The 72089-nt window shown below is 36.2% G+C and overlaps 3 protein-coding genes across 5 annotated transcripts; 2 read left to right on the plus strand and 1 right to left on the minus strand.

The window, feature by feature from the left end:
• The first annotated feature begins 8870 nt into the window (after positions 1–8870).
• On the plus strand, positions 8871–12245 carry LOC132632322 (small ribosomal subunit protein eS21-like). Its single transcript, XM_060348206.1, has 4 exons — positions 8871–8915; positions 11073–11167; positions 11283–11415; positions 12011–12245. The coding sequence occupies exons 2-4, from the start codon at positions 11118–11120 to the stop codon at positions 12074–12076; spliced, it is 249 nt and encodes an 82-aa protein (XP_060204189.1). The 5' UTR covers positions 8871–8915; positions 11073–11117; the 3' UTR covers positions 12077–12245.
• Positions 12246–13485: 1240 nt separating this feature from the next.
• Positions 13486–22025, plus strand: LOC132632323 (pseudouridine-5'-phosphate glycosidase). 2 transcript variants are annotated; one of them, XM_060348207.1, is made up of 13 exons: positions 13486–13873; positions 14133–14235; positions 15276–15386; positions 16438–16520; positions 17281–17340; positions 17439–17499; positions 18381–18487; positions 18584–18661; positions 20987–21032; positions 21120–21240; positions 21356–21441; positions 21610–21694; positions 21829–22025. In XM_060348207.1, the coding sequence occupies exons 1-13, from the start codon at positions 13802–13804 to the stop codon at positions 21833–21835; spliced, it is 1020 nt and encodes a 339-aa protein (XP_060204190.1). In that variant the 5' UTR covers positions 13486–13801; the 3' UTR covers positions 21836–22025. The 2 variants fall into 2 exon arrangements, with proteins under 2 accessions (XP_060204190.1, XP_060204191.1); XM_060348208.1 differs by lacking the exons at positions 13486–13873; positions 14133–14235 and adding an exon at positions 14403–14940.
• A 2244-nt stretch (positions 22026–24269) lies between these two features.
• LOC132634130 (lignin-forming anionic peroxidase-like) lies at positions 24270–25740 on the minus strand. Of its 2 annotated transcripts, none has more exons than XM_060350432.1 (3): positions 25551–25740; positions 24913–25410; positions 24270–24820 (listed from the first exon to the last, which is right to left on the minus strand). In XM_060350432.1, exons 2-3 carry the CDS (start codon positions 25094–25096, stop codon positions 24432–24434), a joined length of 573 nt encoding a protein of 190 aa, XP_060206415.1. In that variant the 5' UTR covers positions 25097–25410; positions 25551–25740; the 3' UTR covers positions 24270–24431. The 2 variants fall into 2 exon arrangements, with proteins under 2 accessions (XP_060206415.1, XP_060206417.1); XM_060350434.1 differs by having other exon boundaries at positions 24913–25077; positions 25219–25738.
• Positions 25741–72089: the final 46349 nt, after the last annotated feature.

Below are 72089 nucleotides of genomic sequence, written 5' to 3' on the forward strand. Positions count from 1 at the left end.
TCAGTTGAAATTTCCAGTGGCTAACAAGAGATCGACGGGGCGTCTTTCCCATCATCTTTTAGTCAAAATTTCCAGTGGCTATCAAGAGATTGACGATGAGATCGACGGCTCGTCGATCAATTCGATGGGAACTTCGGCGTTCCGTCGATCTGTTTGATGACTCTTGTAGCACATCGACGGACCACTGACAACTTTAACATTATCGCATGTCTTGTACTTTTGTCTGATTCTGTTATGTTTCTATGGTTGTCTTAACAATGAAGTGTGTTCTTTTTTCAGGTATGCCTCCAAAGAATCCAGTCAAGCGGGGTGGTAGTCCCAGAAAAGGCCGAGGTCGGGGGCAAACAACCTTACTATTAGGGATGAACCCTCTGACTCTGAACGTCAAGCGGTAGTCCCAACGACTAGATCGAGGGCACAGACCACCACGCCCCAAGCAGAATCACCCACTTTACTCTCCTCTCAGTCTACAGAGGGGACTTCATTCTCCACATCCGCTGATTCTAGCGATGCAGCAACAATACAACCAGCCGCTCCTGAGCGAAATTCAGATGAGAAGCAAGAGCGGCTGCGGCTGCAAAAGATGGAGATAGCGGCAATCCGCTTCCCCTATGAAGGGTGCCGAAAGTACTATGTAAAAGGGGCCACTATTGTCAGCGAGGGTAATCCGAGGAGAAATATTCAAGAAGAAGAACAAATTAGTATGAGCGGCTTAGAGAGCTACCCTCGGATTACCGATCTCATTCAGCACTAGCATCTTGAGGCATTCACACAACCTCCAGGGGATTATTGCCCGACCATGGTTCCGGAATTCTATGGTACTTACAGAGTAATGCTCGAGCAGTGCCACAAGAACAAGAGAGCTTGGAAAGCCGCCCCTCCATTAGACACGGTGTATGTTCGGGGTGTCCATGTTGACATCTCAGCCCGCACAATCAACAGGTTTTATTTTTGTGATGACTTCGTGGCACCGACCACAGTGGAATATGATAATAAGTTTGAAAGAAGAGCTGAGCAATCTGTACGGGAATGGTTTGCGACGGTGATGGCTAGAGGGCCGACGGACCAGGCCCCATGGGTGCGAAACTTGGCTGTCAAAATCCATAAGGCGAATATCAACTTGGAATCTAAATTTTGGTGAAATTTCGTCATATATCGGGTTCTGCCCACGGGAGTAGATAATATAGTCACGCCGGACAGAGCAGTAGTTGTGGCTATTATGCTATCCAGGTACCCAATGAATTTGGGTGATCTGATCAGTAAAGCCATTCGGGCACGCGTACCACAGGAGGCGACAACCTTGATATTCCCGTGCCTTATCACGCAGTTATGTAGGTTGGCCCAGGTAAGGCACATTGATACATTTGCAGCTACTCTCCCCGCAACAAAGGTGTGTGATATCACCCGGAGTAGGGATGAGACTCTCCGTACATCTCAGGCCACCAGTACTTCATTGCTAGATCTCATGGGTGAGCAGGTTGAACATGTCATTGAGTCAGTCCCTCAGGGCGCAGTTGATATAGGCACGGAAGGACTGTCCACAACAAAGGCCTCCACACCATCTGTAGCTGATGCTACCCCTTCTTCTGAGGCACCACCTCGGCCTGCTGTTCCATCTGCATCTCCTATTCCTCCGTCAGCCGCACCATCAGCTTCCCAAGATCTCTTTGTCCTCAACAGAGCCAACTTCAGAGAGTTTGCAATCAAGGCAGGGCGTGCTGATCAGCAGGTGACTCGGATATTACAGCAGTTTGGTAGGTTTGTCCGGAAAGAGATTGCACCGGAGTTGGAGCCTCTTCTAGGGTCAATGCACGACTTGACAGTTTAGAGATGCGGATACTCACCATTGAGAAGAAGAGTGAGTCTGGTACTTCTGGAGATTTGAAGACCGAGCTTGACCAACTCCGAGCAGAGATTGCGGCCCTTCGGACGAGAGAGCAGGTTATTGTGGATGACCCGACACTTTTCCGATTTGATCTGAGTAATTGACTTGGTGACTGAGGATGAGCCTAAGGAGAGTCGCAAAAGAAAGAGGCCTGTCACATTGGCTGATGATGAGGATGAGGAGGAGGATAATGAGGATGACGACCTCGAGCTTCCGGAGGGTATTCGGCGGTCGCCCCTGGACATGAGGTTCACCGGCGCATCTTCCAGCACTAGTGCTATCCCAGCACCAATCAGGCCGATCACGATAGCTCCTCAGGACCTGCAGCCACATAGCCAGTTAGCTCCACCGCTTCAGTTCACTGAGCCAGCAGTATAGAGGGCCCCCATTCGGACTGCTGCGGAGGAGACACCTCAGCAGCAACATCAGGATTAAAGCATTTCAGGTCGGCCCCACCACTATAGGGTGATGGTATGATTTTTTGATGCATTGGGGACAATGCACCCTCTTTTTGCTGGGGGTGGGGTAACCTGATGTACCTTGCAGTATACATTTGTTAAATTTTATTTAAAGTAATTGTGACTTTCATGGTTGTTGCATTTTGAACTTTTGGCATGAATTTTGAATGAAAAAGGATATTTGTGAAATTGAAAATGGATTGATTTGAAATTGACCCCTCCGAAAGTTTATTGAGTATCTCAGGTTGTAATGAATTGACATGTATAGTTCTTTTTGTGACATCATAGATATTAGAGTGTGGATGAATTGAGTGTTCAAATCCTTATGGCATTGTGAGTGTGAGAACTTCTTGTGTTCATTGTTAGCATATGTGGATCCAGAACTTGCCTGGTAGGTCGTGCTATATTGCTTAGGATAGTCGGTTGTGAAGTGATCATAAGCTTTCCTTCTAAATAGTCACGTCAGCCTTAAAAAGCCCAATACCTGTTCTATATGAATATCACTAGTTCCCACGATTGAGCCTTTGACTTTTTCTCTTGATTAGCTGTAACAAACTTTTTCCCCACTTCATGAATTCATTCCATCATCGCACCCGTTCCCTCCTTGACACTACTAGAGAAAAGAGGCAAATCGCCTAAAGCTGGGGGTGTGTGAGCTGCATAGTCAAGAACTGGATGTGATAGCGGATTAAATTTGAGAATAGTATAAAAAAATGTGTATGTATATATATATATATATATATATATATATACACATGCATATAGTTTTATAATAGTAATAATATTGTCTCATAAAAGGATTGTAAATTCTAGTAAGAGTAAAATCACATCTTAGTCATGAGTTGAAGAATGAATAGATTGGGCATGAGAAGGAAGGTCAACATCTGTAGTGTCGAGGAGGATGAGTCACTAATTCCCAAATGAGTATCCTACTAGTCCCCGAGCCTACATTACAACCCAACAACAAGTTCTATAGTGATCACAATTGAACCATCCGAAAGTGTTAGGCATTGAAATTAAAGGCAAGCATATGGTATCTGCACTTGTAAATCATGAACTTCTTTGTGAGCGCGAGTGTTTTCTATTCTCATCCATCCTTGTCCCGATTCTTATTGTAAAATTGTGCGTGTGACATTCTCTAATCTAAGTGAGGGCATAATGGTGAATACTCGCACGCATAAATGCTTCTAATAATATGATGTCATCGATTGAAGCGCCATGGTCAATTCTAATAAGTTTGTTTTGAAAGAACCCTGTTTGGGAATGAGGAAATAGGGAGTTGATTTGAAAAATGCACATGCCGGTAGCGATGCGCAAGCACCATTGTAGTCACTTTTACTTTATTTTTAGCATAGTTGTAATTTTATTTTGTGGTTTTTTTGTCTGACTTGCTTGAGGACAAGCAAAGATCCTAAGTTGGGGGTATGATGTGCCGCGGATTTGTGGCACATTCGACGCCTTTTTACTATGAATTTTGGTTGTTTTCAAGTAAGTCTGGTTCTCGTTAATATGTTTTGTTGTGTTTTAGGAAAACAATGGCCCAAAAGCAAAAAGCAAAGAACAAAAGAAAAATTGACCAGAAATGAAGAATCGACGTTCCGTTGATCAGCCGATGAACCGTCCTTTGAAGCGTCGATAAGCTCGATTTTCCAGTGATGACAAAGTTGAAGACGACAAAGGACGGAGGCATCGACGAAGCGTCGAACTGATCGACGATTCGTCGTTTGTGTCGTCAAACAGGATCTCTCAACAAGAGGAGAGAAAGACGGAATACTCGACGGAGCGTCGAACTGGTCGACAGCACCGTCGAATGGAACACATGGCTGAAGGTACAAAGGACGGAGAAATCGACGGATCGTCGAACGATCGACGGTCCGTCGATCTTGCTATCGGGGGCAATTTTGTCAGTTGCTGTTGTGCGTTTTTGGAGCCTATTTAAAGAACATTTTAGGTTTTTTTTGGCAGTCAAATTTTATTGTAACCACGAAAAAGGTTCCATTGGTGGGTGAGCATTGAATACTCTCCTTTTGGAGCTTAGTGAAGACAACAAGATTCCATTTTTCATCATCTTTATTACATTTTGTAAGCTTTATGTCTTATTTATTGCTTACTACTTTTGAGACCATAATGTGTGAGTAGTTTCTTTAATCAAAGTTGTGGACCCAAAATGATGGGTGCTATGTAATGGGTGTCTAACATTGTATATATATATATATAATGGGTTGTGATGTGTTTTATTATTTCTCATATTCATTGTTCATTAGTGGTTGCAAACACTCTTTCATGCACAAACCTTAGTTTATTTGGAAAGATGAACTAGGGTGTGATTCGAAATAATATAACAAGGACTCGAGGCGCTAACCCTCGTTTAATGAACTCGCTTAGGGATAAGATGAGTTCTACTTGACATATTTAATCAATCTTATTTACAACTTTTCTGCATTTGGGAAAATCATGAAAATAAATACTTTCTAACTATTGGAAAATATTGGAAAGTGCATTAGAGATTAAGTGCATACATAACTCCGACTCATTAGAAATATATCATATTGACACCCATAGCATAACATCTAATCATCGCGGGGACACAACTTTGGTTCTCCAAATCCAAACATTTCAAAATAGCAAATAGCAAATACAAACCAAATCTCTTTTCAAAACATTTGAAATAGGATTAAAGCCTTTAAAGACTAGTATCGCATACAATTAGTACCCTTTTCTCTCCATATTCCTTGTGGGATTCGACCCCAACCTTGTTTGGGTTACTATATTTGACAACGTCCGCTTTATGCCATTAATAGGTGTAATTTAAGCGTATCAGTTGCCATGCAACAATAGCTGTAGTGAAAGATAAATCTTTCATTGGCAAAAATAGACATATACATCTGAGACATAATGTGATAAAGCAGCTGCTGTGAGATGAAATCATTTTCATTAATTATGTGAAGTCAGAAGCTGAACTCGATTAATTCACGGACTACAAGAAACATCGAGGGGAATGGGATTTTTAAGTCAATTTGAGAAGATCAACAATGATGGTAACCCAACCTATGTGATTGGAGATCCCATGAATTAGGTTCATATGGGTAATAACAAGTCATTAGTTGATCAAGTGTGCACTATAAAAGAAAAGAAAAAAAAAGTCCCTTCCTATGGTGTGTGAATGTAGTGCAGTTCTGCAAGACAAAATGAGGTTGAGTTAAATTCTTAATACAATTCATATCCTTTATAGGTAGTGTATTGCTCTGCAACTTTATGGGTAGTGTATTTCTCTGCAACATACACTTGATGATTGGAACTATATGAGTGTGGAGTGGTGCCGCACCTATGAAATTATGACAGATTTCTAGAGCACTCATGAATACCAAGACACGCGCATGGCCTCTTAGCGCAAAACCGCGATAACGACAAAAATTGTGCGAGTATGATGTGATAGAATAAGACCATTGACTTACAAAAGAATTCTTGGTTCATAAAAGTCATAAACTTCACCAATTGTTCTGTAAGTTTAATCTTGTTCTATCTAGGTCTGGTTCATAGTCTACGAGACACTAAATTCAAAGCATGATACTCATATGTGAAAACCTAGCAAAACATTTCATTTCATTCTATTAGAAAACTTCTTATTCTATTCTATTTCTTAATATTATTTTTGAGATATGTGGGGGATTGTTGAGAAAATAGTCTTATATCTCAAAAATAAGTTAAACGTATTCATTTACTAGCCATGATTAAATAGTCATTAATCATCTTTAATCCCTTTGTAAATGATCTTTGAATAATAGCCATAATTTGTCATTATTCTAATCTTGATGCAAACGTTACATGCAATTTATATGCATTTGTGAAAGACTTTGATTAGCCTTTAATCCTTAGCCAATTTATGATCTTCTTTACCGTTGCCAACATTTTGAGCCATTTCATGAGATGGTCACTCACTATATAATCAAGTTTTTTCCTTTGGCTAAGTGTGGAAAAATACAGAGACAAACTCCTTCACTTTTCTTCTCTTGTGTGCTGGGTTTTCCTTTTATTGATCTTTGTTAGTTTCTGACTCCTAGTTTTATACTAGAAGAGTTTGTTGAATCCTGGGAGATACACCCACACGGGGTGAAATATCGTTAAGGATAGTGTCTTAATAGACACGCCTCAAGCTATGAAATTGTTCAAGCATTCAGTACAGTGATCGTGATCGAGTATTTTCCGTAAGATTTTCAACAACAACAAGGGAGCAAGGGGGAGCTCCGGGGGGGAAGGGGGGGGGGGTGAGGGGTTAAAAAGAAAGAAAAAAGTGATGGACCAATATAGACATTTGGGAATCAATTTAAGCTTTTGATCATTATAAACATTGTTTTAAGCCTGATAATTATGAACATTGTTTGGTATGCCTGGGGTGATTCTTTTCCGTTCGGTCCATGGAACCACAACAACCATAAGCCTGGTTGCGAATTTGAAATTTAGTCCGCCCCAATTTGCAGTGAATTTTTTTTAAGATTCCAGCATTTGCGTTGAGCAACTTCATATAAGTAAAATTTTACAATATGTTGTAACTTGTAGTTATCTTTTATTTGGAGCAGAAACTTTTAGTATTCCAAAATTCATATTGGGTAATTTATTATTAAAGGTTGGAAACATAACAAAAATATGTAAGTTGAATTTTTGCTCAAGAGTCAAGATAAGCCAATTGAGACTCACCGGATGATAATTTGTGATCTAAAATATACTTAATTTCTGAAAATTGTTTGTTTCGTTCGATTTTTTTTCTAGGAAAAAAGCCATATGTGGACTATGCAAAATAAAATGATAAAATCTATCGAGTGTGAATATTTAAAGCAAGAAATCTGCTTAGATAAAGAGCTTTTTCTTTTGCACTTTAAAGGATAAATTCTCGTCCTCATAATATGTGAAAATTTTCAGTTAAATCCAATAGGCAAGACCGCAAGAGAGCTCTCTATGTGAAAGAAGTGACGTCGTAAATACTAGGCAATACTTCATCAAGGAGACTAATATGGGAGCTAAATTTCGTTGTCATTAACTCGAATGGTTAATTTTGCTTGGCTATTTGGAATTATTCGCCTAATATTGGTAGGCCCTATATACCAATCAACGCGACATTACACATCAGATAAAGAGAATATGGATTGTGTGCGGAAGAAATAAGAAGTTAGTTCATCCTTAATCAAATGTCTCAGGATGAGTGTACGGAGTCGCGTGTAAACGAGTTGCTCTACCAACTGAGCTATAGCCCTTAGTGCTTGTGATACATATTTTATCATGTAGATAAATTCTTGTCAAGATAAATATTCGATGATCCAACATCAACAACATTTGATCTCTGAGTGGTCTTCCTTAGATTAGTATTGCTTATAAGTAATATGATATTTATAATCCATCGACAGGATGAGTTTCATTTGGTTCTCTTTGGGATGACAAATGACCTACTTAACTCAGTGGTTAGAGTACTGCTTTCATACGGCGGGAGTCATTGGTTCAAATCCAATAGTAGATAAAACTTATTAGATACCGGTATCTAATAAGATTTATGACCCACTTTTAGTGATATTTATTTTTTCATTTTATATCTTTTCTATCCGGCCTTGATTTCTTTTTACCTTTTTATTCCAAAAAATCAAAAGAAATATTCGTTTATACCATGGACATTGATAATTATTGAAAATTGATTCATTTTGGAATTTGAATTTTTACATCAGAATTGAATTCCGTTTGAATGTATTCACCCGACAGAATCTAAATAGGATTAGAAAGAGAACTTCTTTCTATTATTCGAACATACCAACTAGTTATGAAATCGGATTGATAGCCTCCACCCGTGTTCTAGCTCGTCGGAGAGCAGACATATTTATTAGGGAGCCGTTTTACCCTAATGTGATACTTCTCGGTGCGAATTCGAATTTAGTCAAACCCTAATGCGGATGCCGACACCAGTTGAGAAACAAAAAGAAGAAGAAGTTAGTTTATACTCCTAACAAGTTACTTTCGAAGGATAAAATGGGGGCAATAGCCACTTTTTGAACGCTAATACGTTTCAATCAGCATTTAAAAATTATTTAAAGTTTTACTTTTTAAGTACAGAAAGATTATTTGGAGGATCATATTGCTAAATTAAAATATAGGAACTTTTCAAATTTTAGTGCAATTTGAAGTACAAGAACTCAAGGGAATGTCTTCGCGAAATAATTTTGAAGTTTGAAATATGCAGTTTAAACTCCAAAAATAATTTATGAAATTTCAATTTTTATCAATTTAGGAATAAGGTATAACATTGTATATAGTTTGTATAAACCCTGCTGCAAAAGAAAAGTTGGCTATGCGGATGTAAATAAAAAATATGGTTACGTGGATGCAATATTTTATGTTGGATTGTATATTAGTGAAATTATTCATTTTTAACGGGTCTTTTCTAATTAACGTGGGCCGATGGGTCCAGGTTCGGTTTTGGTAATTACGCATAACAATCAGGGTTGTTTAAGTAAATTCATGCTGATTTAGGGTTTTAGCTATAAGCCTTTGAGCAGTGTCCTTCATTGCTTTCGTCTCTGTCTGATTTTCAGGTACAATTTCTCTCCCAATCCCCTTTTTTCTTTAATTTTATGACCAAATATTTAGTATAATTCTATTCCTTTTTGTATATTTGATCTTTTGGATAAATATTGTGTGCTTTATGTGTATGTAAAACAAACTTTGTGGGCGGAATTCGAGTATGTATTTCGTATATAGCCTAATTGATTTAGCACCATAGCCTGAAGGACTCATGTAAGGGTAGAAGGTTATTAGGGAGTCCCACTTGCCCTTTTGTACTAGTTGTCGTAGTTTTGCTCTTTAGTTTCTTGTCCTTTGATTTGTGCTACGATCCGTTGTTTCTTGTACTTTGAATATCTTATTTCAGACTGCTTTATCATGGCTTTCTCGCTTTTATTATTTTCATTTTCATATTGCTTTGAATTGCGTGTTCCTATCTGACCTTCTTGCGAGCTGAGGGTCTTTTGGAAACAACCTTCCTACCTCGGGAGGTAGGGTTAAGGTCTGCGTACACTTTACCCTCCCCAGGCCTCACATTGTGAGATTCCATTGGGTATGTTGTTGATTTAGCACCATAGCCTATTTTTTACTTTAATTTCATGGCCAATTTTGTAATCGTATTCCATGGTGTCTATTTGATCTTTTGGATAAATAAGGAGTGCTTCATTTTCATGTAAAACAAACTTTGTGGTGGAATTGAAATTTGTATTTCTTTGTATCGCCTAATTGATTTAGTACCATGAAGATGCTGTATGTCAATGCCAGCTTTATCTTTTTGAAGCATCATTTCGTATGGGTGACTATTTGTATCCTTTTTGTTGCTTCAACTTTTTGTGTTAAAGTAGTATGCTTTGCAGTGTAGTGAATGATCAGAGTACGATTTTAACTTTAATTTTCAGCATATCTGTCCGATAATTTCCTGTTGTCAATTATGATTTATTTATATTGTCACTGCTCTGACCCGCAAGGGTGACTCATTTGGTTGAGCATGGGGATTTCATAATGGAGGTCGGTTTGAAACCCCCTACCTACGAAAGTAGGGGATGTGCTTTCTGGGTCGAGCTTGTCGCACATGGTTTGCCTAGTGTGGTTTATCTCTCTTTTGTGGTTTGCGGACTATTGCACAGGAGCGGGGTTTACCCTGTGCGCACCCAAAGGGTAGCAGTTGCCGGTTCCCTTGCCATAAAAAAACATTTTCACTGCTCTGCTCGTTGTCCTAGTTGAGAATCTTTGTACGCACACCACAAACTCATTTTTTACTTTTATTTTATTTAGTATGATAAGGGTATGAAATGAGGTTAAATGATTTATTGTGGATTCATGTAGCTGACCCCAACTTGTATGGTACCGAGGCACATTTGTTGTCATTGGCGGATCTAGAATTTGAAGTTTATGGGTTCCTACATTCCTTCAAGTTAAACCGCAAGGGTGGCTCAGTTGGTTGAGCATGGGGCTTTCATAATGGAGGTCTCAGGTTCGAAACCCCCTGCCTACAATAGTAGGGGATTTGCCTTCTGGGTCAAGCTCGTCGCACCAGGCTTGCCTAGTGCAGGTTATCTCTCATGTGTGGTTTGCAAGCTATTGCACAGGAGCTGGGTTTACCCTGTGTGCACCCGAAGGGTAGCGGCTGTGGGTTCCCATGCCTTAAAAAAAAACATTACTTCAAGTTAATATACGATAATACTTGGTTTACAATCAACTATTTAAAAATATTTGATGGATATTTTAATGCACATACATTCTATGAAGCAAAACCTCGTGGGTTCCTGTGAACACAACTAGTTGGTGTTGTTGTTTGTGAAGATAAATGATAGAGTTCCTCCTTCCATCCCAATATATGATCATGTGAGCTTCCATGTTTCATATTCAAATGTATAAAATGAGGGTTTCTTTTGATATCAAGCCAACTTTGTATTACACTCCGACAACTATAATATGTCCGTTTATTGATCTCTCAAACTCCAACAGTTAAACTTTTGAAATCTCGTAATATTTCATTTTATGTATCATGTGGAGTTGTATGGTCAAAGTTTAATTACTTTTACTTTTATGGATGCCTTCGCAATTGTTGGAATACTTCTGTATTATGTAAGGAAGAGTGGCCTAATGTAGGCTCACTACATATGAAACAAAAGGATACTGTTTTGTTAGTGCCTTGGTCTTTAATTTGCTTTCCCTCTTAAAACCAGGAGCTTTCCACTTCTAGAGTATATTCGCGTAAAGCAATTGTCAAGATGCAGAACGATGAGGGACAAAACATGGACCTTTACATCCCCAGGAAGTGGTGTGTATTTCTTACTCCTACCCCTTTGGGTTAGATTCTGCTGCCCCCTGTTCATCTATGTAATGCAGATGTATATTAGGCTATCCTAGATAATTAACGTGCTATTTGGATGCAGCTCTGCCACTAACAGGCTGATCACTTCCAAGGATCACGCATCTGTGCAGCTCAACGTTGGGCATTTGGATGAGTTTGGCCGATACACCGGCCAGTTCACCACTTATGCTCTCTGTGGATTTATTCGTGCCCAGGTATATTCTTTGTTACTTCTGAGTCGTGCCAAACAGTTAGTGTTCTTTTTTTTTCCGAATTACTTGGGTTTTCTAAGAGTGAACTATTGATTGTGCCTCATGGACTTATAAAAAGCATGACATATCTTTGTAAGTGGAGCATAAATGGTTGCCGATTACTCGCCTCATTTGCCTGAGTTTGTGAGTACTTATCATGGCAATGCATCTTTGGTCTGAGTTCCTTGTTGCATTCCATTTTAGATATCTTGTTCTCAGTGGAAGGCTGTTTTTCTTGTCCCGTTCTTCTTTCTGCCAAATGAAACTGAAAACTGAGCACTGATAATGTGTTTTTGTATACTTTAGCAGCAGTATTTACTCTTTGCTTATGTTGGTGGGTGGCATTCAGCTAGTTTGTTATCCCCTGTCAAAAGCTCTTTAAAGAAAGATGCTTCTTCCACTTACATTTTTGGAGCTACGATTCGGGCATATTGTTTTCTGATTCTTCTTTGCTTGGAATTGTTGTCTTAGGATCTTGTTATGGGGTGGTTTATCTTGTTTGCTTTTGACAGTCGTCATTTTTGTGCTACTGCTATTGACATGAAAATTCTTTCTGCAGGGAGACGCCGATAGTGCTCTTGATAGGCTTTGGCAGAAGAAGAAAGCTGAAGTTGGACAACAATGAGAGTTTTCTATTTGCTTTTGTAGTTCCAGCAGTTCTTCGTCAGTGTTTGTGGCTTCGTTCTGTTTTATGTTTAAGGTCCATTATTAGACAAATGGAACTGCATACTTGATTTCCTACTGTTGAGAAAATTTTTGGAGTATGGCGAACAATATGAGCTCTTTGAATCATTTATCCTGCCTTGTCAGCATTTCTTTCAGTTGTTATTATACTTAGAAGTTGGCACTAACAACAATCCCACAAGTGGGAGGGTAGAGAGTGTACACGGTCCTTGCCCTTACCAGTCTAGAAAAATACTAACGGAAGTGAAAAAAGCCATGGCGCTATTATAGTTAGCACAAAAAACAAAAACTACAATAATAAGATTGACTTGCATAGGTACTTTAAAATGTCTAAACAATTGTAAAAACTTTAATTCTAATGTTAGTAGAAAGGAAAATTGTACGGGAATGACCTTTTCCTACTTGAAGTGTGGTAACACTACGTTCTAACTTTGATATGTACTGTAATTCCTTCACCGTAACCTTTCTGTTGATTGTTTGTTTGCCAAGCTCCAACATGATCACCGATAGTTGGAAAAAATCATTATTAATCAGCATTGGCAATAATAATCAACAATTACTCCCTCTATCTCATATTGGTTGTTCTGTTTCACTTTTCAAGAGTCAAGTTGACAAATCTTTGAAATAAAATTGGATTAAGTCAATTTAATAATTTAAAATTATAATTTATATATTCAAAAACTACATAAAAAGTACTACAAGTTGCAAATCTTCTCATACTAATATGGTGAAGAAATATATCTCAAAATATTGGTTAAAGATTATATAGTTTGATTTTTTTTTTTTAAAAAAGTGAACAAATAATATGGGACAGAGGGAGTATCTAATTCGACTATTTTGTTGTTATAATACAACAACTATGTCATTCCATATAGTTTTCCTAGGCATTGTAGTATAAATCTTCAAACTCTGAGAGAGTGAGTTTGACTTTTAGGATGCGTTAGGATCCAGAATTTGAACTTCATGATATAGTTCTGAAATTTGAACCGTGAATTTCAACCTTTCAGACATAGAGTTTGAACTTCACGACACACAATTATTATAAACGCGCTCTCCTCTACGTCGAAAATCTCACTTCTTTTACGTTATATTAGCGAACTACTCTTCCTGCATTATAATGACAAAAATATGCAATTTAATTCTCATTAATCAAATTAAACCGACCTTTTCCCGACTTTTAAAACCCATTTTCTCAAACTAGATATTGTAAGAGAAACCTCATAACCAAATAAAAAGTTACGGTAACTTTTTAATTCTTGAAATGAAAAGAAACCCCATCTTCTCTTTATATCACAATCAAAAATCCGCTTGGAGTATTTATGTATTTGAAAACGAGTAATATTATAGCACCCATGGGTGTGGTTTGGGCACCGATGAGATGCCAGGGTCCATTATCCCGTGTATTTAGTTGAGTTGCGAGAGAGTTGGCTGGCCCAGAGTTGATAAATTTGTAAAACTTGTATATAGTAGCCACTTTTCAGGCCGGTTTTTAAAAAGTAGCCTGTGTTGAAAATTAGACACTTTTTAATTCAGGAGCACAGTATCAACGCAAGTTCATTTGTCAGCTTACTCGTCGGAGTTGAAGTCGACTATTTGGAAATCACAAATCAAGCCTGAAACTTATCGTATTGTACTATTTGCAAAAACCGAAGTTATTTAATCATTTATGGCTTCTTCACCTAATTCTAGATTAGCAATCCTTAGTAGACACTTTACTTCAGCAGCTTCTGCCTCTAAGGTACCACTAAACTCTCTCTTACTCCCGACGCTCTTTCCTGTCAACAAAAAAGAAAAAAAAATGACACTTTTCTATATACAATATATAACTTTAAACTTTCCATTTTTATACCTTCTTAAATTTCGTGCCTGGTCAAACTCAGGACGAGGGAATACTAGTGATTACCCTTTTTCCAAAGCAGGATTTTAGATTGCGGAGTACCAATGAAATTGCAAATGCCTTTTTTTTTTTTTTTGACTTACATGTTCATCCTTTATAGGCTGGTCAAAATTTGGGGTGGATTAAGATATCTCCGGAGGTTTCCGAAGCATTAAAACATAGAAGCCCGATTGTCGCATTGGAATCAACTATAATATCTCATGGTATGGGAAGATTTTAACCTCCTTGCTCAATTATTATCGTTTGCTATGTGTTATTAGTAAAAAAAATGGAGGGAAATTATGTACTAGTAATTTGTACTAGTGGTAAGAGCGTAACTTGTGATGTTTGGGTTAGGGGTTTAAACTCTGGCGTGCGGGCAAAAGCCATATATTTAAGTGGAGAGGAGTAGAGGTGGGTCCATTATCTCTCGAGTTTCAAACTGTGCTATCGTAGAGAAGAGTAAAGGGGCAAACCCATTGTTCATTGAGTTTCATACTATGTGCACTAGCCATCGTGGAGAAGAGTAGAGGGGCGGCCCATTATCCATTGAGTTTCAAACTGTGTACCACTGGCCATCAGGAATTCTTGGCTTATCAAAAAAAGAAAAAGTTATATGCTAATTATTATTACAATCTAAAGCATAATGTTGTACATTACCAGGAAGTTGAAAAAAGAATGTAATGGAAATATGAATGAGAGGTGATGCTGTTACTTGATCTCCATGAGGGGCAGTTGTGGGATGAGATGTCAATGGGTTCGGAGTTCTAACTGGCTTGAGGAGCAAAGGTCCATGCATCCACTGCTCTGTTGAAGCAGTTCTCAGTTTTCTTAATATTTACCATCATTTAAAGGATCTTCACGTATATACATATATAAATTTGGAGCTGCAAGCTGTGGGTCTGGTGAACAGACTGTTTATGCACTAGGTGTGCCCCTGATCTCCATTCTTCCTCCCCGCACCCCGCTCTCCGAAATAAAATAGAGAAACAAAAGATGGAGAATTCTGCTTCACATTTATACAGCAAAAATAACGGGTTACTTGAATGATCAATGAGTTACCTCATCTATTGTGGGCGCTTATTGTACGTTGAACATACTGGCAGGCTGAGCAAAGACTTAACTTTGCGACAATGCATTTCAGTAGTTGGCCTTACTTAACCTTACATGTATCAAATTAGTTAGTCTTAAGGAGATGATATTACTTTCTTATGTATGTTCTATTGATAGTAGTTCCAACTATGGCTTCTTTTGCTGTTTCCAGGAATGCCGTATCCTCAAAATTTTGAGACAGCGAAAGAGTTGGAGGTCATTGTGAGGGAGAATGGAGCTGTACCTGCCACTATTGCTATTCTCGATGGCGTACCATGCATAGGTGTTTATCTGAGACTTCTTTTCTTCTTTTTTCCTTTATCCTAATCTTCTCTTTTCTCATTTCTTGGTTGGAGGTAGATTGCACGAAAGTGGGGTTGATTTCTAGAATTCTTAAGTTCATCACATCTCTCCTGAACTTGAAGTGTCCAAAGACCTCATGGCACTCCGGTGGTGCTCGAGTAAGAGTAATCTGCAATAAATATCAACCTCTTTGTTCTTGGCTTCTTAATATGGAATCTTAACTATCAACAGAGACCAAGTTGTCTAGTTTTATCTGTTTATCAATTTTCCACAGCCATGCTAACTTTCGACTTTTGGTAGCTCAATTAAATTGATGAGTGCTTTAACTCTAACATCTTTCTCTTACGGACGAAATGGACTATTTTACAAAGTACTAATGTTTCTTCAAAATATACACTGCTACTTTTATGTACATTGACTTCTATGCTCAATCATATTTCAGCACCGGCATAGGATGATGTATATTCCATGAGTGACTGACCGTTGTCTGAAAGTTTTGACCTTTCCAATTTACTTGTACAGTTTCTGTTGTTCAATGTGAAGATGGGCAATTGAAATATTTTTGAAATGGTATGTGAAGATGAGCAATTGAAATATTTTTGAAATGGTATGTGAAGATGAGCAATTTGGCATGGAAAGTAACCTTTTTCAGAGCATCTATGCTTCTCTGCTGTGAACCATTTCCATCTTGTTTAATTGATTCCAGAACGTCATGTTCTATAGCAGCTTTGAATCTTTGATAAATTATTTGTTAAACTTACACTTCGTGACAAAATTCAAGAATGATAGCACGGGATCTCCAGAATGTTGACATCATTACTAACTAAAATGGACTGATCGTCATCTGCTTGTCAAGTTTTATCTGATACTCTAGTCAAATCTGTGAACCTCTGAAATGATAAAACTTGAAATACTTGCACGTCCTTAATGTTTTTTCGGAATTGTCTTACTCCTGTGTTAACTTTCTTTTAACTAGGGAAATTATAGTAGCATGTAAAATGTTTTAACATGAATTGTATTCTTTATGGTAGGCTTGACTACAGAAGAACTAGAGATTCTAGCACGTCTTGGGAGCAAAGCTCGAAAAACTGCTAGTAGAGACATTGCACTTGTTGTAAGTTAATTGCAAACTATGTTACTTAATCTGGGCAATTATATCTTATTTGCCTTTATCATATTTGTTAAAATATTTGTTTTGACTGCTGAAACTTAAATTTCACTAGCTCGAGGAATATATAAATATATGTTTGTGTGGATATTTCGAGATGTGACATGAAAAAGCTTCATGGACCTAGAGAAAATAGCATGCCCATAGCTTGTTTTGTAATATATGCTGGCAGAATTATGTGCTTGATGATGACTATATAAGTTTACAAGTGTACTCCTTCACAGCTTGCACTATCTTATATTTATTTGTTTAACAAGCCCCTGTTACAGTTCCAAATATTTCTAGGAAGACAGTTTTTATTTTATAACAAAATGTGTTTTCTAATTGATTATTCATCCTTTTACCACAATTTTAAGTATTTTGAGGAAGTGTGACTTTTAAATCTAATAAAGGTTTACTTTAAAACATTTTTAGTTCTTTTGCATATCTGTTGAATGGTAACTATTCGCACATAAGTAACAGTTTTTGGTGTGCACTGTTATATTTGGTTCTACCTTTTGTCTCTGACTGGCATCTGCTGTTATTCATGTGTTTTCAGCCATAGAAGGCTAGATATATGCTTCATCTTTAAGTTTTCCCCTTCAAAAGGTCCGAAGCATATGTTGGGATATCTACCAGGATCGTAGCAAATATTCTTGGGAAGCCGCTACAAAGCTGTCAGATTAAGCTTTCTCTAAGTTATTGTTTCTTGTATTTTTTTTCCTAGATGGCAGGCAGGGAGAATGGGGCAACTACTGTCTCTGCAACAATGTATCTTGCTTCAATGGTGACGATTGCATTCAAATTGGATTTCTCTAGTAATTTGTTTGGTCTTTGTGATGTCATCCGGATCTTTTGCAACAAAAAATCTGCTGTATCTTGCAGGTCGGTATTCCAGTATTTGTCACTGGTGGTGTTGGAGGAGTTCATAGACATGGAGAGAATAGTGAGTAAATCACTGCTTATATATGTGCTTTGGTGCTTTGTTTTCGTGGTGATGCTAGAAATATGCATTTTGCTTTGTAGCATCTGATTATTTAATTAGAATGATAGCTTGCCAAATTGCTTTGAGATAGTTGGCAAACAAATATTTGATTTATAAATAAAAGTAAGAATGGAGAACAAGATGCATGTCAAGGACATTCTAGTGTACAGACTGGTAAGTGGACAGTAGTGTCATCAATATGAATAAAGCATGAATGGCGCCGCTAAGCTAGGGTGGTCATCTCCAACCTGTTACCAGGAGTAACGTAGAGTTTCTTCATATGATTATCTTACTGATTAGTTCCAAATATTGGCTCAGTAATGATTTTCAACTTCTGTAAATGGCAAAAGTGCTATATCCGCAGACCTGGTTAATATGAGGTGCTTAGAGTGTCTCCATTACTATGGACTGTTTTCTCCTTAAATGATCTTGGGCAGGGAAGTCCTTACATTATGAGCTAGCTTTTCAGGTAAAGTTAGAATCAATGTCCATTTTCTTAACATGATATCAGAGTCAGTACCATCCCTATTCTTGGTTTACCTGTTATCCGTGGTCCAAATGTCCAGAATGGACGTGCAGAGGAGGGGTGTAACAAGTGTAGGTCCACATAGGTTGAGGAATGAATGATTATCTCCTTACATGGTCATGTCAACTTTCACCGCATAAGCTACCTTTCGAGGTTGGTACCCGAGGTCCATTTTCTTAAGATTATTAATTTCTCACGTGTCTTTATTTCTCACATTGTATCAAAGTCAGGCACATTCCTATTCTTGGTGTATCCAATGTTGGCCCCCATATTATGTGGGAATAGAGTGTTCTTATGCATTTATTTTATTTTACAGCAATGGATATTTCTTCTGATCTTACTGAGCTTGGAAATACTCCTGTAGCTGTGATCTCCGCTGGTGTAAAATCGATACTAGATATTCCTCGAACGCTTGAATATTTGGTTTGTACCAACTTTCTTGTCTAACTTCAGATATCTTAAATATGATAACAGATGACTTGGAAATTCAACACTTCTTTTTCCTATCTTGACCTACAGGAAACTCAACGAGTTACTGTTGCAGCTTATAAAACCGATGAGTTCCCTGCTTTCTTCACACAAACCAGTGGCTGCAAGGTTCACATTTCTTCATTAATCATATTTTTAACTCTTGTTATATGTTTCCATCATATAGATCCCCTTTCCAACTGCTGATCCACTCAAAGATAGAAAAGATGTTTTTACATTAGTTCATCACTTGTTCCACAAGATGTAAAAGAGGACACGGATGCACTAAGTTCCAACTGTAGAGAGGAGCTTCAAAATGATTGTTCTATGATACTCTGTTGAAACCATTTGACTTGTTAAAATTGGAGCAACAGTTTTACATCCCTCTTCTGGCATCCGTTCTTTAGTATTTCAGGCTAAAATCTGGAAACCAAATCGCCTACACTTACAAAAGGTGTAAAGAATGGAGGATACACAGAAATGTTTAGGGAAAATGTCGTCACGTTCTCAAACCTAAAAGCCTATTTCTGGCTTTGATTGTGGAAATTAACATTTCAAAGAACGGATATGCCAGAATGTGTTGTGTTTCTGTCCGCTACTTGGCTAAGGATAAATGAGGAGACGTAGAAAGAGTAAAGTGAGAGAGCCATATAGCTTATAATAGTATCTGGAGTATGGTTTATCGCTCAATGTTTCAAGAGTTGCCTTGTCAGGCTCTTGATAAGTAGATCTTTATATACTCACTTTAAAATGGGAGCAATCGTGATACTAGCATTGTTTACAAGTTTCATTGAACAAACAAAGTGGACTATTAAAACAGTCATAGAAACCCTCCCAATATATGAACAGTAGACCAACTTATGCTCGTGATGGAATTATCTTAACTTATGGTTTCTTATGTAGTACTCCCTCTTTTCATTATATGTCACACATTTCTTTTTGGTATGTCCCAAAAAGAATGAAACATTTTTATATTGGAACTCTTTATTTTTAAACTTCTCATTTTACCCTAATGACATACTCTTAGAGCGATAGGAATGTCATGGCATTTTAAGACCACAAGTTCTAAGACTACCTTTGGTATGGTATGTATATTCAGTTTATGTGTCAAAAGTCTTCCCTTCTTTCTTAAACACCTTGCCCAGTGACACTGCCATATAAAATGAAATGGAGGGAGTAAATTGCTATACTGAACTGTGAAAGAGTGAAGTATAGAAAAAGGGATCAAACTTTGTTACATGTTGAAATGTGCTGTCCGTCAACCAGTGTTATCAAAGGCGAAAAGCGCAAAAAAGCCCTAAGGTCTGTCAGTGTTATCAAAGGCGCGCTTAAGCCCTGAAGCGAGGCTCAAAACATGTTGAGCGCTTCGCCTCGCTTTATGTGCGCTTCAGTGTCGTCATCAAGGCTCTAAGACATACTTTTCCTTGCCAATGAGCCTCTCTTGAGGAGGTAACACTAGATGATTGATATTTCACTTTATCTTAATATTTTTACAATTTCTTTGTCCATATATTTGTTATTCATACTTATTATTATTAATCTTGGACTAAACATATATATATATATATATATTTGTATTTTTGCACCATTGCGCTTTTTTTCATTAAAGCCCACGCTTTATATGCGCTTCGCGCTTAAAGCCCCAGCTGACCTTAGAGCTTTTTTCGCGCTTTTCGCTTTTGATAACACTGAGGTCTGTTGGGGCTTTTAGTGCAAATAGGGCTTTAATGAAGCAAGGTGCAAATGGAGAAAAACAAAATTCAGACATGTATGTGTCGTCCTAGACTAATAATTATAAGTATGAATAACAAATATATGGACTAAGAAAGAGAAAATTAATTACGATGAAATGAAATATCAATTATAGTGTTGCCTCTTAAGAATTACGCAAATTGGCAAGAAAAAAAAAATGCCTTAGAGCCTTGATACGATACTGAAGCGCCCGCTAGCCAAAGCGCTCAACGTGTTTTGCGCCTCGCTTCAGGGCATAAGCGCGCCTTTGACAACACTGCTGTCAACACCAAACACTATCATGGTCTATTCTTCTTTTTCAAAAATTTTCATTCCCTTGACTATTTGGAATGATGGGCGGTTCAGAAGAAAATGATTTCATACTAGTTAGTGTAGGTGAATGGATTACTTCTGTTCTTTTGGAATGTTTGGATAACTTGTGAGCAGTCTCATATAATTTCAGTTAACACGAGATATTATTTTTCTTAATTATATTTATAATGAACGTTACATCATGTTTTCTAATTGGTTATCCTTTGCCATAAAACTTAGGCACCTGCTCTGTAGGTGAATAGATTACTTCTGTTCTTTTGGAATGTTTGGATAACTTGTGAGCAGTCTCATATAATTTCAGTTAACATGAGATATTATTTTTCTTAATTATATTTATAATGAACGTTACATCATGTTTTCTAATTGGTTATCTTTTGCCGTAAAACTTAGGCACCTGCTCGAGTAGAATCACCAGAACATTGTGCTCGAGTTATTGGCAAGCAGCCCTTAACCTACTTGATCCTTCATTCATTTACTCGTTAAATACAACAGTTTCACTTGTATTCTCTACCTTTGACTTTAGATGCGAACATAAGACTTGGGCGGAAGAGTGGAATGTTGATAGCAGTCCCCATTCCAAGGGAGCATTCTGCTTCTGGAAGTTTGATTGAGTCAGCAATACAGCAAGCACTCCAAGAAGCACGGTAAGTATTCTGCTGAATCCTCTTATTTGTGGAAGCACATGGTTCTTTGCAACTTGATTGCTGATTTTCCAAATACTTCTAACATATTAATGTTGGGGTGGAATTGCAAACCCAGAGAGAAGAAGATTACCGGCAATGCTGAAACTCCATTCTTGCTTGCAAGAGTTAATCAACTCACCGGTGGAGCATCTCTAGCGTCAAGTATCCTTTGTTGCTATATGATGTTTAGTTGTGATCATTCATTGAAGAAGTCTGGATGGAGAAAAAGAAATTTCACAACAAATTATTGTGTCATTTCCACATTGCCACCTGAATTAATTCATTGCCTTCAGTTTGTTCCATCTTTCGAGTTCTTTAATGAAGTTTCAGACATTGCACTCGTGAAAAATAATGCCAGCGTCGGTGCTAAAATTGCTGTTTCGCTTGCCCAGCTTCAAAAGCATAGCGATAAAAGGTTGGTGCACTCTCTGTTCTCATTTATTGGTCTTCCTTTTCTTTGAATTTTATTTTTATAATGGGTTCGTTCGAACCTTGATTGGTTTCAAGTTCAGTGATGTGCTAAGAAAATCGGGTGTTATTACTTCTCAGGTTGTAATACTGTTATATTTCGCCGTCCTCCATATCAACTCAGCTAAGCATTTTAAGCTCTTTGAGTCTGAAGGAAGCAGTGGCCTCGGCAAGCAGTAAACATAGTACTGTATATGTAATAAAAACAGTGTTCAAAAGTACTTATGCAGCCACCAGAAAGTTGATGCAACATCTTTCCTTTATAATCTATTATTCTAGTCGTGTGAGTAAGATAATTTCAATTTACGTGGTCCTCAACGTGCGCTGAATAGAGTCGAATATATATATATATATATATATATATATATATATGGAGGATTCATATAGTTGACTGTAACTAGTTTGTGATTGAGGCGAAGGAAACACAAAGTAGCCATACTCAAAGGTTCCCACAACTAGATTTTATTCTTAGCAGTCCTTATAAGGTGGATTTTTTTCATTGCACTACTTTCTACATCACCATAGTTCTGTTAAGGCAAGCTTAGATAAATGCAAAAGTTTGTGGACTTTATAGATATGAGTTTTATAATTTATAGTGTCTTGGACAATTTTTGCACTAATTCGTCAGGTAAGCGCAAGTATAGATAAAGTAAAATCGACCACCAATATTTAGCCAGATGAAAAGAATTTACAAAGTGCCAAGAGATGGTAGGACGTTTACTAGGGGTGTAAATGGACCGGTTGGTTCGGATTTTTTAAAAATCAAACCAAATCAATTTCATCGGGTTTTTTAAATCTATAAATCAAACCAAACTTAAAAAAAGTCGGGTTTTTCAACCTCGGGTTTTCTCGTTTTTTTCGGGTCACTAGGGTTTTTCGATTTTTTTCCGGTAAAGTCTTCATACAAAACATATAACTTGTACTTCAAATATATTTTTAGTCCTACTAAGATATGACTATCTAATTAAGATACTTATTAAGAAAATAACACAAAACGTGATGAGAGATGACATTGTACTAAAATATTCAACGAAAAAAATTAATGAAATTGCATAAAATAAAATGATCATAATCTAAAAGTACTAAGTCATGCTAAAATAAGTATGGCTAATTAGTATTAATTACATGACTAGTTATTAAATAAAAAATCAAATTTAGTCATGTATTTTCACTTTCTAAATTAATATAAATCTAAAGAATAGATATAAAAATTATTGTCATTCCAGTGTTAGATATGAATTTCTTTTGTTAGCATTAGTATTGATTTGATTTTTGTTGAGTTTTATTTGAGTTACTAATATCATTGGGCTATAAAACTTATTTGACCATTCAAAATTCTACTTCCAAGCTTGAAATAATATGTTAAAAGACAAAAAACTATGAAAAAGCTGAAAGACATTTATAAATAAATATTTTTATGCATAAAATATGTTTGAAATCTTATAAATGTAATGTTGGGTTGGTTTGATTCGGTTTAATTTTTTTTAGTTAAAACCAAATCAAACCAATAGTGTTCGGGTTTTTTTTATTAAAACCAAACCAAGTCAAACCAAACCACTTGTCGAGTTTTTTTCTCGGTTTGATTCGGATTATCGATTTGGTGCGGTTTGTCGGTTTGCTTTGTACACCCCTAAGTCGTTTACAATATAGAGCATGTAATAAATACGATCTTATAATTTAACTTCGTTTTACTATTTTGTCTACTGGTTTTTGCTCTATTATTGTATGAACAAGATTTTCACTTCATCATCTTATATTTTTTCAATTGCATACAAATCTTTTTAATGAAATAACGAATAAAGTTAAATTACACGCTTATAACACTCCATAATATGCCGAGAAACTCTAAAAATCGACATGAAATACGGAAGATAAAAAGATAACAACCTAAACAATAGTTTATTGAGATTAAAATATTCGTTTAATCAAAGAATTGTTATGTCAGAACCCAAAAATCAAAAGGCAATGCTCATACAAAAGATATTTTTCCAGCTAGCCAGCATATTGTAGAATTAATTAGATTGCGAATAATAATAATAATAATAATAAAAAAAACTATCCATATCCCATCACCCAAAATTGTACTATCATATTAAACAAACTAAAAGGAAACAACCATGAGGAGAAAATGCAAGGAAAAACTTATGCATTACCAATGTCTAAAAGAAGCTTAGTTTAAGGATGTCTAAAAGAAACTTGTAGGCAAATTGAAGTTTGATTTAAATGTGAAATGCCCTCTGAGCTTAATAAATTTCTTTCATCTAATTGATGGACAATATTTTGAATCTTTTTCATGCAGGCAAAGATTAGTATTATTTTATTACATAATGAATATTATGTAATAAATGGACAATCATAATCTCAAATTTTGAGGGTCTGACTTTTATGATTGTCAAAGCTTAGACTACTCCATTATTTTAGAGAAATAAGTACACAGATCGATTAGTAGAGATGTATAAGAAAGGTAAAGGTTAAAAAAGAGGAAGTAAATGAAGCATTGCACCAAACATGACACAAACTTTTTATTTGCACAAGAAAAAGTACATCAGTCTTACATAACAAAGAAAAGAGTAAAAGAGATTACACTTCGATGCATCAAACATACAAATATGTAGTTGTATAATAATACAAAATCCAACATATTCTTTTAGAACAAATAAGGGAGATAATAATACATGGAAGAACTAATTCACACTGCCACAAACTTTTCTTATGATTCCATTTTGACCAGTCAGGGGACTGATATCTCCCATTTTGATCATAGCAGCAGCAAAGACGGATGAAAAAGCTCGAGGGCTATTACTGTATTCAGAAACAATGCTATCTGTTGAACCTCCACTAAAAAGAACTTGGTCTGATTGAAGAAGACCTTTCTTATCGATGAGGTTCTTGAAGTGGTTGTTATCTAACTGATTTGGTGTAACTAGATCAAGAGGTGCAAGATTTCCGTTCTCTCCTTCTTGAGGACATTGACGTTTTCTAGTGCTTGCAAAACTGACATCAATGTCTGTTCCATTTCCATAAATCCGATCACGGAATAGAAAACACTGTGCTTGGCCTATTGTGTGAGCCCCTGGAGATCAAAGAGCAGATTAATTTCCTATAAAATTTTATGTTACTGTTTGAATTTTGAATTATAAACATAAATGTTAATATTTGGATCACCTGACAAGGCGACCATGTCTCTTGTGTTATGTCCGTTGCTGTCGAAGCTAGAAGTAAGTCTATCCAGAGTGTCAAAAGGATTTGGAAGATCTGTTTCTGCAATTCTCTTACTTGCCGAGGTTAAATCTCTCCTTCCAAGTTTTACTGTCCATGACGGGCCTCCCACTGATATTGTTTTTTGCATAGGATTACTAATTCATTTTTATAGTATAATACTATATACGCCTTAATTTAACCGGTGACCGGTGTAATGGTTTGTTTATTGTGGTCTAGAAAAATATTGGGAAACAAATTATGTAAACTTACAGCAGCTGATGCATCTCGAGCTGCGACGACAAGTATGTCAGCACAAGAAACCACCTCGGGACGTAGCTTTTCCACTTCTCTCTTTGCATCTTCTATGATTCCATAAACTCTTGCTGAACCAAGATTTGGCAAGGCAGTCTTCTCACTCTCGATTGAAGGGGTCTCATCAAGTAAGATGGAAGCATCACAACCCTAAATCGAATAACACCATTTAAAGCATTAATTAATTGGAAAACAAATCAACTGATCAAGGAAATCAGAGGATCATGTTGATATACAGACAAATTCAAGTAGTATGCGTACATGATAAGCATGAAGGAAGAAAACATAACTACATACTCCACTGGACAAATAGTCGGAACAATGGGCAAACAAACTGGATCACCTATAATACATCAAATCAAAATTTTATAACTATAATTTTTTTTTATAAATATTTAGACACATATGGTTCTTCCTTCTTGCTTCTGATTCAACATATATAATGATGATATAGTCTCTTCATTTGCTTGAAACTGTAGAATATATGAACCTCACTTAAGTGCATTTAAGTACTATCAATTTCTTGATTTGGAGAGTATTATAGGTAATGAAAGGGCTCAATATTGCAGTTAGTATATGATTTTTATTTCTTGTGAATTAATTTTGTTACATTGTACATTAATGATAAAGAAAAGTAATTTGTTTAAGCATAACATAAATATTTATTTCAACTATATACTTAACTTTTACAAAAACTTCTTGCAAAAAAAAAAGCCGACAGTGACAATGAATAGACACAATATATAATTACTGGTGAGAGTAACTCCCAATACGAATAATGACACTGTAGTACGTGCTTGAGATACAAGAACTTCACGCTAATGACTTTTCATTCAATCATTTATTTAGTCTATTTATTAGGTCAATTTATTATTTGGTAGTATAAAAATATTATAGAAATAATGTTTAGATGAGGGGTAAAAATGGCATTCAATTTTATATGAACATTTTGGTAATTTAACTTTTCACTTGGGAGAGCGTGAAAATAGGATCTTCTCACTTTTATAATAATATGATTAATACCATTTCCAAGTTTTTCGATATAATATTTTTTTTACTTGTCTGGCGACATAGTAATGCATTAAAGTTTCTTTCCATATTATCAAGCTTTAATTTCGACATTCCAAGTTACAATTAATTTTAATTCTTCGGTAAGATTCATCTTACAACCACTAAATATTACTATATATCACAAAGTTACAATTAATTTTTAGAAAAGTTCATTATTTCCTTATATAATCAGGACATTAGGAATGTAGTAAATTTTATTTTCAAATTTTTAAGTGTTTAGTTAAATGATAGTAGAACTTTGAATTAAACCACTTAAATTTTTGTATCACCAATAATATTCTTCACAACAAGAATCAAGGTATTGTATTGTAATAAATGACTAATATTTTATTAACTTAAAAAACTTTTCCCAAGTTATATAATAAGACAACGATGACTTTTTGCATACAAAGCTATAAACTATAAGCATGTATCAATGACTAGTTATATAATAATAGCAAAATTTTAGGAGCCTTTAACTCTTGGTGGGCTAAAACAAATGCTTTAATGGTCTTAACCTTGAGCCACCCATGCGGCCTTTTCTGGTTCGTTTGATTTAGAATTCGCGACTTAAGTAGCACAAAAAATAAAAAGTTGAACCAAACTAGTACAAAAAAAAGAAAAAAGAACATAAGTAGTATTCACGCACGAAATTCGTGCGTGAAAGGACCAAACTGCATAGACGCAGTTTTGGCCTTTCACGCACGAATTTTGTGCGTGAAAGGACCAAACTGCAAAATTGCAGATCAGGCCTTTCACGCACGAAATTCGTGCGTGAATGGGCTCCAACATATATTGGCCCCATCTTCCCCACCAGCGATTGCTCCCTTCCCCACCCCCATTAAAGCCCGTTCCAGTGGTCCCACCCCCCTTAAAACGATAATTTCGTGTTATTTTTCAATCCAAAACTCAATATTCTTGGTATATTGAAGTGTAGGAACAAGTTTCTAAGGTTGGATTTCGGAATAGAGCGGCGTATAACATATTTCAAAAACTCCAAAAAAGCTTCAATCTAGGTATTTCACTATGAATTTTCTATTACATTGTTAAATATATTATTACCCTAAGCATGATCATTGTATAACTGTTGTGCATTACTGGGTTTTTTTTTTTTTTTTTTTTTTTTTTTTTTTGCGTTTTTGGGCAGTCCGTGCACTGTTGGGACTGCCCATTTTTTCATTTTTTTTATTTGTTTATCTATTGTTAATTAGTTAATTATTTATTGCTTGTTTATTTAGTATTTGTTAATTGTTGGATTAGCGACTTAAGTATTTGTTAATTGTTGGATTAGCGACTTAAGTATTTGTTAATTGTTGGATTAGCGACTTAAGTATTTATTAATTGTTAGACTAGCTATTTCAATTGTTAGACTGGATAATTATTTATTTTGTTTTTGTTAAGCCAATTGTTTATTTGTTAATAATTTCTTAATTGTTTCATTAGTTAATTAATTGTTTATTTGTTAATTGTTGGATTAGCGACTTAAGTATTTGTTAATTGTTGGATTAGCGACTTAAGTATTTATTAATTGTTAGACTAGCTATTTCTATTGTTAGACTGACTAATTATTTATTTTGTTTTTGTTAAGCCAATTGTTTATTTGTTAATAATTTCTTAATTGTTTCATTAGTTAATTAATTGTTTATTTGTTAAATATACGATAATAATTTATTAATTTTTTGATTAGTTACTTAATTGTTTATTTATTAAATATGTGATAATAACTTGTTAATTATTTTATTAGTTAGTTATTTGTTTATTTATTAATTATTTATACTAATTGTATGCTAACTAATTTTTAATTATTTGACTTATCTTTATATTTTAGGAATGAAAACCCTTAGTTTAGGATTCTTAACCCGTAGCTTAGGATTGAAAACCCTTAATATAATTTTCTATAAAAGATTACATAACTAATATTACTTGTTAATGATTTATTTAAAATACGTAAAACAGATGGGTCACCACAATCTTTAATAAAATATTCGATAAAAGATTACATAACTAATACTAATACTACTTGTTAATGATTTATTTAAAATGCGTAAAATAGATGGATCACCACCCTCTTGATCCGGGGCCCTTCGACCGACAGTTACTGTATCTTCAGCCCGAGCATAGGTCGCAACATATATGGACATCCGACCTGCAGCCTGAGTCTCAGGTCCGTACCCGGTTAGGGGACTCAGCATGGGCGATCTTAGCTGCTCGCCCACCACATCCTCGTGTCCTGGATATACTACGTCGGGGCGGTATCTACCGGTGCGTCGAAGTTGGTCGGGTACAGCACGATAGGTCGCTAGTGACGGCATTGATTGAGAGGTGGAGACCAGAGACGCACACATTTCATCTCCGCACCGGTGAGGCTACCATTACCCTTCAGGATGTGGAGGTCATTTATGGGCTACAGGTTGATGGACGCCCATTGTATATTGAGGAGCCTCCTGTGCTGCCGCCTTATCGGGGTGAGTTGATTAGGCTCACCGGTTTCACGGCTCTGGATGGTCATATTTCCGGCCAGAGTCGGCTTTTGTTGTCGGCCCTTTACGCTCACTTGCGCCTCACAGACATGCAGCATCCAATTGGAGAGGACACGCCTCAGGCTGATGTTGATCGACGTGCGCGTCTATACCTACTCATCATATTAGGGGCCATCCTATTCCCGAACACTTCGGGTTCGCATATGAGCTTGAGGTATCTTCGGTATATCGACAATCTCGCCGAGATAGGATGTTATAGTTGGGGCGCTGCTGTGCTGGCCTACATGTATCGAGGATTATGCCGATGTTCTATGGGCACGAGGGTAGAGGTCCCTGCATTTTGCTCGCTTCTTCAGGTAATATATTTAAGTGTGTGTAACTATACACAAAATATATTTATTTAAAACGACGACTGATTTTTTTTTTAATTGACTATATTAGATATGGGTGTGGACTAGGTTGAGACCTTTTCAGCCCATACCAGCTGACCCTCCCGCTGACTATCTTACTGTCCCGATGCCATACGCGCGGAGATGGTCGCGAGGCGTACGCCGACGTGTGGAGACGCACCACATCCTTCTCCCGTTTAGGGATCAGCTAGACCGCATGACGGCGCAAACGGTATGTTCATATTTTGGATTCACACGCTAGACCACATAACTACTATTTTAGTCTTTTGTTGTTAACTAGTTCAATTCTTTTTACAGGCTTTTATATGGACGCTGTATGATCATATTTTGGATGAGCTGCCGGCGTTTTGTAGGGCTGGTCAGCACATGTGGATGTCGCGGTGTCCATTGATACATATGGATATCGTTGAGTATCACGCGCCCGACCGCGTGTTACGGCAGTTTGGGTATGTACAGAATATACCCGTGGCTAAGGTTTAGGAGCATGACCACTATGCGAGGGACGAGCGTGCGGGCGTCGATGATGCATGGCGACTCCATATGCAGCAGCAGGTCCAGAGTTGTGATGTGAGGATATCCACAAACAATATCAAACGGTGTAGTGCGTTATGGCATGCACAATATCAACGATGATGAATCTTTGAGTGATTATTTGGGATCGTCGGAAGAATATCGTGATTTAGTATTCATAAATGTTCTTGAGATGTATGTTGAAAAGATACCTCGGGAAGAAATCCCTCAAGTCCAGCCTATTCATGGTAACACATATGGGGACTTTAATTCCTATGGAGTCATTTTGAGTGGTCAAGTGCCACTAGAAAATCTAACCCAGCAATTTAATCAAGCTTACAATGAAAATTGGTAAATATGAGTTTTTTTATATTATTATTACGTGTAGTAGCATATGTTTGTTGTATGAATTGGTAATAACCAATTTTCAAATCTTTATAGGAACTATTCTCAAAACTCACCAGTGGTACCAAATATGGATGTTGGTCAATCCTCTCAGTTCGGTGGAGTTGATCATTCTCCACACCATGACAGTGCTTATGAACAACAGTAAGTTCATCACCTTGATATTAATTTGTCTATATATATGTATGAAGTTGGTATTTAAAATATGTTATTTTTCATGTAGGAGGATGAATGCACTTAATAATGAAGATTTTCCTAATTATTATGAGTCATCATCAAGTGATGATGATGAAATAGCTAATAATGCAGAGGTAACCGATGATGAAGACGATGACGATGTTCAAGTTGGTATGACCAACAGTATTCCTCAAAGCCAAAACCAACAAGAACCAATACACCACCACATACCACCATCGATGGCTGAAAAACCAACTTCTGAAAGCCCAATTCAGTGGCATTCTAACAATATCCCTTATCTTGATAGCCTGCAGGGTCGTGATGATGCATTTGTCTTCACAAGAGAAGATTATGATAGTCGCTTAAAAACTTGGATTGAACCTAAGGATCTCAACAAAGATCGATGCTACCTTGCAAAGGGAATGTTGTTCGCATCCAAAAAAGCTTTGCAACGGGCTGTCAAAATTTATTGTTTTAAGGACATGAGGGAGTTTAAGGTTCATCTATCAACCTCAAAGATATGGAGGATAGTTTGTAAACGACGGTATCAAGGCTGTGAGTGGTTGCTTCGGGGAATTGTTAAGCCTGATGGTATGTGGGCTATCACAAAATTCCGCGAAAGACACACTTGTGATATGGAAGAAAATCGATCAGATCATTATAATTTAGATACAAACATGATTGCTCAAGTGTTACTCAAAGACATTGCCGAAACGCCAAGGTAACTTATCCTACCTAGTACATTATATGTCTTATATCAATTGAAAGATCATTACTAAATGTTGTTTGTTTAAACTTGTGCAGGTTCCCCATCAAAGATTGTATTCGAAACGTTCAAGCCGTATATAGAAAAACTATAAGCAACAGAAAGGGATTTCTCGGGCGTAGACGCGCTTTTGAGATGGTCTTTGGAAATTGGCATACTTCTTTTCGATCGCTGCCAAGGTATATGGCAGCTCTACAACATTTTAATCATGGTACTGTTGTAGAGTGGCGACTTATAGAGGGTAAAATCTTCAACTTCGTATTTTGGACATTCAAACCATTCATTGATGGTTTTGCTCACTGCCGACCAGTGATATCCATAGATGGTACACATGTATATGGTGCCTACGACATCAAGCTCCTAATTGCAATAGGAATGGATGCCAATGGGTCAATATTTCCTCTTGCTTTCGCAATTGCCGCTAACGAGAGCAACGACACATGGGGGATCTTTTTGACCCATTTGAAAACTCATGTTATTAAGGATCGTATCGGCATATGCGTGCTGTCTGATCGTCATAAAGGCATATTGCACAATATGGATAATTTACCGGGGTGGCAGCCTCCCTTTGTTTACCATCGCTATTGTTTAAGGCACTTGAAGGCAAATTTGTAATCAACGTTTCACAATGACACTTTAAACAAATTGATGTGGGGGGCTGCGATGGAGCATCAACAACGAAAATGGGCTGCAAAAATGGATCTGATCAGGTTAGTGAGTGAACCCGCATACGTTTGGTTGATGAAGCTCGATGTTGAAAAATGGACGCTTCATGCTGATGGAGGAAAAAGATGGGGCATGCTCACAACAAACAGCTCAGAGTCTTTCAACGGCTTGCTGAAATCTGCTCGAGGACTATCTGTCACCGCAATGGTGAGAATGACTTTCAAGCAGGTGGTGGAGCGATTTGTTGTTAGGACAAGGCATGCCAGAGCGATATTAGTCGACGGCGGGACATGGATGCCAAAGCCCTTCAAAACTATGGAGCATTATAGGAAAAAATGTGAGCGTCACCAAATGACCGAGTATGACCCAATTCAACATGTGTATGAAGTTAGGACGGGTTATTACAACAGTAAGGGTGGAAACGTGCATACCGTTTATGAGGCAACAAGAACATGCACTTGCGGTAAGTGGCAAACGTACCACATGCCGTGTTCTCATGCTGTCAAGTGCTTCGAGAGAATGAGAAAAATGGTAACAAATTATGTGGCGGGGGAATACAAGGTCCACAGTTACCTTAGAGCATATTCCGGCAAATTCCACCCACTTGGTAATGAAGCTTATTGGCCAAACGAGCCGTTTTCGATGGTTGCTAACAAGGATTACATTAGAAAATTGGGCATTAACTCACGGAGTCGTAGACCCAATCAAATGGATGTTAGTGAAAGAACTTACTCTCGCAAGTGCTCTATATGTAAGCAATATGGCCATGACAAGCGTTCATGTGGGCAACAACGCCGTGGTAGTAGAAGCACGTCTCGAAGTAATAGATCCTCTAGAACTTGAAGATTGTATTGTTATTGTAATTTATTATTGTATTGCTTTGAATTAGTATTGTAATTAAATGGAATGAATTATTTTTTAATTAGTATAGACCTCTCGTATTGGATGAATTATTATTAAATCAAATATTTAAATTTTTACATTCAAATATAATAAAACACTTAAATCAAAACCCTATAAATATTACAAGTTTCAAAACTTGCTTCGGGGCACTTTAGAACCCCTAAAACGACGATCCAAATGTTTAGGTGGACTTGATGTAATGAGCCGACATTATTGTACGCAAAAAAAGATATTAAGTTTTATATAAAATATTGATATTTTGGGATTTTAAAATATGACTAATCTTTGCCCAAAGTATGGAAAAAAACGTGATTGGAAAGGTAACGCAAAAAAAAAAAAAAAGCCGCACCATTAACGCACAAAATTCGTGCGTGAAAGGCCAAAACTGCATTTTTGCAGTTTAGTCCTTTCACGCACGAATTTCGTGCGTGAATACTACTTATATATTTTTTTTTTTTTTTGTACTAGTTTGGTTCAACTTTTTATTTTTTGTACTACTTAAGTCGCGGACTCTTTGATTTATAATGTTGTAGTATTGATGGCACTACCTAATGATACAGTGACGATACATGAACTCTATGGTAATCGATACCCATGGGTGGGTTTTGAAGGGAATCCTGGAGATCCCAACAATCCAAACGTTAAGTACATAATAAGTTCAACCAATAATAGAAGTGAAAGGCAATCAAGAATCGTGGGCCAGGGAAAATGGAATAAAAAAGGCAGTCCAATTACGATTCTTGGTTTATTATAATTGGGGGATGTATCGTTGGAGACCCAAATTCACATCGGTGGTCTATTTGTCTTATTTCATCTTAATTACTGGAACATTATTAATAAGATAAAATACTTTTTACTATAAAAAATTATAGGAGTAGTGTTTACGAATTGAATGGCAAAATGGTCACTCAACTTTTAATGGATAATTTAATAATTCAACTTTTAATGGACATTTGTCCAAGAGTGAGTATGATATAGAGAAGCCAGTTTTGAAGGGAGCTACTCAGATAACTACAAGAGCTAGAGCTGCTTCTCGGAAGAGTACAGATGTGGATGATTGATATTTGGCACAAATATCAATATTTAGCATCACTTTATGTCTCATTCTTAGGATTTCAATCGCATTTTCTATGATAGAATTGTTGTATTCCTGCTTATGTTGGTATGTTTTGTGTATTTAGGTACAATGAGGACAAATGATGAGAAACCGAGCAGTCTGACCGAGGTTGGGAATCAAGAACCAAGTGTGCATGTGAAGAGATGAAGAAAAGCACCGAAAAAACAGGAATTGACACCTAGGCGTTACGCTGGGCGACGCCCAAATACAAAATTGAGAAATCATTGAAGTGAAAAAGAGAACCTGGAAATTCCTCTTAGTGCGTTGCCCCAAGCCAATTTCGTGCAACGCTTTCCTGGTTCGATCGGGATTAGGTCTACTTATTTTAGTTTTAACCCTAGACTATAAATAGACGTTTTATGAGTTGTAAACGACGTGCTGGATTTTGTTAAGACTTGTAAGCCATCGTCCTACTTTCTCTCTCTAGAGTTATTTTATTTTCTTCTTTTCAACCCTAGATTATTCATGAATTCTTGTTCTTCATCTAGAATCATGAGTAGCTAAATTTTTTAATTCTGGGGTTGTGGCGAAAGACATGATAGTTGGTTTGGCGATAATTTCTATGGATTAAATTTCCTTATTTTGGGTTCCTTATTTATTCTTGACTTTAATTATTTGATTATTTGGCCAATAGTTTAACACTATTTGTGGCTTGTGAATTGGACTAGGGATAGGGAATTTGCATGCGTAATAAGACTAAATAGGGCTTGTTCGATATAATCGATTCGCTAATGAGGATAGGAATATACCCTTGAGCCTTGTTTAGTTGAATACGGAGAAGTAAATGTGTTCTTGTTACCTCTGACAACCATAGGGATATAGGCGTTATAGTATCATCTACAGGCTTGTGAGAAACTCGAAAAATACTCATAAAGTTATAATTAACCCGTCAACTAGTAACCTAGGAGATAAGATAGGTAGAATTGTCAAAACATCAACTGGATTATCGAAAGCCATGACCCTTGAACTTTCTCTCATTTGATAAATCTTACTTTCTTCGTTACAAGTTCTCTGTCACAAAAACACTCATATTCAATTGTTTACTTTCAGTTTTAGTTTAGTCACAACAAACACTTTGATTGCTACTTTCGTAGATAGTTTCAACGAAGTTTGAATTAGTTGAACAGTATAAAATCTAAGTCTCTGTAGATACGATATCTGGACTTAAACATCCTATATTACTTGTACGATCACGTATACTTGCGTGTGCATTTGAGAGCAACAATGATCATGTGGATGTTTCAGAGGAAGATGATGGTACAAGGATCCGTGGAACCAAAAAACCTACTGCCCATGGTGCTAGAAATAGATCAAGAAGAAGTACAAGAAAAAGCACATGGACTGGTGTTATGGAAACACATATCTTTGTCTCGATTGAATGTTTATAGGATGATCATGTGATGCTCCAATCTCGGAGAGAGGTGGTGGTACAATGATCCACGGAACTAAACAACCTACAGCCCCTAATATGCAAATTTCTTTGGTAGATGGTCTGGTGGATCATCAAGGTCGTGTTGAGGACAAAGCTTCTGAAAATGAGGACATTGCTTCTGAAAATGAGGACATTGCTTTTATAGATGAGCAGGTAGGCAAAGACGCATAGTAAACACACCTCTCTCTCTATCCACTTCCAAGAGAGTCTGATTTTTTAATTTGAATGTTTGCAGGATCGTGATGTGCCTAGTGCTCCTAAAAGACGTTGCGACTCCTGTAGGTGCCAAGATGACTCGTGTCTCTGCTCGAGTGTCCAAAATTTTTGACTGTCCAAACCTTCATTTTCATGCATGAGACTCTCGGAATTAACTGGATAGTTGCTAAATATTTTCAATAACGCTGCAGCTTTAATTAAAGAAACATGTGAAACAAGTTGGAATTTCTGCTTAATTGTTGCACTGATTGTTCTTTGTGGTTTGAGCATTGCTGTTCGTCAGGTTTGACGTAGATTTTTAGATTATATATACCTCTATGATAGAAAAGATATCGTCCTTTAATGTCAGACTTTAGGGTGAATTTTTGGTTTTCTTCCCAATGGACTTTGAATGACATGTTTTCAACAATGAGCAGAAATATGTGTAGAGCAAGGTTGAGTACAAAAACCTTTTGCTCAAGTTCAACAGCGTCAGAGGAGTCAGCCGTAGATCTTGAAAAATACTGTTGCAGTTATTCTGATCTTCCATTCTTCCTACACTTAGTCCACCAACACTTCAGCCTTAAGCATCGACTGGACAACACTAGCACCGTGCGGCAAAAGTTCATGATTTCAACCCACCTCGCATGAACCCTCCCTACCCCACTCTGCTAGCAAAATTTTTTTTTTTTTTGCCTGCGTAAACTCGTCCATTATAATTGATTTGCTTACTGTTGTCACAAAATTTGATTTTTTGAAGTCTCAGTGCTTGTTAGCTTTTAAATAACATTCTGAACATAAGAAAGAAATTAACATTTTATTATAAGTTTTCATGATGAAATCACACATCAATATTTTGCAATGAGCAAATCTTGTTGGGCCTACGGATGCTCAGGAGACGAGGCCCCCGTTCACTTTCTATTCTGTAGTGTTGTTTTTCTTTGGACTGTAAATTTTAGTTTTAGGCCCAAGTCGGTTTATGATTCGAGTGCAGTTTGTAATATATATATATAATCGAATCTTAATTGAAGAAAGAAACCCTAATAGGGCGATCAAGAGAGAGATCTAAGAAGCTTTTGTAATAGTTAATTTTATTTTAAGGAGTTTGCTATTGTTTACATAATACTCTCTAACAACACTCGATTAACAACCCTTCTTAAAATGTGTCAAGATCTAAGTATGGATCTGGACTAATTACGAGATAATAATCGAATTGACAGTTTTTTGGGGACAATTTTCTATTATACAACAACAACAACAACAGCCCAGTGAAATCCCACATCTTGGGGTCTGGGGAGGGTATAATGTACGCAGACCTTACTCCTACCAAGGTAGGATGGCTGTTTCCGAGGGACAATTTTCTATTATATAACTGAAAAATAGAACTCAAATACAATAGAAAAACTAACTGAATAATATGAAACTAAACTAAGATAGAGAAGTCTCCACAACCACCATTGATCTGCAGAAGAGGAAGAAGGAAGAGATTTAGAAGGAGAAGAGAGAATAGAGAGATGAAGAAGACTAAAGAAGAAGAAATGAGGAGGAAAGAGAAGAATACCAATTGTTCGTTGCCTGTCTCTTTCCTCATCAGTGGTTTTATAACAAACTCCGCCACGCGGCTTGATCCTGGCCCTTCGCGTTCATTAACTCTAATTTAATCATCTCCGTTAATTGAGAAGCTAGTTACTTCCTTTATTTTGCTCCACCCAACTTTGAACCCGGCTAAATACTAATACTACGTAATAATACCACTTAATAAGCAAGGTCATGACATACCCTTCCACTGCAAAACATCCTTGACCTCGTGGATGAGAATCAAAATCAGGAAATTTGGATTTGAGGAACTGATAATCCTCCCAAGTTGCATCTTCAGGTGGAAAATTCGACCACTGTACCAACACCTTAATCATTGCTACATTGTTCTTCTTGATCATCTGTCTTTGAAGAATGGCTGCTGGTTTAACCAAGAACTGCCCTTCATCATTGGTAATAGGCAAGTTAGTCTGAACTACAACTCGGTTACCCACCTTCTTTTTGAGAAGAGAAACATGAAAAACAGGATGCACCTTGGAGGTTAGTGGTAATTCCAACCTGTAAGCTACTGTCCCAACTTCTCTAACACCTTATAGGGCCCATAGTACTTGGAGATCAACTTTAAATTCTTTCTCGAGGCAAGTGAGGACTGCCTATAAGGTTGCAGTTTCAAATAGACCATATCATCAACTTGAAACGCTCTTTTACTCCTCCTTTTATCAGCATAGTGCTTCATTCTTTCCTGAGCCTTAATTAGGTTGTCCTTTAACAATTGTTGCATCTGTTGTCTAGTCATAATTGTATCCTTAACAGCAAGTATTGTTGTGTCTAGTAAGGGGCCAATAGATAAGTGTGGTGGAGAGTGACCATATAGAGCTTCAAAGGGTATGCACTGTAAGCTGGTGTGGAAATTAGTGTTGTACAACCACTCTGCAGCAGTGAGCCAATGTTTCCAGTGAGTAGGCATGCTAGCAGCATGCATCTAAGATAATTCTCTAAGCACCTGTTGACTCTTTCAGTTTGACCATCACTCTGATGATGGTAAGCTGTGCTATAGTGCAGTTGTGTACCGAGAAGTTTAAACAAAGCTTGCCAAAAGTTGCTAAGAAAAATTCCTATCTTTATCAGTGATAATAGACTCAGGAGTTCCATGAAGACAGTGCACTTTTTTCCAGAATAACTCAGCTACTGTAGCAACAATATAGAAGTGTGAGAGGGTCAGCAACTTTTGTTTGTCCAAACCTTTAGTTTGTCTGGATAGAGCATCAGCAACTCTATTTTCAGCAACCCTCTTGTATTGCACTTCATAGTCTTAAACTAAGTAGTTTAGTCAACCCCTTTTGCTGTATTGCTGAAGTCACCTTTTGCTCCAATAAATATTTCAAACTGTGATGGTCAGTTCTGACCACAAAGTTTTTGAACTGTAAATAATGCCTCCATTTGTCCACTGCATTCAATAAGGCCATGTATTCTTTCTCATATATGGAATTGCCCTTGTATTTTTATGCCAAAACTTTACTAAAATAAGCTACTGGTCTTCCATCTTGCATCAAAACAACACCAATACTATTTTGACCTGCATCAGTTTCTACAATAAACTATTTGGAGTAACCCGGCGGTAGCAAAACAGGAGTAGAAGTCATAGCAGACTTAAGGGCTGAGAATGCTATGTCAGCTTCTTCATTCCGTTTAAATGAATCTTTCTTAAGAAGACCAGTAAGAGGCCTGCAGATAGATCCATAGTTGGCTACATATTTTCTATAGTAACCAGTTAAGTCTAAGAACCATCTAAGTGCTCTAAGGCAGCTTGGTTTAGGCCAATCCACAATGGCTTGAAACTTAGATGGATAAGTTGCAACCCCATTAGCAGTGATTATGTGTCCCAAGCACTCCATTGTAGACCGTTCAAATGAGCATTTTCACTTCTTGGCAACTACTGAGTTTTATCTTAACATGTCAAATACTGCAATTAAATATTTAATATGCTTCTCTAGTGACACGCTATATATGAGTATATCATAAAAAAAATACCAGAACAAATTTCTTAGAAAAGATTGAAAAACATGATTCATCAATGCTTGGAAAGTAGCAGGAGCATTTGTCAAGCCAAATGGCATGACCCTAAACTCATAGTGGCCCACATGAGTTCTAAAAGTAGTCTTATATATATCTTCTGCCTTCATCCTAATTTGATTATATCCAGCTCTGAGATCAACCTCGAAAAACATCACAAATCCATGTAACTCATCCAGAAGATCATCAACTATAGGAATTGGATAATTGTCTTTTATAGTTATGTCATTTAGGCCCCTATAATCAACACAAAATCTCCAGGTTCTATCATTCTTCTTGACTAGAAGTGCTAATGAGGAAAATGGAGACTGGCTTTGTTGAATAATGCCATTGGTGAGCATCTCCTTGACTTGCTTCTCTAACTCATTCTTTTGATAAAAATTATACCTATAAGGTCTCAAACTCACTGGCATAGCACCAGGTTTGAGTGGAAGAGAGTGATCTAAGGTCTTGACAGGTGGCAAGGATTTAGATTCTACAAAAACATCAACATACTGCTATTATACCCCTTTTACTGCTTTATCTACTTCATCTTGACCCTCAATTATGGTCGAGCTCATCATAAACAAGTGGGCAACTAATGCTTGCCCTTTCTTCAGAACCTTACTCATGGTCTTACTAGATATTATGCTTAACTTGCCCTCTTCAGGAATTCCATGTAACACTATTTTGTTGCCCCTTCTACTAATAGTGACACAATTCCTCTCATGATCAAAACTCAGTTGGATTATGCTTTTTCATCCAGTCATTACCCATAACAATGTCACAAGCCCCTAGGGGAATGATAAGTAAATCTTCCTGAAAGGTTCTACCTTGCATTTTCCACTGGAAATTCTTGCAAAGTGAAGTACACATGACATAGTTACCATCAGCAACTGTCACTCTTACGGGTGAGCAATAACTGGCTTGATAACCAGTTTCAATGACAGTGTTTGTTTCAATGAAACTGTGTGTGCTACTAGAATCAATCAACAAGGCCAAATTCCTGTTCTTTGCTAATCCACTCACCAAAATTGTATTGACCCCTTGATTTCCACCTGACAATGCACTCATACACACAGCTTCCTGTACCACTTGTTCCTAATCAATTTCAATAACCATATCAGCGTAGGAAGGATCCTATATTTCAGTTGCACCATCACAACTTGACTCCACTTCACCTAGCATACAGTTCAACTGCTTCTTTTTACATTGATGTCCTGATGTGTACTTCTCACCATAGCTGAAACACAACTTATTAGTTCTCCTATATTCATACACTTCAGGACTTAATCTGAATGCATTGGACCTAGATTGCGTTGCTACGGGTGCTCTAGTGTTAGTGGAAGTACTTAACACTTTAGTAGCTTTGAGACTAGCCTCAGCTCTCCTTTGAGCAGCTTCAATTTCTTGTTCCTGTACTCTAGCATGTTCTACTACAAACTTAAGAGTAGCAGGCTTAAATAGTTTGACACCAAACCTGATTTCTTCTTTCAAGGCCCCTATGAAGCCAGATACAAAATGTGCTTCATCAAGGTGAGGATTCCTAATCAACAAGTGAGCTTTCTTATCTTCAAATATTCCCAAAAATTCATCAACAGTACCAGTTTGGCTCAACCTGTTAAATTCCTCCACTATATCATCCAATAGAATATCACCAAATCTACTAATTAATTATTTTCTAAACTCAGTCCAATTAAGCTCACCCGTACTCAATACTAGTGAATGATACCATACTTCAGCTAATCCATTCAAGTACAGAGCAGCTGCTTCTACCTTTAGGTTATCCTGAGTTCTATATAAGTTGAAATACCTCTTACACTTACGGATCCATACCTTAGGCTCCTGACCCTTAAAACTGGGTAATTCATATTTAGGAGGAGGAGTTTGAATGGTCTGATTTCTATTGTTCCTGGCTTCTAGATTCTACCTTGTTTCATGAACTGAAGCAGGTAAAATCCCATCACTTTGTCGATTTTCACCTTGTGCTCGATTGGGTAACCTTTCTAGAGCAGTTAACCTACCGATAATCATCTCCAAAGCTCATTGAATTCCTGTTTGAGTGTTTTTAGCCTCTTGTTGGTTTGCGAGAAACTCATTCAGTACTTCATCATGTCTAGTAACCCTTTCATTCATAGTTCTCATTCGTGTTCCATCTGCCATGGACAACAACAGGTCGCAAAAATCGAGGCTCTGATACAAATTGTCAAGATCTAAGTATGGATCTGGACTAATTACGAGACAATAATCGAATTGACATTTTTTTTGGGACAATTTTCTATTATATAACTGAAAAATGGAACTCAAATACAATAGAAAAACTAACTCAATAATATGAAACTAAACTAAGATAGAGAAGTCTCCACAACCACCATTGATCTGCAGAAGAGGAAGAAGGAAGAGATTTAGAAGGAGAAGAGAGAATAGAGAGAAGAAGAAGATTGAAGAATATTAAATGAGGAGGAAAGAGAAGAATACCAATTGTTCATTGCCTCTCTCTTCTCATCAGGGTTTTATAACAAACTCCGCCACGTGTAGGGGTGTCAATGGTACTGTTCGGGCGGTTATTTTATAAAATTTATATCATATCAATTTTTCGATTATTTCATTTTGTAGAACCAAAATTAGACTTTTCGAAACCGTCCCATCATGTCGGTTTCTCTTCGGTATCAGTACGGTTCGGTTAATTATCGTTTTTTTTTTTAAAAAGAACATGTTATAGTCACTAGTAAAAGTTAAAGATACAATATCATACATACTTCTATAAGACTTGACAAACACTCTCTAGATATTTTTACTGATTAAAAGGTGATGAATCAAGAAAACATGAAAGATGACAAGAATAAAGATTGATCCTACTATTCTATGGTTGCGTAAAATAATGTTAAACAAAAAATATATTTTAGATCGCACGAGGGGGAAAAAATCAATCGAGATGAGACTCAAGAACTAAGACTACTAAGATTGAGTATCAAACAAGAGAAGTTAAAATCATACGAGAGGAAAGATATCTAATACTTTGTAGCTTTATATCCAAGATCATTGTAATACCTTGTAGCTTACTAGTTACTACTCGAGATGCTAGAAATAATTTAATTTCAATAGGAGTACATATAATAGGTTTCAGAGTTGGAACTTTGGTGTTAACTACGTTGCCGGCTTGTAGTCATTTTCATCATCCCAAACCCAAGTCGAACATTTTAATATTTTATGATATTTAAATTTAATATGTAAAATATATTTTGCATATATAAACTTATTCAGTTCGGTTCGGTATTTTTTTGGTTTATTTTTATAAAATTAGAAACCTACCTAATTATTCGGTACAGTTATAAATTTATACAAAAACTGTCGGTTTTATTAAAAGAAACCTAAAAATCGGTTCGACACGGTATAGTTCGGTCGGTTAAGTCGGTTTTTTTGAAAAACCATTGACCTCTATAGCCACGTGGCTCGATCCTGGCCCTTCGCGGTCATTAACTCTGATTTAATCCTCGCCGTTAATTGAGAAGTTAGTTACTTCCTTTATGTTGCTCCACCCGACTTCGAACCCAGCTAAATACTAATACTACTTAATAATATCACTTAATAAGCAAGGTCATGACAAAATGAGGTGTTGTTAGAGAGCCTCATTCAAATTAACTATACTATAATCAATGTTTTTACAATAGTGCATTTGTAGCTTTTCACTTTGTTCGTAAAACTAACCTAGGAGTGAACATTAATGCGGACGACCATAATGACTCTTGAAGGCTAAGTTACTACAGTATTCCATAGTCATATCACTACACCTTGGTTAATTAGCTAAAAAATTTATAAAGATATATGTACGTAGATTTCTAGGATTATTCGATCTGTCGACTTTCCCGTACGACTAGCTTTCGCTGAAGATATTAGATGATTTTCATGCAAAGGAAGAAAAAGAGGAGACAAGACCACGAAAAAACAACTCTCTTTATTCTCATTTATGCGACCATATTTCGTTTTAATCCGTTTAACAGAGAATACGGCCTCTTTCTAGATTTATAAACTAATTAATTTACTTTATTTAACTTTTCATTTTATCCTTATTAACAATATTCTTTTATACTCACACAAAAGTTATGACATATTTAAGGCTACAAATTTCAAAAGTATTATATAACCACACAATTGTGTTATGACATATTTAAATCCATAAATTAAAAAAAACATTTCTTTTAATTTGTTCAGTCATGTTGAATTTATGAAAAGAAGACACCCTAGCTATGAACATGCAAATGTGCAGAGAGGAAATGAGATGAGATCAGATGAAGGAAAGATAACCGCGACACGTGTATTAATTAAAAATTAAGTTGTCTGAATCTAAATGCATATCTGAATATTAATTATATATATTAAGTTCTAAAAAGTACATAACAAATACTATTTATTTTTTCAACATCTGAATATATAAATTTGTCTTTATTTAAAATCAATAAATACAAAATTTAAATGAAATACTAACTAGCTAATCTAATCCTATATCAACATAATATTTTTAATTGAGATTTGAATAATAAAGATTAAGAGTTTCATTGTGCAAACAAATGAGCCCTTAGATCGGCTAACTTCTAGCGACCTCCTAGGTCCTAGCTAGCTAACACATAAATGGACTAAAATGCACCCTGCTTCAAGTAGTACCTTGCTCAACATATAGATTCACTTAAATTGAAAGGAATGTAGTACCATCATACTGAGAATACTTTTCTAAGGCTAATATGTAGATTCTCTCACATCATGCATCCAACAAATTCCTAATAAAGCTTATCCAAGATATAATATAACACCACTTATTCTTAGACAATTTCCTTAACAAAAATAAATCTTAAATGATACAAAAAAGAAGAGCTTCTAGTATTAAGCAGCTGAAAACAGTAGGATTTAAAGCAGACATATAGTCTTTTCCTAATTGGCTGGCACCAAAAATGCCAATCGGGGCCTAATACTTTAGCCAACCCTACAAAATAGGGTGTTTGTTTTTCCTAATTTTCTGTTTAATATTTAAGAGAGTGCAAATGTCCATCTATTTCAAACTCATGCAAAATTCTGGTACACTTGTTGCATTGTGACACACATATATAGGGTGTTCCACCAAACGATGAGAGCTGGTATTTTGTAAATGAAGTTTCCTTGGACCAGCTACTTTAAACATTGTTTTGCTATCTTTATGTTGTAGCCAAAGCTCATCGTATTATAAGATATTGAAAAAACAAAGTATTATAAGACTGTTGAATACTCCTCAGCTTCCTGTTTCTAATTTTTTGTGCCTAAATAGGAGAACTTTTTTCTGTTTACAACTTTAATTATATAGGCAAGTCTTCATGTAAGATCACTCGGGTGCGGAGACAGAATTTTCAATTTCTGATTGGCTCGCCATTAAGGGATTTTCAATGAAAAGTCAAACGTTTTCGACGAATTACCTTTTTTTGTAAGTAGTCCTGGATTTTGGATAACTATCATACATATAATTAAAAGATTTTCTTAAAACCAAATCCATGATCTCATATCTGAATCAAAATTACTGAGTACTTCTAAACAAGAGCGGAGCCAGAAAAGGCCAAGGGGGTTCATTTGAATCTCCTTCGCCAAAAAAATTGCACTCTATATACAAGGTGAAAATTGTTTTTTATGTATATATAGTAGATGTTGAGTCCTCTTGGCTTCTTAGTTTGTCTACTTTTTTATATTTTTGAACCCCCTTATTTAAAATTCTGGCTCTGCCACTGCTTCCAAACTCAGTACGTAACTGTCCAGCCCTCCTAAGATCATCAGCAACTTTAAATTTACAAATTAAAGTGAAGTACTTATGAGCCGATTTAATTAAGTGCCCATCCACAAATAGTTCTTACCTTGCTTCGTTGTTTTTTGTAGTACGTAGTCGTCTCGCATTAGACACTCAAAAAGTCAAAACATACCACGTTGATCTTAGTATTACGAAAAAGGTATCTATATATGCCATGTTAGGTAAAGGACAAACTCCATCTTTTAAATGAACTGGGAAAAGAACGTAACATAACTGATGTCCATGCAACGCTTTGGTAAAAATAAATACTACGGAGTACTTACTACTCCATCTACTCTAATTTATGTGATACCAATTGAATATGCTCAAAATGTAAAAAAGAAACGAATATTTTGAAATATCTAAAACAAGTATTAGATATTTATGTGGTTATAAATCATCTTATTAAAAATAAAAATAAGAACTTTAAATGTAAATTACCTTTAAATATAGACAAAGTGACATTTTTTGACATAAATCAAAAGGACAGTGTGTCATACAAATTGAAAAGGAATAGTAGCTGAAAACTTAAATGAGGAAACATGAGAAAGTTGAAAGTGAGATTTCGTTTGCTAAGGAATGGTTTGAGTATCGTTGAATTGGGTTAACCTTGAAAGGAAAAGATAGTAATGCTTTCATGGATTTGTAAGCTTTTGCTGCATAGAAGTACAAGAACCGACAGCGGTAGACGTAACAGAGCCGAAGAATGAAGGAAATATTAATATTGTTTCATCTTATAAAAGGAAAAATAAGGCAAGTATTACGTAACTAAGCTGCTTCCAATTATTTGTACACTAGCTGTAGCATATACTTTTAATTATTTACTAACTTTTTCCATTTTCATTTTTGGTAGTGCATGTATCTTCTAATTCAACATGTCAAGGGCAGCAAAATAAGCCCATGAAAATAAATGATTTGCTTAACCCGTTCAAGTTTGATCGAGCGGGTCAATGACCCCTTATTTCTTAATTTATTCCATTTTGATCCGCTCAATTTGGCTCATCTAAACATTGACCTGATATTTAGCCAAATTGCTCCATTAGAAATTTTTTAATTTCTTTTGTTTGATATGTTAAATATAGCCATAATAAAGAAAAAATTATTAGGTAATTAAACGTATTATAAGAAAACAAACAAAGAAATTAAAATTTAGTAAGAGTTGGACAGGTTGGGTTATGACTTATGACCCATTGTTTAGCCCATTTTGACTTGGACCTTTTCATCCCAAGTAACATTTAGGCAAGTCAATGACCCACCCATTTATCAACACAACCCATTTTAAACTGCCTAAATTCAGTCCGACCCTTTGACACCCCTGCAACATGCTCATAAGATACTGTGCTCAATGCAACAGTAGTTGTAACTAATTGTTTTTTGCAAAACCCCTGCAGTTAAACATGGTTCTTTTTCTGTTTCTCTTTCAAATTGTGCCTCAAGAATCATTCTTAAGCGCTGACTTCTAAAGGGAGCTCATATTGGGTTGTGAAAGGTCAAGGGGTACAGTTATTAAGTTAGTATAATATTTGGAAATGCTAGAAGATATACAGGCACTTAGGGAGGGGATACTACTTTGTTTCTTTTAATTGTGGGAGGGGGTACTCATTCGAAGAATATTGAGACTACAAAGTTTTCTCAAAAGATTTTAAATTCTAAATTTCTCTATTTACCACAAAAGATACTAATTAGTGTCATTTGATGTGTTAGGCGAGAGAACATTCATTGCACTCACTGTTAATGCCGTGCAACATTAGAAGAACAAATAGAATTTGCTTGCATTCAATATTTCAATCAAATCAATAATAATTACGTGACGTGTTTTATATCACATAATCATATTGTGTGTGTGTGTTCAATATATCACTAATTAATATACTTTCTTGTAAACACAACGTGGGTGTAAATATTTTCCCTTAAACCATTGAAATTGAGCTATTAATAATTGATGTGTACCTACCAGCTTAGTTAGAGCATGAGATTAGGTTAGACAATCCTAAGTTAGCTCATACTTCTAGTCTGAACTGGGGTGTTCACGGAAAATAAAAAAAATCCAACCAAATCGATATTTTTTGTCGATCTTAACTTTCTAGTTTGATTTACTACTTTTATTTTAATAATTCCAAGAATTTATCATGCATGTTCAAAATAACTTGTGTCTGAGTCCTTTAATTATTCCGTATTATTTAATTTAATTATCGTCATGATATCTTAGTATATCACAGCTAGATCTTTAATTTTTGTACAAAAACAAATTCACTATAATTTTCTTTATGTTCCTTGAAAATGTCAAAATTCTTAGACAATGCACACGATTTTTTGGAGGAAGTTGTATATAACTTGATTACGTATATATTTCCTTCTTTTCTAAAATAGAATTGATTTGATAGTGTTATGCTAGAATATAGTCAATTTAATATGTTCTTGGAAGTATATTGTCATATTACTACTATTAAGAAGCACCGGTTGGTGCTCCTTTTTCGTCATCCGTTGTGGACCTGTAACACCTCGTAGCTTCGGGCGAAGGTTTGACTCATAAGATGATAATACAATGGAACAAATATGAGGGTCATAGGAAGTGTTTTGAAAACCAATCAAGTCATAAGAAATGTCTTTGGGCAAAGCAAAGTTGGAAGCCACTCTACGGGGCATGTTTGCAAGTGAGTTTATAGAATGTCTTACTTCCAACGACCATAACCCCTCTATTAATTTGGAATTTGGGAAAACTTCCTTGATGAAAGTTGTATCCCTTTGAAATATATTTCCAACGGTATATTATGGGTCTTGAACGGAGCTATGTACAAGAAGTTATGCCTATTTTACCGAACACTGTGCAGAACCGACACCCGTCGCTTCTCGGGGCGCGTGAGGGCCCGTGGGAGAGCGCGCGATGGTCCCGCTTCGCGGACCGATCGCGCAACTCTGAGTTTTTAGCTTCAGGATGTTGCGCGATGCACCCGCATCGCGGACCCATCGCGAAACAGGTCGATTTCGGGTCAAGAGTCTGGTTTACGCGTTTTTTTGTTATATTTGGGGTTTGGGGTTTATTTCCCCAACACCCCATTCCCGAAAATTCTCTCTAAACTCATAGAGAACAAGTCCCAAACCTCAAGATCTTCCAAGGTAAGTTTTTATCATAATTCAAGGTTGAATCCAAGTCCCTAATCCCTTTCTAACTTGAGTAAACCCTTCAAATCCATAGAGTTGTGATTGGAACATTATTGTTGGATGTGGAAAACCCTAGAACCCGAATTCAAGAGGATTGGACTTCAAAAAGGTAATGTTTCTACTCCCTAATCATTTATAGTTGTGAATTGATGAATTCTTGGGAGAATAGTAAATGGGTTTGATAAGAGAATTATATGAACTATGCTAGGGTTTTTGGATTGTTGACTTGGGATTGTTGTATTCATGTGGGTGATGAAGAATGATGTTAATTACATCTAATTGAGATTGTAGAATGACCTAGAAGTAACAGAATGGGGATTGGGTGAAGAAAACACCATTAATGAAGGTTGTGGAGCTTTATGCCCACCAAGTGTTTGATAAAATGCTTAGATGATCAAAGCATGGATATTGTTGCTAATATAGAATCCCTATGACCTGTATTGCTATAGATTAAAGTTGAAGGGATTAAAGGACATTGTGATACGCTCAAAAGCAGGATGTCAAGGTATGTAGAACTTCCATCCACATGTGGGAATCTCTACGTTCTTCCCCATGATCCGTTTCTTAAAATCCATGAAGTTCAAATCCTAGGGCATTAAACCCAACATATTGGTAGCCCGTATTTATGTACATGAATTTTGTATCTATATTCGTTATTGTATTCCTAATCTTCCATTACGGTTATTAGGAATCCTAGCTTAATCCATGAATCATGAATTCTTCCTTATGTGTTCTCATTATGTTTATATGAAACTTTATGATTTCATCCAGCAAGTTACAAGCATGTTTTCAAGTCAAGTATATATATATATGATTACGAACTATTGTTATTACTCATGAACCAAAAATATGTTTTGCAAGACTATGACAAGTTATCTCATGAAAACCATGTACAAGTAAGTTATGATTCATGAACACTATGTACAAGCAAGTTATGATTCATGATATACCATGGGCAGCAAGTGCCACTATTTTACATGTTCATGTTTTGGGAATTGCATTAATTACCGAGGAGGGCTTCAGATAGCCTGAAACTACGTAGCCACCGTAGGATGAGGATCGCTCCACCCATGTCCCGGACGATCTCTCATAATGACTGGATCCTTTCATATTTTATCAAATCTCATGTTCCCTGGCAAGGACTGAGTGTTCTGCTGGCGGGACGCAAGCACCAGACCATGGATCGGTTATAAGTTATTGCTCTCCCTACTTATCATGTTTTACTTATGATATATATATATATATATATATATATATATATATATATATATATATATATATATATATATATATATATATATACTCATGCTCATGTTCATGTCCAGGTTTTCAGTTTCAGTTCTTATCATGTTATTCCATGTACCATGTTATTTCATTCAGTTGCTTTACATACCAGTACATTCAATGTGCTGACGTCCCCATTTATTTGCCTTGGGGGCTTGCATTTCACGATGCAGGTACTGATATACAAGACGACACATCTGCTCAATAGGACATCATTCGTATCAGCTTATTGGTGAGCCCCATCTCATTCGGGGTTTAGTTAACTTTTGGTTTATGATTAGTTATGCATCTAAGGTATGCTGGGGGCCTTGTCCCAGTAAGTATATTTTCTAGTCAGACTCATGATAGAGGTTTCATAGACTGGACAAGTCAGTTATGTCATGTCAGACATTCAGAGTCGTATAGCCATTTTGGCTCATTCATGTTATTTCCGCACTCATGTTTAAACAAGTATTTTTATTAAGTATTATCACTTACTACGTTTTATAAAGGCTCATCATGCATTCATGTTATATTCCGCTTATGTTATGTATCATGATGATTCAGCAAGCCATGTGGTTCGCTCGGTCACATGCAGTCACGCACCGAGTGCCGTGTTACGCCCAGGCCATGGTTCGGGGCGTGACAAAGCTTGGTATCAGAGCCTAGGTTCAAGAGTCTTTAGGGAGTCTATGAAACCGTGTTCAGTGGGGTCTCTTTTATATGTGTGTGGGCCCCACACATATAAACAGTTGACCACCAAGACATTTAGGATTTGTCTCATTTCTTTCTACTCTAGATCGTGCCATGAAGCTTAGAGAAATAAGTAACTTCTCTTCCTCTCGAATTACGTACATTTCGAATGCGCAGGATATGAATAGGTAATTGAAGGTCCAAGTAAGGATTTTTACCCATAGGGGGTACAATTGTGCAGTACTTACTGGTAACGAATGAGACTTCAAGTGCTATTGAAAGTGGAATACAATGTAAGTTGCCCGAGAAGGGGTGTAGTGGAATGAATGGTATGTTGAATGATAATGATGTTCTTGAGAAAGGAGAATGGAATACAACAGGGAGAGGATATCAGAGAAATTAGAAAAGGAGCTAAGTCTGCAGGAAACGTAAATCATGAAGGATCTCAAGGAAGTGGTGGCAGACAGTTTTCTACCGGAGGTCATCAGGACCCACTCCATTGCAGTTAAAGATTGAAAGGGAAAATAAATAGGAAAGTGTAACAGGTACAGTTTGAGTTGGACATGTGAGGTAAGTTCATCATTTTTTATACTGTTGTTGAAATTGGGAGCCCTGTGTGACTATGATATTGTTGACACTCAATTTTGTCCCTCCTTTATTTCAATTTATTTACTCGGGCTTCTAATTTTATTGACAAGCTAAGCACTTTATTTTCATCATCATTAATTTTCACTATTTTACTATCAACATTACTAGCATTACTTTATCACAAATTTTAAAGGGTTTGTCATCATTTTTATTTTTTTTGGATTTGGTATTCGTTAAATAATTATACTTTATTTTTTACATATTATCACTAAATTAGTATACATGGTACTAGTTATTAAATTAGAAACCCAAAAAATAATTGAAATAGAGGAGAAAAGATCAACATTTGTTCAGCCAATTAATGGCCCAAACGGACCAGCCCATTACCTATTTCCCAACGGACTAGCCCACTCCATTACCCGACCCGATCCGGCCCAATCCCCTTATTTTACCCTAATCCCTATCTCTCTTTCTCTTTCAACCAGCCTCTCTCTTTCTCTCTTTACCCTACTCTCCTCTCTCTCCCTCTTCTCAACGCCGCCACTCCCCTTCCCTTTCCTCTCTCCTCTCACGCTCTCTCCCACTCACCACTGTCCCCCACGCCTCTGTCTCCTCTGTCCCCCGCTCCTCTCTCTCATACGCTCTTCTCTCTCCTACCTCCAACGTTCGGGTCAACATAAACGTCCAAAAACACTTTGAGATTTCTGAAAAAGGGAGATCAAACTTTAAAGATTCGATTCGGTTTTCAAACAGCTATTCACTTTAAAATCCCGCCCAATCGTTAACCCTAGCATTTTTCTTCCACCTATAAATACATCCTTAAGTCATAGCCGAAAAGGGGGGATTGAACATTGATTGGGGAACAACTGACTTTACCACATTCAACTTTATTCGATTACTACACAAAATCTTGAATTTGTTCAAATCGAGTTTTTTTTCCAGTCGCCGGAACCCCTTCTTAAATATTTACACTTTTACTATACCCGAGAATACTCAGTTGAAGAAATTAAGTCGTTTATTCCTTCTCCTGTTACTTTAAAATCGAGTGTAGATTGGAGACCCGATGCCTCCGTTCATTGCACACAAAAAAGGTAAACATTGATACACTTATTGCTTTTAATTTCTAGTTTCTACTATTAGTTAAAACTTTTAGCTTATTCTGCTATTTTTTTTTATTATGTAGTTTCTTCATCGTCATGTTATTTGTTTGATGTTTGGGAGCTGTTAGGATAGAATATTAATTGCTAAAATGAATTTGAAAGACGTATACTGTAGTTGGGATGTTTAGACTGAATTTCCAGGACTTAGAACCTATTTAGAGCCGAATATACATAGGATATACAGCGGGTTATCAAGGTAAGAAGAAGGTATACATTCGATATACATCTGATATACACACCGTGGTGTGTATATCTTAGGTATATTGTGTATGCGATTAAAACAGATCGGCACTGAACCATCTCCATAATTGTCTTTCATCCGTAAGTTTAAGTTTTCTGTTTTGATTAATGCTAATATGAAACAGTGGCAGTGAGTATCGGTTGTTTGTTCTTCTGTGATTTAGAAGATTGTTACCGCATATGTTTTGTACCAATCAAATCCTGAGGCTGCATTGAATCACTGAAAGTTTAATTCAGTCCTGTCTGCTATGTTTAAGTGTCTAACAAGTATTAGTTTGATATCGTGACCTGAGCATGAGATTAAGGTGTCAGTTTATGTGTTGTTATGGTCTGTCTAGTATCGCTTTAAATCTGTGATTAAGTGTGCATTGTTAATTTCCAACTCTTCATGATATAACACTTTTTAAAATTCGCTCATGGTAGTTCTCTTCTGTGTTTGTTGAGCTTGTTGAAGGAATCTAGCACATATAAAAGGGATTAGAAAACAATGTTCAAGTTTGGTGTATTTATTTTGAGGGCCTAATTTAGACTATGATGGACTGATCTTTTTATGCGCAATGTGGCTTTCCCCTGCTGCCTCCTCTCCATGATTCATATCTGTTTTATTTCAAACTGTACCTGAATTCACAATGCATCACTTTCCTTTTAAAAAATTAGTCTAAACTTGGCCAAACTTGTACTCCATTTGTCTGCTAGCTCTCTATGCTTGTCCATGTCTACTTAGTTATTAGTTAAGTCTGTTGTTTGGTTGCCCATGGATGTGTTGTGAATGTTCTGTCAACATATTAATCACAGTTTACTATACAAGCATGTTTTAGATTAGTGTTAAGATCACATATGTTTTAAAGGGTTATGAGATGAAAGTAGCGTAGACCAATATGATATCCTATGAGATACCTATTGTATGGCTATTAGATTGATGAAGTTCAACTGATTACATGAATATGTTAAGCTAAATTTCAGAACTGTGTACATGAAACTTGGTGTGTCTGCCTCAAACTATGCCAAATTCACAATGATTAATAACTTATTTATGTTTAAGTGTGATTAATCCTCCTCTGCTGCATACCCATGCTACTCTGCGCCATTGTTTCCTTCTAACTTTCGCATGACACTCGTGCTCCTTTTTGACTTGTTTTCTTGTGTGCTTTCTCCTCTCCTGCTTCTTATCCTAGTTAAAACACTCTGTATGCTTGTTCGGTGTAATCACATGGCCTCCAAAGTATTTCATCTGACTTAAGTATCGTGACCTGCACTTGACCATGCACTCTTTCAACGATACTTAGAGTTAGTATTCTGTTCTTTTTTTTTTTTGCTATTAGCTATCAGTGTTGTTTTATTATGGAATGATTACATGCTTTAAATGAAATCCGAGGATATATCCGCTGTTTGCACTCATCTACCGGGCCTGCTTCGTTAAAACTTGTTCATGCGTTCTGGAATTCTGAATCACAGGTCTAAATTGATTAACAGTTGTTTAAATTCGATACTTAGTATGCCACTAATTCTTTTCTTTTCATTTTTTTTTGTGCATTACCATCTCGCACACGAGTCCAAGGGACTCGTCTTCTCCCACATTTGGCGTTGGGCTAAAAGCCCAACATGACCTCTTCGTGTCCAGCCCCGTCCGCAGCCAGAATAGAAAACAAATTTCTGGGCCAAAGCCCAATAGGCAGGAATAGCGTTCAGCAGCAATATATAAAGGATTCTGGGTCGAAGCCCAACAACAAACAGATCACAACAGTCTAAAATGGGCTGAGCCCATTTACATTACATCTACTCCTCTATTTTATTTTGTGTGCATTTAATGTGTATTGTATGACTAACATTTTTGTTTGTTAATTTAGATGAACTTTCATAAATTAGTGGGTTTTAGTTTTAGTAATGGGTAGTCAATTCAAAGAGAAACTAACAATTAGCTCCATGGGTTTCATTTCCCTTTTATGTTAAATTATTTATAGTATCTATAATGTTTATTTTTTTAGAATAATTGATTTTCGAAATAGCATGACTACATATTTTGGCTAAAGGAATCCTAATTTATGCTTACTATCTTAGAAATTTAAACGTCACAAATTTTACACTAACATTAGCTTTTCTCCAAATACATATAAACATTACATGTCCTGCTTCTTTTAGTTTATTTTAACTAAACTCCTTATGCAACTATTATTTTCTACAAGTTTTACTTTAAATAACTTTAGCAATACTTACAAGATATTTTCTTAAATATTACATCTACATTTTTAGCCTTAATTAAATAACGTAAGTCCAGTCGGTTAACCATTGTTAATGGGTCTTAAAGGATGCCTAATACCTTCCCTTTAGACTAATTGAACCCTTACCTAGAATCTTAAGTTTTGAAGATTTTAATAAAATCAACTTTAGATAATTACTTTAAACTTTAGGTGTCCTAATTCACCATAAATAATTAGGTGGCGACTCCTTAAAATAAACAAAAAAAAGGAATCACCAATATGTTGTACTTCTAATTTAACCCGGTTAAAAAGGGGTATAACAGATATGACATGATATATATGTATATATGTTGGCCTTGTGAGGCATTGTTGGTATTTCCTGCGTGCAGGTTTTGGGATAGTAAGAAATACAGAGGAAACTCTGCCAAAATTTCCCTAGAAATAGAAGGAGAATGAGATATAAGTTCGTAAAATGTCTGGAAAAGCCGTGTCAACAGTAATGATAAGATTTGACTAAGTTACGAGTACGGCTGACTTTGAGAAATATGATTTGATTTCCTATTCAGATGAACACCTTAAGTGGGTGACAGTTCGGATACATCCGAATGTGTGTTAGAAACCAAGGGCTTAAGTTAAGTTCAGAGTAGAGTGATTAGTGGAAGAAGAAATCAGCTAAGCCGTAAGAGAGCAAACTACAGAAGAATAGCCTTTAAGAGTTGTCAAAAGGGGTTGACCTAAGATTTACAATGTTAGCAGAGTAAAGTTATTAAGATGGAGTATGCCAGTTATGAATACAGAAGCAACCGTTCAAGTAAGTAAATTTAGTTTTTCCCCATGAGAAATTGCTCAAATGGGAGTCGAAAGATTCATCAGTGTTGTAGAGTACAAAGGAATTACAGAAGATAAGGAATGTTAATTGGATCCCATCAAAAGAGAAGAATTTGTAAGTATAAGATGTTAGCCTTGGTCTAAGGGGGAGATGCATAAATCGCCAGTAAGTCCAGTGAGATAGTTGAAGACCCAATGGGTTAGTATGAGATATGAAGAACCTCAGTTCAGTTAGGTTGGCATAATGAGATAGTCTCCATAAGGGAATATGCCTCATCTTAGAGAAAACCAGAAGTGAGTAGAATGATCGTCGAACGGATCGTGTCAAGTTCAATTACTATCGATTAGGCGATCACAGAAAAGCCATAAGATCATGCCCAGTTATGTGTCACAAAGGTAGTGCCATTGCATGAGACTATAATCTTTAGGGTGCTAGTCATGGACTTAGCGCACAACAGTACTATGAGTATTTTAGGAAGTATCTCAGAAAAAAAAAATCAAGTATGGGAAGTACAGCTCATGATTTAGGCAGACAAGAGAACTAAGGTGAAAGAAGTTCACCGCTTATCCAAGCTAAGAATTCGACTTTTGGACTCCGGAGTAGATGGAGTTGTTGCCTAGAACATGGCTTATTCCTCCTTAGTCATCGAAGTTAGAGAGAAGCAGTTTGGTGATTCCTACTTGCTACAGATGAAAGAGGGGATTCACGAACAGAAAGCCTTAGCTTTTGAACAAGGGGGAGATAATGGTACCTTGAGATACCGAGGCAGATTATGCATTGCATATGTAGATGGCTCAGAGAGCTAATTATGTCAGAAGCTCACCATTCTAGGTCTACCTCGTTCAGCTAGGAGGCATGATTTAATTCGGGTGATTGTGGACAGACTTACGAAGTCAACTCACTTCTTGCCAGTTAAGACCACAGATTGAATAGAAGATTATGCCAAATGAAATTGCCAGATTGTATGGGACCCTAGTGTCCATTATTTCAGATTATGGTGCTTAGTTCACAGCGAACTTCTGCAAATCCTTTCAGAAAGGATTGGGTACCAAAGTGAACCTTAGCACAACTTTTCATCCTCAGACAAATGGTCAGACAGATACGCTATTCAGATCTCATGTTATAATATTCATGTTAGTTCAATACTCAGATATTTATGTCAGCTTAGTACTCAGATATCAGTCCAGTACTCGCGTATTCATGCCAGTTCAGTATTCAGTCAGCTCAGTATTTTGTTAATCCAGTATTCAGTCAGCTCAGTATTCAGTTAATCCAGTATTCAGTCAGCTCAGTATTCAGCTAATCTAGTATTCAGTTAGCTCAGTATTCAGTCAACCCAATCTTCAGTCAGTTCAATAGACATTCAGTTTAGTATCTCAGCAGTTTAGTAGTCATGTATTCATTCAGTTCAGTAACCATGTGTCCTTGATTTCAATGGTAATTGGGATGACCACCTGCATCTTATTGAGTTTACTTACAAAAATAATTACCATGCTAGTATTGGGATGACACTGTTTGAAACCCTTTTTGATCAAAGGTGTAGATCACCAATTGGTTGGTTTGAAGTTGGTGAAGCAGAGTTGTTAAGATCAGATTTGGTTTACCAGGCAATGGAGAAAGTTAAGTTAATACAGGAGCGTTTGAAAACGGCTCAGAGTCACCAGAAGTCTTACACAGATGTGAGGCGAAAGGACTTAAAATTTTTAGTAGATGATTGGGTGTTCCTTAAAGTCTCACCCATGAAGGGTGTCATGAGATTTGGCAAGAAAGGCAAACTCAGCCCCAGATATATTGGACCTTACAGAATTCTACGAAAGGTCGGACTAGTAGCTTATGAACTTGAGTTGCCACAAGATTTGGCTGCTGTACATCCCGTGTTTCATGTGTCCATGTTGAGGAAGTGTGTAGGAGACCCGTCGTTGGTTGTTCCTGCTGATACTATAACAGTTAAGGATGGTTTGACGTATGAGGAGATCCCCGTAGCCATTCTTGACAGTCAAGTTCGCAAGTTGAGAACTAAGGAAGTAGCCTCAGTGAAAGTCCTGTGGAGGAGTCAGAAAGTTGAGGAAGCTACATGCGAAGCTGAGGAGGATATGAAATCCATGTACCCGCACTTGTTTCAGCCCGCAGAACAGATTTATGATGAAACACCAAGATTTTGAGGTATGTAAGCTTTCTTTTCATGCTTTTGGTCGTGTGTGGCCAATTTATAGTGCTATTGTGATGTAGCCCTGTGAGGCAATGATATTATGGGCTGTTGTGACAGGTTGGTAGTGCCATATTACAGGGGAAACTCTGGAGAATTTTTTTGTAGAATCCCGAATGTTTAACATTCGAGGACAAATGTTCCAAAAGGGGGGGAGAATGTTACACCTTGGAAATTTTCCCGTTAGCGTACCGCGAATAGACCCACTAAGGGTATGACGTATATGACATGTTGACGAGTAAGAAGTAATATTTAATGATTCTAAATGAGATTTCAAAGACATTTGAGGTAGGAGACGAAAGGTGTTAAGGAAAGCAAGGTATATGTTGTGTGTCGGGCAAGAATTACGAGTATCGAATTAATGATGGCTTAATGGCATTTTGGAGAAGAGTTATAATGTCCCTGATGTATTCATGCCTCACATTTCACGTTCAAGTTCATGTATTCGCTATTCATGTCTCATGTTTGGGCACTGATGTTTTCATGAAACTATGTCATATCAGTTTCCATGCCCCATATCATGTTATGTCTCATGTTCCACGCTCATATCAGCTATCCAGTTCCCATGTTCATGTCTCAGTATTCACGTTTCCATGTAACCGTGTCATGTTAGTTCAGTCTCCATGTTTCATGTGATGTTTTCTTCACGTTCATGTAGTCAAGCCATGTCCATCCATATTCTTAACCATGACTCATCATTCGAGGATGAATGATCCCAAGGGAGAGAGATTGTAACACCTCGTAGCTTCGGGCGAAGGTTTGACTCATAAGATGATAATACAATGGAACCAATATGAGGGTCATAGGAAGTGTTTTGAAAACCAATCAAGTCATAAGAAATGTCTTTGGGCAAAGCAAAGTTGGAAGCCACTCTACGGGGCATGTTTGCAAGTGAGTTTATAGAATGTCTTACTTCCAACGACCATAACCCCTCTATTAATTTGGAATTTGGGAAAACTTCCTTGATGAAAGTTGTATCCCTTTGAAATATATTTCCAACGGTATATTATGGGTCTTGAACGGAGCTATGTACAAGAAGTTATGCCTATTTTACCGAACACTGTGCAGAATCGACACCCGTCGCTTCTCGGGGCGCGTGAGGGCCCGTGGGAGAGCGCGCGATGGTCCCGCTTCGCGGACCGATCGCGCAACTCTGAGTTTTTAGCTTCAGGATGTTGCGCGATGCACCCGCATCGCGGACCCATCGAGAAACAGGTCGATTTCGGGTCAAAAGTCGGGTTTATGCGTTTTTTTGTTATATTTGGGGTTTGGGGTTTATTTCCCCAACACCCCATTACCGAAAATTCTCTCTAAACTCATTGAGAACAAGTCCCAAACCTCAAGATATTCCAAGGTAAGTTTTTATCATAATTCAAGGTTGAATTCAAGTCCCTAATCCCTTTCTAACTTGAGTAAACCCTTCAAATCCATAGAGTTGTGATTGGAACATTATTGTTGGATGTGGAAAACCCTAGAACCCGAATTCAAGAGGATTGGACTTCAAAAAGGTAATGTTTCTACTCCCTAATCATTTATAGTTGTGAATTGATGAATTCTTGGGAGAATAGTAAATGGGTTTGATAAGAGAATTATATGAACTATGCTAGGATTTTTGGATTGTTGACTTGGGATTGTTGTATTCATGTGGGTGATGAAGAATGATGTTAATTACATCTAATTGAGATTGTAGAATGAGCTAGAAGTAACAGAATGGGGATTGGGTGAAGAAAACACCATTAATGAAGGTTGTGGAGCTTCATGCCCACCAAGTGTTTGATAAAATGCTTAGATGATCAAAGCATGGATATTGTTGCTAATATAGAATCCCTATGACCTGTATTGCTATATATTAAAGTTGAAGGGATTAAAGGACATTGTGATACGCTCAAAAGCAGGATGTCAAGGTATGTAGAACTTCCATCCACATGTGGGAATCTCTACGTTCTTCCCCATGATCCGTTTCTTAAAATCCATGAAGTTCAAATCCTAGGGCATTAAACCCAACATATTGGTAGCCCGTATTTATGTACATGAATTTTGTATCTATATTCGTTATTGTATTCCTAATCTTCCATTACGGTTATTAGGAATCCTAGCTTAATCCATGAATCATGAATTCTTCCTCATGTGTACTCATTATGTTTATATGAAACTTTATGATTTCATCCAGCAAGTTACAAGCATGTTTTCAAGTCAAGTATATATATATGATTACGAACTATTGTTATTACTCATGAACCAAAAATATGTTTTGCAAGACTATGACAAGTTATCTCATGAAAACCATGTACAAGCAAGTTATGATTCATGAACACTATGTACAAGCATGTTATGATTCATGATATACCATGGGCAGCAAGTGCCACTATTTTACATGTTCATGTTTTGGGAGTTGCATTAATTACCGAGGAGGGCTTCAGATAGCCTGAAACTACGTAGCCACCGTAGGATGAGGATCGCTCCACCCATGTCCCAAACGATCTCTCATAATGACTGAATCCTTTCATATTTTATCAAATCTCATGTTCCCTGGCAAGGACTGAGTGTTCTGCTGGCGGGACGCAAGCACCAGACCATGGATCGGTTATAAGTTATTGCTCTCCCTACTTATCATGTTTTACTTATGATATATATATATATATATATATATATATATATATATATATATATATATATATATACTCATGCTCATGTTCATGTCCAGGTTTTCAGTTTCAGTTCTTATCATGTTATTCCATGTACCATGTTATTTCATTCAGTTGCTTTACATACCAGTACATTCAATGTGCTGACGTCCCCATTTATTTACCTTAGGGGCCTGCATTTCACAATGCAGGTACTGATATACAGGACGAGACATCTGCTCAATAGGACAGCATTCGTATCAGCTTATTGGTGAGCCCCATTTCATTCGGGGTTTAGTTAACTTTTGGTTTATGATTAGTTATGCATCTAAGGTATGCTGGGGGCCTTGTCCCAGTAAGTATATTTTCTAGTCAGACTCATGATAGAGGTTTCATAGACTGGACAAGTCAGTTATGTCATGTCAGACATTCGGAGTCGTATAGCCATTTTGGCTCATTCATGTTATTTCCGCACTCATGTTTAAACAAGTATTTTTATTAAGTATTATGACTTACTACGTTTTATAAAGGCTCATCATGCATTCATGTTATATTCCGCTTATGTTATGTATCATGATGATTCAGCAAGCCATGTGGTTCGCTCGGTCACATGCAGTCACGCACCGAGTGCCGTGTTACGTCCAGGCCATGGTTCGGGGCATGACAGGACCCCCCCATAAAAAAAAGAAAATTTGGGCCCCATATTAAAAAGGCCCATAAAAAATATTGTAAAAAAACATTATGGGCCCCATATATATATTAAACAACAACTAATATTAAAAAAATTTGTGGGCCCCATATTAAACATCATCCAGTATTAAAAAAAAAAAAAGGGGGAACCCACCACATCCAAACTCACGGGAAAAAAAAGTGGACCCCATATTAACAAAATCAAGCAATATTGAAAAAAAAAGTGAATCCCATATTTAAAAAACAAACAATGTTAAAAAAAAATGTGGGCCCCATATTAAACACCATGCGTATTCGTTGCAAACACTAATATAATAAAATTTTAAATACGGAGCACAAACTATAATGTTATATTAATCGTGTTTTGAACATAGTATCCCATATTGACAAAATCAAGCAATATATATATAAAAAAAAATTGAATCCCATATTAAAAAAATAAACAATGTCAAAAAAAAAAAAACGTGCAGACTTTGTATTCTTAGCAAACACTAATATATTAAAGTTTTAGCTACGGAGCACAAATTACAATGTTATATCAATCGTGTTTTGAACATAGTATATATTTTAAAAAAATAAAATTGGGCCCCATATTAAACAGGCCCATAAAAAAAAATTGTGGGCCCCATATTAAACACCATCCAGTATTAAAACAAAAAAAGAAAAAAGTGGAACCCGTAACATCCAAACTCACGGGAAAAAAAAAGTGAACCCCATATTAACAAAATCAATATATATATATATATTATCATTATCATTATCTAAACACAACTACATATACATAGATACACTATAATCCGAAGTGTTGGGCCCGTGCGCAGCACGGGCATAGGCCATCTAGTATTACTACTACATAGAAAGGTGGGTTGGGCACCTTTTTCATCGTCCACGTTTTCGTCGTCCGTTTGTGGGCCCAAAAAAAATTGTGGGCCCACATATTTTAAACAACTACTGATATTTAAAAAAGAAAAAATTGTGAGCCCACATATTTTAAACAACTACTAATATTTTAAAAAATAAATTGTGGGCCCCATATTAAACACCAACCAGTAATAAAAAAAAAAAGAAGAAAAAAAAGTGGAACCCACCACATCCAAACTCACGGGAAAAAAAAGTGGATCCTATATTAACAAAATCAAGCACTATTAAAAAAAAGTGAATCCCATATTAAAAAAACAAACAATGTTAAAAAAAAAAAGTGCTTAGAAAATCAAACAATTAAATAAATAATGATGGATTCATTGCCACATGCGTATCAACCCATTAGAGGGAACACATGAAATTATTGTATAGCAACATACTTAAAATACAAAAATGCTTAGAAAATCAAAATATTAAATCAATAATGATGGATTTATTTCCGCATGCGTATCAACCCATTAGTGGGAGCAAATGAAATTATTGTACAACAACATACTTTAAATACTTATATATATATCCGTTTTCCAATTTTTGAAAATAAATAAATTGTGGGCCCATATAGTCTGATGAATTCATTGCCACATGCGTATCAACCCATTAGAGAGAGCAAATGGAATTATTATATAGCAACATACTTAAAATACAAAAGTGCTTAGAAAATCAAACAATTAAATCAATAATGATGAATTTATTGCCACATGCGTATCAACCCATTAGTGGGAGCAAATGAAATTATTGTACAACAACATACACCAACCAATATTAAAAAATTCAAAAAAACACCAACCAATTAAGCATTTAAAAAAAAGTGTGGTCCCCATATTAAACACCAACCAATATTTTTTTAAAAAAATAGGTAAATAAAGTGGAACCCACCATCTTCAAACTCATGGGAAAAAAAAAGGTGGACTGCATATTAACAAAATCAAGCAATATAAAAAAAAAGTGAATCCCATATTAAAAAAACAAACAATGTCAAAAAAAGAGTGCACACTTTGTATTTGTAGCAAACACTAATATAATAAAGTTTTAGATACGGAGCACAAACTACAATGTTATATTAATTGTGTTTTGAACATAGCATCCCATATTGACAAAATCAAGCAATATAAAAAAAAAAGTAAATCCCATATTACAAAAACAAACAATGTAAAAAAAAAAGTGCAGATTTTGTATTCATAGCAAACACTAATATAATAAATTTTTAGATACGGAGCACGAACTATAATGTTATATTAATCGTGTTTTGAACATAATATATATATATATATATATATATATATATATATATATATATATATATATATATATATTATATGCATAAAAATAGTGCAAACTAATAATGTCCAAAAGGGTGGGCCCCATACTAAACAACACCAAGCAATAATAAAAAAATAAAAAAAAAACTATATAAAGCATGGGTTTAGACCCATGCTTCGTCGTCTGTTGTCCCTTAAAAATAACACCGAGCAATAAAAAAAGGAAGAAAAAAATGGAACTCACCATCTCCAAACTCATGGGAAAAAAAAAGTGGACCCCATATTATCAAAATCAAGCAATATCAAAAACAATAAAAATGAACCTCATATTAAAAAAAATATAATGTTAAAAAAAAAAAGTGCAGACTTTATATTCGTAGCAAACAGTAATATAATAAAGTTTTAGATACGGAGCACAAACTATAATGTTATAGTAATCGTGATTTGAACATAGTATATGTATATATATTATATGCATAAAAATAGTACAAACTAATAATGTCCCAAAAAAAAAAAGTGCACCCCATAAAGGGTGGACCCCATACTAAACGACATCAAGCAATATAAAAAAAAAAAAAGTGGATCCCACCATCTCCAAACTCACGGTAAAAAAAAGTGGACTTCATATTAACAAAATCAAGTAATATCAAAAAAAAAAAAAAAAGCGAACCGCATATTAAAAAAATATAATGTAAAAAAAAAGGTGCAGACTTTGTATTCGTAGTAAACACCAATATAATAAACTTTTAGATACGGAGTACAAACTACAATGTTATATTAATCGTGTTTTGAACATAGTATATATATATGTATGTATGTATGCATAAAAATAGTGCAAATTAATAATGTCAAAAAACAAAAGTGCACCCCCTATTAAAAAATCAAACAATATTCATGTAATTTCCAATGTATCTCATTAAGTCAATAATGATGAATTCATTACCACGTGCGTGTCAATCCATGAAATAGTTTTTCTTCAAAAGGTTAAGTAGTCAAAACATACAATTTTCTTTCTTTGTTTATATTAGCCTGAGATATAATCTAGCTATTAAACTGCTGTATTTGCTATTCCGCCATGTCATTTATTTGTTTATTAAAAAAAACAATGTCAAAAAAAAAAGTGCAGACTTTGTATTCGTAGTAAACACTAATATAAATAACTCTTAGATATGGAGTACAAACTACAATGTTATATTAATCGTGTTTTGAACTTAGTGTATATATATATATATATATATATATATATATATATATATATATATATGCATAAAAATAGTGCAAATTAATAATGTCCAAAAAAAAAAAAAGTGCACCCCCTATTAAAAAATCAAACAATATTCATGTAATTTCCAATGTATCTCATTAAGTCAATAATGATGAATTCATTACCACATGCGTGTATATCCATGAAATTGCTTTTCTTCAAAAGGTTAAGTAGTCAAACCATACAATTTTCTTTCTTTTTTTATATTAGCCTGAGATCTTGTTACACCTCGGAAATTTCCCCGCGAATGTACAATGAAAAGTTGCAGGTTTGCACTTTGACCCAGTTGGTCGTAAAGTGGAATACGGCCCGTAAAGTGTTTTACGGACGGTAAACTGCTATCGTCCTCCGACCTTCCAAAAATTTCAACTTTCTGTCAAATGCTTCAAATGGTTAAAAACGACTTGGAATACGGACCGTAAATTGAAATACGACCCGTAAACTGAGTCGTAAATTGCCATGATCTCCAGCATGCCTTTCTGGTTTTGATATGCTTAAATACGGTCGCGAAGGACGGACCGTAAAGTAGAATACGGCCCGTAAAGTGGGTTTACGACCACTGTACACCTCAGTCACTGTTCATTCCAGATTAGATTTTAAGTCAATAAAAAGAGACCAAACCTCATCCAATTCATTTCAATTTCACGATATTTCTCTCAAGAAGCATCTAGAATTCTCTCTACTCTTCATCACAAGAAAACCAAAGGAAGTTTGTGATCCACTACATGAAACCCACGAAATCAAGTGTGAGAATCACACTAAAGCTCATCTTTCTCAAGAAAAACCCAAAGGGAGTGAAGTAGGGTTTTGGTGCTAGGGGAGCAATTCCACTCAAGACTTGTTCAACCATCATCTAAGGTAAGTTTCATGACTTCTTCATGCTGTTTGAAGTATTGGAAAGCTAAGTTGCTTGAATTGTAGAAAAGCATAGCAAATGGGTCATAAATGAGTGAATAGTGCCATGGGTGAATGGTAGTTGAATTGAATCATTAATGTTAGTGTGTTGTGAGTATGAATACGTTATAAATGACATGTAGACCATGAGATAAGTGTGATACATGAGAAAATACGATAGCGAACCCCAAACCATAAATGTGGGAAAAATGAAGAGAAATGGTGGATTATGGTCATTGTATATGAATGATGATTGTTGATTGCTATATTGTAATTGTTGTTGTGGGTGTTGGAAGTTGACATAAAATATGGGAAAAGTAGTATAAACAAAGGAAGTGCTGCCCAATTGTCTCTAGAAATAGTAGTGCGTTCTTGTAGTCGATTAACTAACGATGGTGCGAATTCCCTCTTGAAGGTAGAAACGAGATATCGAAGGAGGACAATCAAGCGATAGTTTAGTTAAACGTCAAAGGTATGTGAGGCTAGTCCCTTCTTTCTAATGGCATGAATCCTATAGCGTAACTTATTTCTTATCCATGAGCCCATGTCTATAATTAGCTACATAAGGAAACGAGTTAAAGTATAGAAAGTCTAATGATGTTATTTATCGCTTACACTCACCTTATATGCTAATCCCTTCAAGGTGAGGCAGAATGTCCATGATTGTTCCATAATGCAATCGGGGGATCACGACCTTACGTCACCCCGATAGAGTATGGTTGATCTTGAGTCTTATGTATGTATTATGATAAGGTAAGCATATTGTGATGAGCATATGATGATATTACCATTACACCGCGCCTATTTGGCCGGGCATTCACCGCCAAGGCGGGCGGCTATGCGATACACCATGGCTAGATGGCATGGACAGACACCACTAGTGGGCGGCATGAGATGTTACCCCGAACGCGGGAGGCCTGGACGCGGGCTCATGTTATGATTATCACACCGATCCGATATGGACGGGCAGTTTATACATGATGCATATATGATATGATATGATGATAAGCATGAGTAAGATAGCATGATTGTTTTCTTATACTTGGCAGTTAGATTCTGATGTTCCATATGAGTATCTTCTATAGATCATTGTCTTACTTCATTGGTTATGCCTCTCATAGTCAGTACAATATTCGTACTGATGTCCGTTTTCTTTGAACCCTGTGTTCATGCCCACAGGTAGACAGGGAGGAGAGCTCGATCCAGATCCGCAGTAGCTGTCAGCTGATTGGAAGCCCTCCATTGTCCCGGAGGTGCTTATGACTATTCTTTATGTATATATATATATATATATAGCCTTGTATATGTATTTTTGGGCACGACGGGGTCTTGTCCCGTCCCTATGTTCAGTACTCCAGTAGAGACTCGTAGATACACGGTGCGGGTTAGATGGTCTCACGAATCGCTACTGTATACATATCTATATTATTTTGCTAGCCCAAGGGCACATGTACATGAAAGTATTTTATGTTTCCTTACGAGATATGATTTTCCTACGCTATAAGTATAAAGATGATAAAAAGGGTATAAAATGAGTAAGATGAGCGACAGAACGAGCGGTGCTCGGTGGTTAGCCCCGGGTACCTGTCGCGGCCCCTAGCTGGGTCGTGACAGATCTAATCTAGATATTAAACTGTTGTATTTGCTATTCCGCCATGTCATTTATTTGTTATGTTTACTAAAATAAATATACTTAAAATATTTATATTTTAAAATAAGATAGAATTTAATTACTTTTTTATTTTTATTCTTACTCTAATAAATGTGAAAAGAAATTAATGTCGTAAAAAAATATATATCAAATGCAGATCAAATAATGAATAAGGTAAATTAGTCAAATTATAATTCTAATCGGCGTTTTCTTAAAAAAAATCATTCAAAAGACAACATGACAAGTAAAATGAGCTAAACCAAGAATATTTACTAAAAATTAAAACATAGTATTTCTTCGTTTAAATAAAAAATCAATTTCTACTTTGTTTCGTTTTAAACATATAAAATTAATTTAATAATTTGAATTAGAATTGTTCAAATCAAAATTTGATAAAAAATAATAAGTATTTTACACCTTTAAATTAATCGAATTAAAATTGAAAGTATCAACTGATGCTTAAATATTGCTATTGTTTTATCTCAAAGAGAAGAAAATAGTTTTCTTTTAAACAAGTCTTTTCTTTTAAAAAATATTAATAAATTTGCCGATTTTGTGTTCATAACAAACATTAATATAATAAAATTTTAGATACGGAACACAAACTACAATGTTATATTAATCATATTTTGAACATAACATAATATATATATATATATATATATATATATATATATATATATATATATATATATTATCACTATTCAAAAATAACTACATACACATAAATGCACTATATTGGGCCCGTGCGCAGCACGGGCATAGGCCATCTAGTTTAAATAAAAAACGATAAAAATCCAAAAAAACCGACTCAAACGATAAAAAAAAATGAGATAATCGGTTTGACTTGATTTTAACATTTAAAAGGACGACTAAATTGGTTTGGTTATTTTTTAAAGAAAAACCGACTCAAAATGAACTATGAACGCCCCACTTCTAGTTCTAAAAAATTGAAATATCAAAGTGAATTTCAAGAGGAATTAATTTTATGTCGCATGACATCCGTCTCTTGAACTCAAATCCTTTGTAGTAAATGACTTTCTCGGAATAAGTTCCCCAGGAAAATACACGTACAAGTACTCCCTCCGTTCACGTTTACTTGTCTACTATTCTAAAAATAGATTTTCACTTTTACTTGTCCACTTTTACATATCAAGAGAAAAGTAATTTGTTTTTCCTGTTTTATCCTCAACATTAGTTACTCATTCCAAATAATTTTTCAAATCCAATACAATTATATATCAATTAATATGAGTATCATGATAAAATATGCACTTCATTTATTATTTCTTAAGGGGTGTGCAAAGTTTCCAGTGGTAAAGTGAGCGGAGGGAGTACGTTCTTTCAAGCCACCAAAAATAAATTAAAGAACCTTTTTCTTCTTCTTCTTTGATTTCGGTTTGATACTTAGGTATTTGAAATTTATTAGTCCAATTACTTTAGATTTGTATCGGGTGGCCCACTTAAGAAGAAAAACGTGCTTTATCATAAAAAAAAAATTATTTTTAATGCTAGAGCTCGATATCTCTAATTAAAAATAAAAACTTCTCAACTAACCACCACGTTCTTGGTGGTAAATAACCTTTCTTTTTTCGAAATTAGATAGTACATGAATTAGAACATACAAGTAACTATTGCAATGCACTTGGTGCCAAAATTTTGTATTTTGCTTTAGAAACTGTCACTCAGTCGGTGTCCGGAAGAGAAGGCGGCTAAAAAGGATATTTGGGCTGAGCAAAGCTGGATCAAGATAGGCTAATGATTTTTTATTTATTTTTTTGGTTGTGTGGATTGTCCTTGATATGGACTGATCTTTGATTTTTGCCTTTCAAATCGCTGGTCTTTAATTTTTGCCCTACTTCTAATTTAATGAAAATTTGTGAGCCAAAATATCCTTATTTACTGGTCTACGAAATCAGAGATTCTGAAATTGAAATCCAGCAGAGTAAAAAAAAAAAAAGTTTCGTAGGGCAAGGTTTCATAGAAACTATGCCTATTCGGGCAAAGTCATAAAGAAACTATGCCTTGTCCGGCATAGTCCTGTAGATTAAGTTATCTGGCATAAGTTTATAGAAACTACGCCTATTCGGGCAACGTTACACAGAAACTATGCCTTGTCCGGCATAGTTCTGTAGGATAACTTAGGTGCCGTTTGGCCATAAATATAAAAAACAAATTCACTTTTTTTGGAATTTTTGAAGTTGGAGTTGGAGTTGTGTTTGGCCATAATTTTTGAAATTGTAGTTTTTGGTGAAATGTAGTTGTAAAAAAGTGATTTTTTTTTTAAAAACAAGTTTTTCTTGTTTTTGGTATTCCGGAATACAACTTCAAGTTGTATTCTGAATATTTATGGCCAAACGCCCAAAAGTAAAAAAAATGAAAAAAATTTCCGGAAAAAAGTGAATAATTTTTATGGCCAAACGGCTACTTAATTTCTACAGAACTATGCCGGACAAGGCATAGTTTCTATGTAACCTTTTCCCGAATAGACATAGTTTATATGAAACCTTGCCTTGCAAAATTAGGTCATAGATTCAAATTTCTTTTTTTTTGTTTTTTCGATGTCAGGGGTATCTTCGGCCATTTTTTTATTACTTAAAGTGTCGAAGGACAAAAATTAAAGACTTGCGATTTGAGGGCTAAAAATTAAAGACACCTAAGATAGCAATCGTGCGAATTGCCCAATGGTATATCCTGATCTCACTAATCTTTATTAGACCACTATAAAATCACAAACAAAAAAAGAGAAAAGACATGTTTTGGCCCCTGAACTTGGCACGAAAACTCAGTTTGGCAATTAAACTTAACTTCTGTTTATTTACCCCCCTTAACAAGTTACAACAACAACAACAACAACCCAGTGAAATCCCACAACGTGGGGTCTGGGGAGGGTATAGTGTACGCAGACCTTACTCCTACCAAGGTAGGACGGCTGTTTCCGAGAGACCCTCGGCTCAATAAACACATAAAAAGAGGTCAGATAAGGCTAAGAGATTCAAATTGTTATGGAAATGAAGTAGCGCAAGTGAAACAGATAACATAGAATAATCAAAGGACAGGAAATAACAGATAATAGCATAAATCAGAGCACAGGAAATTATACTATGATAATGCGACTACTAATAAGACAGGATAATGAGACTATCTACTAGCCTGCTACCCTAATGTGGTTCCTCCAAACCCTCCTATCTAAGGTCATGTCCTCGGTAAGTTGTAACTGCGCCATGTCGTGTCTAATTACCTCTCCCCAATACTTCTTTGGCCTACCCCTACCTCGTCTGAAACCATCCATGGCCAACCTCTCACACCTCCGCACTGGGGCATCCGTGTCTCTCCTCTTCACATGCCCAAACCATCTCAATCTCGCTTCTCGCATCTTGTCTTCCACCGAGGCCACTCCCACCTTGTCCTGAATATCCTCATTCCTAATCCTGTCACTCCTGGTGTGGCCACACATCCATCTCAACATTCTCATCTCGGCAACTTTCATCTTTTGAACGTGAGAAATCTTAACTGGCCAACACTCCGCCCCATACAACATAGTCGGTCTAACCACCACTTTGTAGAACTTGCCCTTAAGTTGTTGTGGCACCTTCTTGTCACATAGCACTCCGGAAGCAAGCCTCCATTTCATCCCCCTTAACAAGTTACGTTTTAATTATTTTCCTCCTCTAATTCCCCAGACCAGTTGAGGGCTGGGTAGTGTTAGACACGCGCGATTTTATTGGTCCACGTATTTATTTAATTCCCCAACTTATTTTTACCCGTCCCCACTTAAAAAACCCGACCCATCCCCAATTAACCCGACCCATCCCAAACAAAATACCCACTACGGTTCCCAATCGTCATTTTCCCCTTTCCACTACAGATCCAAACCTCCGAACCGATCATTGCAAAGTTAAAAATCCAAAAAATACGTAAATCTTGTCGTTTCTGAGTGATATTGAAGATTAGTTAGCCACAAAGGTACACGATTGTTGTTGTTCTCGTTAGGGTTTGTCTAGATTTGATGTTACTGTTTTTCAGTTGTAAAAAATTTATCTTTAACTTGTTTTTTTTTTTTTGGTGTAAATGGTAACTGAATGTTGTAATTTTTCATTTGTTTTTAATTTTAGGTTTTGTGAAGAAAATGGACGATATGTTTGTGACTTTGAGGTTTAACCACGAAGGTAATTTAGAAAAAAACCCTCGTATTAAGTATGTTGGAGGTAGTGTGACAGATTATTTTGATGTTGATCTTGATAAATTCTCTTATTTTGAGCTTGTTTACTATGTTAAAGAAATCGGTTATAATGTTTCATCTTGTTGTGTATATATTAGACCACCTAAATGTCGATATTTAGTAGAAGTTAAAAGTGATAGGGACATTATTGGTATTGCACCTCAATTAAAAAACGAAGATATTGTTGTAATTTTTTAGACTCATCTTGTTGAGGAACCTATTGTGGTCCCCCCTGCTCTACTATTACCCCTGTGGGTGGGGAATCTTTTACTGCTTTTGATAACCCCACATGTGAAGATACAAATGAAAAGGTTGGGGCAGGTGAGGGTAGTCAAACATTTGGGGGTAGTGAAGACTTAGGGTTTCAAGAGGCTGCTGGTCTTGATGAACCCTTGGGTGGGACTTCAGCTGCTACTGCAACTGATGATGATAATGATTCTGACTTAGAAAGTGAGAGTGAATCTGAGGAGTCTGACAATGTAGTGGTAGAGGAAGGTGAAGAAGAAGAATTTGATAGTGATGTCCATGAGGAGGATAGGAATCTAAGGAAAGAGAGGGTGACTCTAAAATCAAAAAAGAAGAAAGAAAAGGCTAAGAGATCTGAAGGGATAGATTTAGGGCCAAAGGGTGTAGATATGGGACATGATGAATATTTATCTAGGAGTAAGAGTACATTTGAAGGAAAATTGGGTGGGGATGATCCATTTTATGACTCAGATGATCCAGGTAGCTTTGAAATAGAGACTGATGATGAAGTTGATGACGAAGATGTGGTTGAAAAGCCTACTAAAAAGTCAAGGAGACCAAAAAGAATTAGAAATAGAGTTATTTTTTATCCTAAGTGTAGAGAAATAGTTTGGGAGACTGGTCTTGCATTTGAAAGTGCTAAACAGTTTAGGAAAGCACTTACTAGGTATGCAGTTCAAGAACATGTAGAGTTGGATAAATATGTCAATGAACCAACTAGGGTGAGGGTAAACTGTACTGCTGGCTGTCCATGGTTATTGTTTGCCAATTTTGATTCTAGAACAAAAGATTTTGTTGTCAAGAATTATAATCATGTTCACAAGTGCAATGGCACAACAAAGAACAAGTTGGTAAATTCTTTGTATATTTCAGAAAGGTACAGGGACATAATTTTCTAAACCTGGCATTAGAATTTTTTATCTTCAAAATTTGGTAAGAAAGGAATTAGAGGTGCATATTGGTAGGACTGTGGCAAGGAAAGCCAGAAGCATTGTTTTGCAACAAATCATGGGTGACAATGTAGAGGAGTTCAAAAGAATTTTGGATTATAGGGAGGAGCTTTTAAGGACTAATCCAGGTAGCACATGTGTGGTTAGGCTGAGTGAAGAAACTTTTGAAGGTGGAGTAAAAAGGTTTCAGTCCTTTTACATATGTTTTGATGCCATGAAGAAGGCATTCAAGGCCGGTTGTAGGAGGGCAATTGGGTTGGATGGTTG

Source organism: Lycium barbarum, chromosome 3 (genome assembly GCF_019175385.1).
Source record: "Lycium barbarum isolate Lr01 chromosome 3, ASM1917538v2, whole genome shotgun sequence".
In the NCBI taxonomy this organism is placed as follows: Eukaryota; Viridiplantae; Streptophyta; class Magnoliopsida; order Solanales; family Solanaceae; genus Lycium; species Lycium barbarum.

Bases quoted from the DNA above. Each gene is read 5' to 3' on its own strand.
- LOC132632322 (XM_060348206.1), top strand. From the start codon at position 11,118: ATGCAGAACGATGAGGGACAAAACATGGACCTTTACATCCCCAGGAAG. The intron at 11,168-11,282 runs GTGTGTATTTCT...ATTTGGATGCAG, and splicing joins CTTTACATCCCCAGGAAGTG to CTCTGCCACTAACAGGCTGA. The intron at 11,416-12,010 runs GTATATTCTTTG...TTCTTTCTGCAG, and splicing joins GTGGATTTATTCGTGCCCAG to GGAGACGCCGATAGTGCTCT.
- LOC132632323 (XM_060348207.1), top strand. From the start codon at position 13,802: ATGGCTTCTTCACCTAATTCTAGATTAGCAATCCTTAGTAGACACTTT. The intron at 15,387-16,437 runs GTGTTTATCTGA...TCTTTATGGTAG, and splicing joins CGATGGCGTACCATGCATAG to GCTTGACTACAGAAGAACTA. The intron at 17,500-18,380 runs GTGAGTAAATCA...TTTATTTTACAG, and splicing joins TCATAGACATGGAGAGAATA to CAATGGATATTTCTTCTGAT.
- LOC132634130 (XM_060350432.1), bottom strand. From the start codon at position 25,096: ATGCAAAAAACAATATCAGTGGGAGGCCCGTCATGGACAGTAAAACTT. The intron at 24,821-24,912 runs GTGATCCAAATA...TTTGATCTCCAG, and splicing joins AGACATGGTCGCCTTGTCAG to GGGCTCACACAATAGGCCAA.